Raw genomic sequence first — 72,089 nt, 5'->3', positions numbered from 1 at the left:
CTATCAAAATGATTGATGCAGCCTATTTAGATTTCCATGGATTATAGAATTTATGATAATGATAAAGGGCACTATCAAAAGGATAGATGCAGCCTTAGAATCTATGGATTATAGAATTTATGATAATGATAAAGGGCACTATCAAAAGGATAGATGCAGCCTATTTAGATTCCATGGATTATAGAATTTATATGATAAAGGGCACAATCAAAATGATTGATGCAGCCTATCTATTCCATGGACTATAGAATGATAAAGGGCACTATCAAAATGATTGATACAGCCTATTTGAATTTCCGTGGATTATAAAATTTGACACAGCCTATTTGACTTCGTTAACAACATATGTAGAAATTAACATGATCAACAATATAATGATAATGGTAACGTGAATATTGACAAACTATATCAAGTAACCTGGAGTAATCCAATGGTAGTGATACGTAAAACTTCAGGTGAACTACGATTGAGAATATTTCTACCAATGAATCGCAAAAATCCTATATCTACAGATAAATGATGATAAAATAACAAGCGAAAATAAAACAGTGATGGTGGGAACAATTGGTCGAAAAACTAGAATCGCCATCACAATCCTGGAAAAGAGAAGAAGAAAAAAATGTACAAAACCGTATTAAAACATTCCAACCAACTACGAATAAGGGAAGAAAGGGAAGCGACCAACTACGAATAAGGGAAGAAAGGGAAGAACCAGAAGAAATCAAATCAATTATAACAATTGAACTCAAAAAGGAAGGCAAACGGGTTATCCAACAAGGGAACTAAAGCCAACAAAAAAATTAATAGATGAATTTGAACTTGGTAAATAAAAAGATTGGTAGACGATCTTAACTTGGTGGGAAAGAAGATATGTTACATCTGAATTTATTATTGTAAATGTTAAGATATATTTTAAAAAGTCACGTTATATATTTTAAAAGGACGTTATTTGTATATTATATTATAACTTTCCGACATGTAATATTATATTATCGAGGTTAATCAAATTGCATATTATTAGAAGTTAAATTGGATAATTATATAAATGTATATATACCAAAAGAATTACAAATAAAATTCATTATCGTTTTTTAAACTTTAATCGATTTAATAAAATTAAAAATGCAATTTTATAATTGTGTTCCCAAAAAAAAAAAGAACAATAATTATATCCAAAAATTTCTATTCGAATTTTTTGACGTTATAAAAATTCCTCGGCTCAATTGTAAAATGCTGAATTTTGCTGCTAATAAAGATTAATGGCGAAAAATGACCCTTTCTGAAGTCAAAATTGGATTAAAGGAAGTTACTGAGATTTTTCTTATTGGGTTAGCAGTTATCGATGTTAAGAATGAAGAGACACACATGTAGTCCCATATTAGTGATTTGTCGAGGGCCCTAGATATAGTTATCATATCATAAGGTTTTAAGCCATCTACCTGAAATAAATTTGTGAGCTCAAGATGGTTCGAAATGTATGCTGGTAACTAGACATTGATTATATGATTTATAGCTGTGTGGTGCTGGTTACCCTCTGAATCAACTGATGATTTGTTTTTGATGTATGTGACTGTAACGTAAACCAATGACAACATTCAATTGTTCTTCGGATAAGAGATAACCAAGGTTAGGGAGTGATTTTAACCATTCACGAAAGCAAAGTCTGTCTGATTGAAGGAGTTAAATTCAATCTAAATGGATTGGCTGTCATATCTTTATTAGTAATGATTGATGGTTTGTTGATTGCGTCAACTAACAGGCAATGGAGCATATGAAGCCTGATTGAGCTTTTTTTTAAACCTGGATAATAAAAATGATAATCAAGATCATAGATGGGTAACTGTGTGGTGTGACCAATTCAATGGATTTAATTAGTGAAAATTTTTTCCAAAAATATTTTGAATTTGTCCTGTTTATGAATTCGTTGTAAAAAGGTTGATTAACGGAAAAATGCAAAGATTTTGGCATGTACAGGCATTTACATATTCAAAACACGCTTCGATATACCCTTAAATGGCATAGCATAGTATATGGTTCATGCAATGCAAACCTTTGAAAAGGCTAGGGGAGTGAATATTTTATAGCCTTCCAAATTTGGTGGCTTGTTAAGAAAGCAGAATTTAGTCTTGTTTAAGTTTAATGAAAGGGTTTAGCTTGGGAATAGTTCAATTATTTAAAAATATACTGAAAGCTATTAATGTCTACAACTTTTTCTCAGCATTTATATTAAGTAATCATCTAAATGATTTTAAGAAGAAATATTAAATAAATCAGTGATTAATTTGCTTTTACTTTTTTTTAACCTAAAGTTTTATATTTTATATTATTGTATTATTGTTAATGGGCAAATTTATATCTTAGGGGACCAGGCTTGTCTTAAATTTTTGTAACATAGTCAATATGGTAATCAGAAAATCTAATGAGAATATTTTTTGACGACTTTATTATTCATCATTATGAGAAATGAATTTATCTGGACAAATATATAAAATGAATGCTAAAAGATATGAAATTGAATATACAGTGTCTCGAAGTCCTAGGGTCTAAATCATGGTGTTAAGATTTAATGAAAGCTTTTTTTAAATATATTATTGTAGACAATTCTTCAACCGATTTTGATAAAATTTGTAATTCTACAACCGATTTTGATAACAAATTTATATTCTACAATCGATATTGATAACAAATTTTCATGGCAAACTTAGGGAAAAAAATAATTATGCAGTTCAATTTATATAAAAGGAACATAAAGTCTGATTTCGCATACATTATTCCGCGGCAGATATTGAAGAAGCAAAAAATAAACCTTAATGATAGTTATCAAAAGGATCATCGACTGACTTGTATTTAAATTTAATTTATAGCCTTGTTTAAATAACCTAATATTCATTTTAGATACTTATTAGGCCCAGAGACTATGGGTTTTAAAAATGACTTGATTAAAAGAAAAGATATATATCAGGCAGTGGCGTAGCTAGGAATTTTACTTAGAGGGAGTCCATTCGGCCCTTTTGCCCAGCCTTCGGCCGGGTTTATCTTACATCCTAACCATATCTTCGATAATTTATAATAAATATATTTTTTAAATGCATCAATATTATGTTATTATAATTTAGTAGATTATTCTCAATGACTTTATAGTAATCCGGAATAATTTCAATAGTAATATAATATCCTTCCACAAACTTCAAAACCAGAAAAATATAATTGATATAAAATCACTTTTAAGTCTTTTGAACGTATAATCTAAAAAAAAAATTTCTCTAACCACCCCCGTAGCTACGCCACTGATATCAAGGTATGTATAAAAATATCCAAACAAAAATCATATTATAGCATTAGACATGGATAGAAGAAGCTAAATTTATTTTTATTTTCAAAAAGTTGCCAAAAAATGAAAGAAATTATGTTGATCACATAGAAATCCCAAATGGAATCTTACTTGCCAAGATAGGATAATAATTATGTTGTTGCCCAAAGACAAGAAAAAAAGATTATTACTCGAATCTTCGCTAAATCTTTACTCAAACACCTTTTGATACGCCTGATTAGCCTACCTAAACGAATTCCTGTCTAAACAAACAAATTCTTAAACATATATTCGAATTATCCAATAAGTGTACCCCAAATAAGTGGCGTACAAAACACAAATGATTCCAATAATATCATTAATATATTTTCTTATATTATATTTTTATACTTTAATAAAATATATTTTAAATTTATTTGAACTCTTATTTTGCTTGTTGTTGTTAATCTTATACGCAAAAAGAACAAAAATAATATGTTTACGATTATTTTTTATAAATTATTTGTAAAATAAAATTTCGATTTTATAATAAGATAGTTTTAAAACTTTGAACATTCTTTTATTGGACTTTTTTAAATATAGTACTTATATATTAAACACCCTTTTGAAGGAAAATCATGTCAATTCTGATTGGAATTAAACCCCAAAATATTTTAAAAAAACATCGTCACAATTTAAATAAATATTTCGATATGTTTATTTTATGTTATGAAACAAAACGCGCTATAAAAAATTAAGTAAGAATTTTGGAGGAAATAATAGATTTGATGCGTTTTTTAAGTTGTTTTATGTTGATTTTTTAAATAATTTGTTTGATAATTAAAAAAAAATTATTAATTTGTTATATTTGAGGCAGAAGATAAATTGCCCATCTCATGGGTGTTCATAATGAATAATTTCTGTGTTAGCTAGATAGTACAGAAATTTGCGAATAAAATTTCTTATCAATTCATGTTTCCTTGTTAGTGTAGCATATTATCTATCGTTTATAATAGTATTTTTATTTGTCTTTACTCCTTTTTTATTTTATTTTGGCATATATTTAACACGTAATATATGTATATTCTTAATGTTCATATAAATTTAAATATTATATCAATATATCAAAGAAATTAAATGGTCTCCCTCTTATTATATTACATTAATTTAATATAAAAAAAATTAATCTTTTTTTATTGTAAATAAAATGCAGATTAATTTCATAGGGGGCTCTGAGAAATGAAAATATTTTATTTGCTAAAAAAAAAATTATTTCCCCCGATTTGGGTAAAATATGTCTGATAGCTCATTTAAGTAGTAAAATAATATTTATAAAAAATATATATTTTAAATTTTTATTAACCATAAATAATACATGATTCATAGGGGACCCCAATGAAAGATTTTATCTTCGTCAGCAGATTTCCCTGAAAATCTTCCAATCCAATTTTTTAAGTATTCACTTTTCTCCAGGGTGATATGTAAACTTTTTGTTAAATATTTTTTTTTCCCACTTAGTTCTTTTTTTTATTTTTATTTTTCTTCATAGATTTATATATGTTTTTAAATTTAATTTTTTTTAATATATCCTCATTTGTTTTTTTTTTTCAAATATATATTTATCGTTCAATAGTGCATATAATTTTAAAATTCTAATATAAAAAATATAAAATATTTACCTCCAAACTCTCCTAATCCGCCTTTATATAAAAGCGTATACGTATGTAATCATTTATTATCAAAAAATAAAAAAACTAACTTGAAAAATAAAAAAAATTGTTTACTTCTCGCGAAATTGAAAAAGAATATCCATAATATCAAATGAATTACACACATTTTTGAGTCATAGAAAATATTAATTAGGTTTTATCAAAGTGAGAAATGGATATATTTTAAAAATAAAAAAAATTAAATTGGTAAATTTTTGATACCAAAATATTTATAGATATGGAAAGTATTTGCTGAGTTAAGTGGGTTTTTAACCTCATTATATTTATATATTTATAGTAAATATTTATTATAACAAGGGGGTAATGTAATCTGTTACTGTTTTTTATTAATGAGATTAAACACTCCCCATTACATTTTATAACAATCTTTTATAGATAGCGTGGTTAAACGGTCCGATTTATGTAAATTTTTTAAAAAAACGGCCAAATTAAGATTTTAGCCAAAATAATGATATGCATGCCTAGTGATTTGGTAAATAGAGGTCCTGCCTTTCTGCCATCTATTATTAAGAACTTGACTTTTATAAACATGGTGGCAAATAGTATTCATTTTGTAGGTTACTTTTTTTTAAATGAGTATCTGTATCCTATTTAACATGAAAAAAAAATATACATATAGTTTTCATTTTTCATTAATTTTTTTAGTTGTTGATATTTAGATATTTTTAAGTTAAAAAAGTTAAACATTTAATTTGTTAAGTTAATTTTTAAATTTAAATCCGTTACTATATTTTTTTAAAAAAAAATTTAATTGCCACCAATAATCATTAATAACCTAATGATATCTTCCAATGATAATTTTTTTTTCAACTTTTTGCAAGGTAATATAATATATTATTAATATTAATTTTATATATAATATAATGAATAGATCTCGATAGATGTTTATAATTATCTTCCGCTTCAATAAAACACCATGCTTTAAAAGATAATTCTCAGAAATATACTAAAGCAATGTTTCTCTTAGAAACAGCTATGATAAGCTGCAGGGTCAAAACAGTTGTTATTGTTGTAATTTTGTCCCGATAAAACGAAGTAATACATGATTTACTATAAACTGACTTACATTTTTGCCACCCACTTGCTAAACCCATCGCAATTGCGTTAAAGTTGGAAATATTGTTAATTATAATTTGATAATTTTTTTATATTTATATTTTATATAAGTTTATGTATAAGTTAGAGCCAATGTGGGTTTTTCCCGGCTATGTGTTATTCTTTGAACTATAAATCATTTTTTTGAACGCGTTTTTTAAAATTTAAATATTTGATTTTACCTGAAATGTATTATTCCATCATGTTTGGAATACGTACCCTATGAATTTCAAACAATTGTTATGAGATTTTAAACTTGATATAATTTACATTCTAATAAAAAAAAATTGTCTATACCATAGGATAGGCATTCTAAACATGCTGAAATATATTTCCGGTAATCATAATTTTTAAATCTAAAAAAAATCGCGCTTGATAAATGATTTAAAATTGAATAAATAGCGGAGTCAATCAATCAAATTTTTTATATTATAAGTGGAGATTTATTTGTTAGTAAGAATATTTTAGGAGAAAAAGCAATTTTGACTCTTAAGGGTTAAGTATAAGGCCAAAAATTCGATCATTGAAAACATTCAATGTTTATTATAGGACCATCTTTGTACCCGAACATAGTGCAATCTTTATAATCATATACATACATAGCATCATTCTTTTTCTTATTAAAAACTAAGTTTGTTCTCCAAAAAACCGGAATGATATAACCATTCCGTGTTTTTCGGCCAAGAATCAAAATATGGGTTATAATTCCCTACTCAAACTTTCTAATATTGTTGTAACCTCTCATGGCAATATTAGAACCCCATATATTTTTCTAATTACATAATTTGTTTTTTAAATTATGTAGTATATAAATTATAACATCAACATATATGAGCCCGATTTTTTTATAATAAAATATAATATTATTGCAAAACGATAAAATCTTTACAAAGTGATAAAGTTATTGAAACATTTATAACAAATTAATATAAGTATAGTATATAAAAACATTGCCTGTTTGTTATTGATGTATTCTCGATTGTTATAAATTTTGTTAAATGTTTAATTCTTACCAATTTTCAGACTTATTTCAAAATGTTTTACACGCTTTGTGTTAAAGTGATTTTAAATTTGGAAAAATTATTTCCTCGGGGGAAGGGAGCATGACGCAGTTTCTTTATTCTAATTGCAATGCTAATAGAGGGTAGAGTTTAATTTTATGAGAATTTCCGCGAGATAGCTATAATTATTATTAAAATTATACATTATTTATAATATATATATATATATATATGTCTTACTCCTCCTATCCCCCTCATCCCAATTTTAAAATTTTATAGACACTATTGAACTCCATAAAAAAAATATACTAGCCTCACAAAAAGTTTTTATTACCTTACCATCATCTTAGGCATGTTCGGAAATGAGATCCTTAATTTTAGCAAAATCATAGATTAAAAAAAGGAGACAGATTACAAGCGACCCCAGCTAAGAATTCTACCTTCATCGGCACTCCTCTCTAGGGCGACATTATTATTTTTTTTAAAATGTATTTTATATAAAAATATTTTTATTATATTTATTTTTTAAATATATTTCATTTGCCGTTTTTTGTATTTCAAAAAATATAAGATTTGATAAATGGATAAAAAAAATTAAGATTTAAATTCGATGTTATCAAAAACATCATTGTTGACGTCAAATGAAAAATCGATAAATAGGGATAACTTTTATGTGTCTTCGATTTCGTTATTATCATCGTTTGCAACACAAAAATTTACTAGGCTCCTCCCCCCCCACCCCAAAAAAACATCCACCGGTGGCTATATTCTTCCAGAAACTACATTCTTAGAAAATCTACGGATATAAGTTTATTAGGATATGATTTTTATATATTGATACAACTAAAATTAATATTTAAGGATCTAAGCTGTTACAGGATTAATTTTTCAATGTTTTCCCAAATGATCGGCACTCATCATTTTATTTACTTGTTTTTTTAACCCAGCTTTGAACCCTTCGATAGGAACAGAGCCAGTAATTTTATGAATTTATGCAAAATAGCTAATACCCGCCCCGTTAATACCTTCAGCGGCCCTCAGGTTTATTTTAGGATATTGACCTATCATAGTTATTGTTAATATTCATATATATGAAATTATCTAAATATTAGTTAAAAAATTTCTTAAAAGTGAATTTTGGTTATGTCAAAATTTAAATTAAACATTTAAAAAATTTTACCAACAATTTTTCGCGAAAAATTTTCGATAATCATTTAAGCATCATAGTTAAATACATATTTTGGTTTAATTTTTAAATCTCAAAGTTTAATAGTTTTAAAATTATTTGAGAATAATTACCTACACTATCCTTATTATTCCTATCCCACCCCTCCTATATAAACCCTTTTGATTTTGCAGTATATTTCTGAACAAATTTCAGGTTTAAATAATCTTCAAATTACATCTGTGGATATCTTTACAAAATTTATGATTCAAAACATAGAATCGTTAAAAGTTTTCTTATTTAAAAAATTTATATTATTAAGATTAGATAAAGAATCATAAATTCTATACAAAAAAATAAAATATAAAAATTAATTATCATAAAAATATGGCATTAACTTTTAATCATGTTATCAGAAATTTTTTATGCGTTATTGGAAAGCAACTGGGTTGCCAAAAATCGCCGGAAGAATATGCGTTATGGTCGTATAGTTATATTAACAATAATTCTGAAGCAAATCCCATGCTTAAAGCATATTTAACTGAGCAGATCCTAAATGAATTATTAAATAAATCAACCAATTTTAATTGCACATTGGCTGACTGTATTCGCTCAGGTTATTTATCGTATTTTTAACCTAATAAATATTTCGTTGTTGACGCCCAATAACATTTATTGGGCGTTATCGCTAGTGAACTCAATATTTTAATCAAAAAAAATAAATAACATACTCATAGAAGACACAAAGGTTTGTACATCTAGTAGCGAAATTTTAAGGCTTTGGTAATATTTTATTGGCAACCTTTTTAAAATCGGCTCGAATTGTGCCATTTAATTATCGTCTAGTGATCTTTTTAGGTTCTAAGACTCAAATGTTTTTTTTGGCATCCCCCAATAGTTTTAAGTCGAACTATTATTCTATGGTTAAAAAAAATATTGGTGCGTTTATCTCACCAATTTATTATTGAGGTTGTGTTCAATTTTCAATCTCATCTTTAGAAGAACTTTTATATAATAAATCAACGAATTTAAACGCGAAATACTAATTTTTTCTTATCTATATAATAAAACATTACAAATTTTTTGAAGATAAGAAAAAAATTTTAATTTTCAAAATTTTTATAAATTTGCCATTTGTTCAAAAAAGAAAAAGGTTCACCTCTATGATTCTATATATATTTTTTATTTTGTAAAAAACAAAAAATATTTTTTAATTTATATTGTTTAATTTAGAAATATATCATCGATTTTGGTAAGCTTTTTTTTATATATAAATTATATTCTATATATCAAATGCTATATTATTTATCTATAACAAATTTATCTAGACTTATGCTACCCTGGCTGCTAGTCCTATCATTTAAATGTGTCACGAAGTCTTGGAGGATCGAGAATGCATTTATATTAGTATAAACTTTGAGTTATTCAATCTTAAAAAGTATTTGTATTAAGCATAGCCAGTAAAATAAGTTTTCTAAGATAAGGTCAAAATGATAAGTGAAGCGATAAATGACTAAAATTTGTTAAGAAGGTGAAGTCTTTCTTTTCTTCTATTCTAGAACTGAAGCGTATTCTAGAATTATTGAGCAAACAAGTAGAGATATAAGGATCATGTAAAGTGATAAGAAAATGAATTATAATTACTAGTATCTCATTTAGTTGGGACTAAATTGTTTGAAATGTATATCATTATTCCTCAATAAAACGGTATTATATCAACAGTTTGCAAATTTAAATCTGAAATGAATGGGAAAAAAATCTGCCTGCTATATAATATATAATTATCTTGATATAATAATATCACATAAGTTTTAAAAAATTTTATATTATAAAAAATTTAATTACATAAATGATATATATATATATAATAATATCTGATCCTATAATGTATCGTACTTATATTATATAAATATTTCTATTGATTTTTCCCTTGAAAGATAAAATTATTATATATTTTTTTTTTGGATGGCCAAACCATTTGGAATTAGCTTTATAATAAAATATATTTATTGCTAAAAAAAATAAATAAATGTATAGAAAAATGATAATATTTTTGAGAATGATATATAAAAGTTTGTTAATTATTCATCATAAATTTTTTAGATTAAAAAATATAATCGATATTTCAGTATTTTTTTTAAAAAGAGTTTTTTAGTTTAGAATCTATAGCCTAGAATCAAAAAGAAGGGAAGATACTTTTTTATTTCGCCTTTTTTCGTTTATTTTTCTCTTGTAAATTTCAAAAAAAAATAAAAATATTTTCACGAAAGTTTATAATAAAATCTTATTTATTTTTTTTCGGAAATTAAAAATGAGCGAAGAAGGAGGTGTTTCATTGAAGGAAAATTTATTGACTTATTACGACAAATTACAATGTGATCCCTGTTGTAATTCACTGTTAAAACAAAATTTTACGAAGGATGTTATCGAAGAAATTGGCAATAAAGTAACTAATTCGGGATGCACATTATCAGATTGTATAAAATCGGGTAACATTGATTGTTTTAAAAAAAAATAGATTTTATAATTATTTTCTTAGCTTAGAATGATTATAAATTCCAAGTATATTTCTAAAAAGAAAGTCTTGTGTGCAATTATTACTACTTTGACCTAACAATAGGGCTTTCCATTAAAATATTGGTTAGAGGTCTTTTAAACATTATCTTTATATCTCGAGGCTATACAAAGTTTTCTGGGCTGACCGGCTTCTGTCATCGAAGGTAACCAGAGGCAAAATAATGGACGAAATTTTGTGTTTAATATTCATAATTTTTAAAAAGTTTATAAAATCAAAAATATATTCGTTTTTTTTAAAAATTTAACATTATAAGATGATGCATAATGAGCACGAGTTATTTTTGATACTTATCGCTGTTTAGCTTAGGTAGGACTAGGACATCCTATTTTTGGTTAGTTTTACGTGTTTATGATATTGTCATTTTTCGTATTTTTTTCGTATTTTTTCTTTTTATTTCGTATTTTTTTCTTATTTTTTTTTTTTTAGTTTGGTATGTTCTTTTTAGTTTTTTTTTTCGTTTTATCTTTTTTTTTTGGTTTTTTTTTTATAGCTGGCTGTTTGAAAATGAGTAGAACCAGCACATAAGCATATAGCTTTTAAGATAATTACTAACCGTGAATTTTAAACATTAGCCTTGTAGAGTATTTTCTTTTTAAAGCTTGTGTGAAAAATGTGCATAATAATTGCTATAAATAGAGATTATTTCTAATGTTTAAAGTCAAAATCGCCTGAAATATCAGAGTGTAAAATATACTTTACCTCTCATTCATAGTTAGTACGAATTAGCGGTGCCGCGTATTCGTGCTAACTGTGAATGAGAGATTACCCTGCATTTACCGTTTATACTCTATTTTTGTGTATTTTTATATAAACTTAGCTGCGAATTCGTAATAACTGTGAATGCAGGATTACACCACTTGCTGTAATATATTTACGGTCAAATCAGAGTTTTAAAAAGTTAAAAATCCCGCTTAATAAAGAATTTAGCATTAGAGATCCCGATTCCTGATTATTTTAATTCATGTAAGCTGGTTAATTATTATTTATAATTAATTATCTTAAGGCTAAAAATATGCATTAACTACTAGTTTTTATTTTTATTTATTTTTTTTAAATAAAGGATATAATTCTTTCAATGATAATCTCTAGGTGTCGAAAATCCTGATTCATCTACTGGAATATATGCGGCAGATGCAGAAAGTTATACCCTTTTCGCACCATTATTTAGACCGATCATCGAAAAATATCACGGATCGATTAAGCACCCATTTGTCGACTTTGGTAATCCCGAAACGATCAATTTTGCTAATTTAGACCCAACCGGTGAATACATTATATCCACTCGTATCAGAGTTGGTAGAAACGTTGAAGGCTATCCATTTACTGCCACGATTAGTCGAGATGTTTGTAAATATAAATTATTAGTTTTTATTAATATTTTAAAGGTTTTATTTATCGAAATAAATTTGAAAAATTTTATTATGACACAAACTCAACCATTAAAATATACGCTAATTATATATACAGCAACAAGAAGCGCTGGAAACAAAAATTAAAGAGGCCTTGACGCATTTTGACGGGGATTTAGAAGGAACATATTGTCCCTTACCTGGAATGGACGATCCCACCAGAGATCAATTAGTTGAAGATCATTTCTTATTTCAACAAGGGGATCGGTAATTATATAGAAGTTATTTTATAAAAAATGTATGACATAATTTATTATAAAATCCATCTGTTTTGAATATGATAATTTTTTTTATATGATGCATATTAAGCTTTCTGCAAAGTGCCGGAGGGTATAGAAATTGGCCACATGGTCGCGGAATATTCTTTAACAAAACGAAAACATTCTTAATATGGATCAACGAAGAGGATCATTTGAGGATTATATCTATGGAACAGGGCGCCAATTTTGACTCCGTATACAAGCGGCTGATGAGAGTAAAACTTAAAAAAATAGATTGTATATATTTAATTAATATAAATATTAATATTTAGGGAATAAAAATTTTAGAACAACACGTATCCTTCTATCGAGATGACGAATTGGGGTACCTAACGTTTTGTCCTACGAATCTTGGGACGACGATTAGGGCTAGCGTCCATATTAAAATACCTAAGCTATCTTCGCAACCAAATTTTAAGGAGTTTTGTTTGGGATTAAATCTTCAAGTCAGAGGTTAATTGTAATAATATTACGCATTTAAAAATAAAAAAAGGTTAATTTATTATTTATTTATAAAATTATAAAAGGTACACACGGAGAACACACCGATACGAAAGGCGGTGTTTATGATGTATCGAATAAAAGAAGAATGGGTTTGACAGAGATAGAAGTTATAAGAGAGATGTATAATGGCATAACACAAATTATCGAAAAGGAAAAATCTCTGTGATTCTGTTATTTCATTTTTGGCCTGCCCGATGTTTTGCACTATAATAGCTCCATTTTAATGTTTTGTGATATTTTTTTTAGTTAATCTTTATATAAGGCACCTTTTTTTTTGCAAAGAATTATTATAATATCTTTTATATAGCACTTGTTACTTTTTTTAAACAAATAACACAAAAAAAAATAATTAAAAATGTTCGATCACTTTTTTTCTGAGTAAAAATATGAAGAATAAAAATAATAAATCGTGAAAAATTTTAAAAAAATTATAAAGTTTACTCACTTACATAAATGTTCCAATAATTTTTTTATAAAAATATATAGATTTCTATATGTAGGGAACAAAGTAATTCAATATTTTTAAATATATCAGTATATTGAGAGAAAGATACATGGCTTAAGTCTAAATATAGATACATTTTAATTTACTATACTTTTTCGATACAAATTGGTACTATAATAATAATGTAAGGAATGTAAAGATTGAGAAATGTAGTGATGCACATTGATTGTACTTCTAATCGTTTCAAGAAGGATCTTCAACTATTGTCATTATTTTAACTTTCTAATTTTGAATAATATATTTTGAGGATTTTATGGGAAAATTATCAATTGATTTTGCTATTGAAGACAAAGAACATAGATGAATAATTTCTTTGTATGATTTAGCCTTCTGATTATGAAATTCTATTAAAGATTAATTAAAAATTTCACACTATATATAATAACGTTTTGAATAATTATTAATTACCTTCGGAAGACACAAAAATATTTAATTAATGTAAATGTTCCTTTTATTTCGAATTATTATTTTAGCTTTGTATATTGACTAAGGAAATTTAATAATTTAATTGATTTTAAGTTTATCTCTTCGTCATTTGAGTATAAATATTATTATCTAAGTCAAATTTATATAATTTTAATAAGAATAAATAAGCACTATATCTTCTTCAGTAATTTATTTTATCAATTTTTTTATTATTTTCACCTATTTATTTATTGATACTCTTTTCAAAGAATTTATAAAGGATAACTTAAATTAATCTATCTCTACTACCAACTATCGATATTTTGTCAATTAAACCCTCCATTATTTCCAATGTATTAATTATTATGGCATTAAGAGCTTGCTGAAATATCTAAACCTTTTAAATTATTTAAAAGGATAGTTTATTTGGGAAACAATATGTATGATTGTTTGCAATATATAGATTTGGTAGATAAATTGTATTATAATAATACTATAATAAAAGTATAAATTTTTACAGCATTAAATTTTGTCCTAATTCATCTCAAAATTTAATAGATAACCCACCAAAAAATTTATCCTACCCCCATTAAAGCAGCTTACCCCCTACCCCCTCAAAAAAATAGGATGCAAACTGTTCCTACCCCTCCCGCTCATGTAGACGCTGAGTCAGCGTTAAGTGTTATCGAAGGATTAACAATAAAATTAATAGTGGAAAATTATCGTTGATTTGATTAAATAGGACTTCCCTGTTATATTAGGTTTTGGAAATTATTGAAAGACATACATGAGAGGGGGAGGTAAGAGACTTCCGCCTTAGGATGTAAGGGGTATATCCAAGTAAGTAGTCTTTAACCAGACCAAAATTAAATATTTTGTAAATTGCTGGAAAATAATTAGCTAAAGAATGTTCATACGATTAAATATATACAATGTTTATTAGTATTCATAATTCATATTTAATTTATTATTAAAATTTGGATCGAAATATACATTTTTAGGTAAAATTCTATCCAAATAAGCAATATTTGCAATTGTACCCTCTCCCTTAGCAATGTCTTTCCGATATCAATAAAGATTTTATCTGAACATTGTAAATATAATCTATATATATATTATAATAATATTTTATTACAAGGTAAGTTATAATAATAGTAAAAAAAAATATAATATTAGTAAATCACAATTATATAAAGTCATTAATTCTTGCTATTTTTTATTGATTGAGATTCAAGTTCCCTTTTAGCGTTAACATTATAATAAGCAGCAAAATGGCCAAAGTCTATCCTATACATAGTGTTCAATTAGAAGGTTTTGGATATTGAAAAAATAAAGCTGAGATAATTGTATTTTACTATGTTTATGGCTAATCTTTGGCGTAGGTAGAATCCCTCGTTGGGATCCTCGGTCCTAGCAGAGATCCATTTTCCCAGCTCTTTAAAAGGCCAGGGCATGAGAGCCGAACTACGTTAGAGTCCGATTAATGGTAGGAATTTATAATTGGCGGGAAGAGATAGCGAATATTTAGTTAGTTTATTCGCCTCGGCATCTAGTAAGACATCTCCTTTTATATTGGAAGGGGCAAGAGGATCGATGCATGATAAATCCCAGGTTAGGAATTCCCCTTCTTCCAAAGAATCATAGTCGAACCATCGGGCTCTTACCATCGGAATTGAAAATGTCGGTAGGTTCGAGGGTTGATGGGATGCCGATTAATTTTAAGGCCCTGGCAAAGGTATCATTGCATTTTGATATGCCTAATTAGTCTGCCTCTACACCTCTACAGCGCTTGCAGTGTTGAGAGTGACGGCCTTTGGAGGTGACCGACGTTTGATAGAGGATACAATTATAAGGCATTACCATATCGCAATTAAGTCTAAAAGATATGGCGTGACGTAGTTCATCGTTGCTTAGGAGCTGGTCAGGTTTTAAGATGGGAAAGCCTCAAGAAATTCGTATCCACTTCCTGCGGAAATTGAGAAAAGTAGAGAATGGTCCTTTGGTTGGCTCCTCGATTTAAGGAATGCAACGAAGTTGCCAACTAGAGGTTTATACCAATCCTTCTGTAGTGTCGACGATGGAGGATCGACTAATGAGAGGGACTTCCATAGATCAATTGCCTAGTGGAGTAATGGGTCAGGATGTTTGGTGAGTGTTTGTATGATTTACTCGCAGGACAGGCGATCGGATATGACAGCACTAATGGAACTTATTGAAAGTGATCTTATGCCAATGCCGCCGGATTTGGTTGGTAAGGTAGCCTGTAACCATGATAATTCCCCAAATTTAAGATCGAGTATATCTTATGTAAGGCGTTTCATCTCCAGTTCGTGTGCAGCGAGGTTGACGTCATATTGAAAGATCCGTGACAATCGGAGTGTATATAAAATTCTTGGAATTAGAAGGTAGTTCTTTAATAAGAAGAAAGTTTGGTGAGCTGGGAGGCTAGATAGTGTATCGCGCATAAAAGATATCTCTCGTATGATATCGGCAAAGAACTTGATATAGGACTCGTCTTTACCTACTGGAGATCCGAGATGAGTTAAAGCGTTCAATGGTGTATGATTGAACATAGTATCGCGGTTAAGGTCAATGATCCCAAGTGAACAATATTCGCTTTTTTCTTGATTAACTCGAAGAGTCCCAAACTTTTCTCGCTGGATTTTATTATTTGGATTGCCAACATAACTTCAGTCGTTGAGCCGCCTAGTATACAATCGTCGATATACCAGTTATGAAGATTTAGCTTGCAATGGTCATTAATGTCTCGTATTAGACTATTAATGCACAGACAGATCAAAAAGGAACCTTAAGGGTCACCTTGTTTTATCCCATCGCTTATTTATTTTTTATATTAGTTAATTTTGCATCGATCAGAAATTTAAAGGATCGTGATCGTGATCGCGATCCTTTTTTTAAAAAAAGGGATCCTGGATTTAGATTTTCTTTTTTTAAAAAGATTGTAATCGGGATAGGATCTTTTTAAAATGATCGATTAACAAGCCTGATTATTTCATAGAGTAAAGAGATGGAGGGTATAAATATAAAGCGTAAATTGTAAATCGTGCTAAAAAATTTCTTCAAAATTAAAATAACTCCCCAGCTGTTGTATTTGATTTCACCACTTATATGTTTTAATTTAATTTCGAAATATAAGTATCTTGTTATACGATCATTTTATTATTAAATATATATATATATATTTTAATTATAATATTCTATATATTTCTTAGATTGTACAATAAACAGTTTAAATACATATTGGTTAAGTGCAATTTTTTTGTAATGCGAAATATGAATCATTTTGTAAATATTGCTAATGAGTGTGTCTTATAAATTCATGCCGAGGTGAGAAATAAAAGATAAGTTAATAATGTTTTAAACATATTCATCTTATGCTAAATCATATCGGTTGATTGCAAATAATGAAATTTATTTAGTAAAACTTCCTTATTAAAATTTTGATCTATTCTAGTTATTTTTTTATGTGATTATTCATGTCTTATCACACGATGCCAATATTTAAATGAAGTTGATTTTTATGTTATAATACAATCTATATGAATTTCAGAAATTAATTTAATATGAATATCATAAATTAATTAAACATCTCATCTAGAGTATAGTTTTATTGATGTAAAAATAATAAAATGTTTTAAAAGGATAGGGATTGTGGACATATTCAAACATACAATTTTTAGTTAGTTGAATAGCGAATATAAAAAATATTTACGAAATCAAGAAAATATCATTTTTGGATAAGTTTATCATATCATGTGGGCTAGTTAGTCTAGTCAATAAATGATTTTCGTATTTTAACAGAAGTTATATATTGTTGATTGATATTAGATAAGATAATATATGTAATCTAGAAAACTAATAAAACAATTCCTTAATTAAAAAAGTAGCCTTTAGTTTAATATTTTTATTTTGTTTTACATACTGTAAAATTTCACACTAGCACATACAGATACAACTGACAATTCAAACAGGTTGCGTGATGTCAATCTTTTAAATTTAGCAAAAGTCCATTAAATTTAAGATAATGGAAACTTTACTTGAACAACAGAGGAGGTATCATGAAGAAAAAGAAAGATTGATGGATATAATTATAACTGAATCATTAAATCCTAAAAATACAGTATATTTATACAAAATTTATTCTATTAAATTACGTTAATTATATAAAGATTAAAGACCAAATTAATTCAGATCATAGGATAAAATATATGCAAGATAAGTTAATAAAAGTTACGAAAGAGCTGAAAGAATTATATGAAGATAAAGATGGGTATTTATATATATTATTTATTCCAATATTTTTGATAGATTAAGGAAAGAAGAAATTAAAGTTATGTCAGGTCCAAAAGCCTTTGGACAATTTTATTCTCGTCTGAAATTAATTAAGGATTTTTATAAAAATTATCCTGCTGAAGTATTTTTAGTATTATATAATGTGTTATTAATTATATATGCAGATAGCAGTGCCAATGTCTGTTGAATATCAAACAATTTTACAAACTCTTGATAACCCTATTGAAAGTACAATATTCTTTTAAACAATTTTTATATGCTTGATTAGCTGATGTTAATTTTACTGATGAAGAGGGCAAAGGAAAATATTTAGATTTACATAAAGCTTTTGAAATATATCTTAATATTAAAGGAATACAAGTAACCCCATTTTAATTTGAGATTTTATTAGTAAATTTAAAGTTAAAACTTTAATGATAAATTTAAGAAATAATATTTTGATAACAATCATAAATATATCATCTTAAAATTTTATAGTCATAGTATTTTTTAAATTAATATAACACAAATTGATGATATCTGTTTATCTTGAAAGATCTTTTAGTATTTTTAGGTTAAATTTGGGCATAAATCTTTTCTTCAAAAAAAATCAAACATTATTGACAAAATTTTTTTAAAAAATTACAGCTGATACCTACAATTTTAACTTCTAATAATAGCCAGTACCCAAAATCATAACTAACCTAAAAATTTAAAATGACTACATTGCAATGAATAGAAAAGAAATTATTATTTCTTTTTAAATTTTGTTTCAGAATTAAATTTATTATTAAGCATGAGTGTACAATAAATAAATGACTATAATAATTCATAAATAGGCATTTTTATGGTTAAATTTTTCTCTATTTAATGACAGTTTTCCTGGATTACCTAGATGAACCAGTTTTCCCTCTGATCTTTCTTCATTTTTTATAGTCTTGGGCATAGCTATTATCCACTCACCAATCAGCTTTCATCTTTTGTTCAACATGCCCAAATCACCAAATTTATTTTTTCTCATGACCACTTTAATTGTCTCTTTTCTAATTCTTGCTTGTTTTCTATCCATCTAAATATTATCATCTCCTTTCCTTCAAATTTGCCTTTGTGTGCCACTTTCATTGTCTATACACCACTATACAATTTCTCACAGAGCTAATGTAAATTTTAGCCTTCAACTTCAGTTAGATGTTTTTATTTTTAAAATAGATGACATCTTTTGGAACTTCTAGCAGATATATCTACCCTAACAGCTGAGTCAACACCTTCATCTACATTTAGCATGTCACCCAAATTATAATTGTTTTTCTTTAAAGATTAATTTTATATGATATTGGCATAGACAAAAAAGTGATATCAGGTGTATTTGATATAATATTTTTTGTTGTGAAGTTTACTATACCAATTAGGATAATAAATTATTAGCTAATTTATTTAGGGATATTAGTATTTATATTGTTAAGATTTTCTATCTAAATTAATTAATTTAATTGGACTAATTTAGTTAAATATATATATATGCCGTATTGGGATATGGATTTTGTTGAGATTTTAAATCTTAACTCAAAGTTTAGAAATCTTTTTTTAAATATAAAATATTAATTCTAACCCATCATGCATAGGGCTAATCCTAGCCAATACAAGTTAGTCTTTTTTTTAGCCAATTTAATTTGTCTGTCCAAAATATGCCAACTAATTTGGCACATTTATGTTCTATAAAAAATTTTTTCTTCAAAAACAATTTTCAAAAATAAAATTCAGATTATAGTTTTATCCCTCTTATTCTTATTATTGGATAAAATACTCGTGATTCCAAAATTTCCAAAATTGATCACTAATTTTATTAAGGTATTTTTTGGGTATGTGTATTGGATAACATTAATGAAAACCAAATTCACAGCTGATTTCAAGGATTATATGGAAGATATATGATTTGTCAGCTGGCTTGATAAAAAATCGCAATCATTTATTGATGGACGCTTATCCAGGAATTTGTTATAGAGGGGAATAATTTTTTTTTTTTTAAATGACTTCATAAATTTATTAGTAAGTATTCTAATTATTTATAAAAAAAATTTACAGTTTTTAATAACTTACCCTGCGAAGCATTACAATAAAAATACTAAATATTATAAATAAATTTTCATTTTTTGTTTTTTATCCCCCCCCCCCCCCATTGATAATAAATAATAAAATTATACAATAAATAATATATTGTAAAGATAAGTTCTTTATGTAATCATTTTTAGACTAACATTATTAACATTTTGATCAGACAAAACAAAAGCGCTTACGTTCAAACATAACTTTCGCTGTGCTAAACATGTTCACCTGGCGTGGAAAAATTTTAATTTGGAGGAGTTTATTAAAGATATTTATTTTCCAAAAAATACTTATTAGATTTGTTTTCACATCTGAATTCATATTTATGCCTTCCTATTCCCTCGAAAAAGGGTAACGACGTTACTTTTATCGATACTCTACAGTACAAGTATTTTTATGTTTAAAAAAAGATTTCGAATAAAAGGTAAGGATTCGAGATCTCCGCATTGAAATTCGGAACCCTAAAATAATTCCAAATCCCAATACGACAATTATAATTGCTTATAGAAATAACAACCCTTAATTCACATTTAGCGCGAATTCGCGGCAAAAGAATGCAAATAAAATCGAGCATATTCCTTGTAAATTGTCATTCGCGCTAAAACCATGAAAGAGGGATAAGTTTTAGTTATTTGAATTATTTTTTGGCCAAAAAGTTTTTATAAAAATATTATACCAATTTTAAAATTTTATATGTCAAAAAAAAATAGCCAATGGATTATGTCACATTTATAACAAATTTCGACAAATTTTTTGACATCCCACTGGAACTTAAAAAAACCGAATACCGAAAGTAAAAAAAAATAAAACTTAATATTTATATATATATTTTGTTATATAAAAAAAGTTATCTCGTCTTTTTGTTGGAATATTTTACGGATTATTGTAGCAAAGTTTATCCTTTGTTGGATGTTCAAACGGTAATCTATTTATTTTAATTATTTATTTAATACCCTTCCTATTCAAATCGTATTTATTTATTTTTTATATTTATATTATATATATATATATAGGAACTAGGAAGTGTGATGAAAAATTTCGAGATTGAATGGAATAAAGGATCGTTTCCTGGATGGCCTGTATAAAAAAAATTATTTTTTTAAAATATATAGATGTGTCATAGATTTAGAAATGTAAAGAACATGTGTGATCTCGACTCCTGTCCGATCCTAGATCATCTTTCTTTGGATCGGGTCGGTTCTTTTAAAATAACCAATTCTTGAACGTCTTCAAGCCGATTCAATATATTATTAATGCTTTTATTTATAGGTTTTTTTTAAACATTTCTTTCATTTTAAAAATTACGGCGAAATTAGTAAGTGTAAAGTTAGTTACAACACGAGATGAGAAGAAAAAAGTGGTGCTCTAAGAATAGTGTTGGTAAAACGGCTGGCTCGATTTGAGCCTATTTTTAATAAACGGCTTACTCAATATTTTATCCAGAAAAATATTGCGCGAGCCTAAAGATCTTGCTCGTTTTAATCAGCTCAAGTCGGGGACCGTTTAGCAACCGTGATAATTACAACACGAGACATTTAAAGAAAAAAGGGAACCCTAGAATGAATAAAATATTTAATACTGTTGATTTAATTCGTATTTAAAAAAGTTAATATTTTATGATTTTTTTGGGATCAGATACCGAAAGTTTAAAAAAAAAATTAGATATTGTACATTTCTGCTCGTAAAGATAGAAATGTAAGATCCTAAGGACTGAGGCCTTTTTATTAAAGAAAAAAAAATGGATTCATTTTTTAGAGCATAAAATATTCTAATATCTTCTTCTGTCAATTCTATTTTCAAACGGAAGTGAGGGAGAAGAGGAAGAAAAACGGAGCAAATCAATATCCTTAAATGGACGGGTCTTTTACGTGGTGTTGTTTAAACGGCTCGATTTGAGCTGATTTTTAAAAATGGCTAACTCAATATTTTAGCCAGAAAAATATTGCTTAAATCTTGAGATTTCGTTAATAGACGCCTAAACCTTTGTGCGGTGTTTGACCTAAATCTTTAGGCCTATGTAGTATTTTCTTTCTTTCTTTCTTTCTTTCTTTCTTTCTTTTTGATAAAATATTGAGTTGGCTGTTTTTAAAAATCGGCTCTAAATGAGCCGTTTGACAACACTACTTTTACAAGCCCAACATTTAAAGAACCAATCTCGTCATATTTAAGAAAAATATAATCCCCGAAGCTTTGACGAAATTTACGACATATAGGAATTTTTAAAAAATTTGATGTTAATCAAACAGAGAATTGTCAGATGTCACCATCGTATCAGAAACATCTGCGAAATGGGAGATTTAAGTCGAGTTTCTCAAATATATTTTGATCACCTCACCCAAAAAGTGTTATACCCTTTCTCACGAGAAATCCTGAAGAAAATGAAAACATTAATATTCCCTCGTCTTAGCTAGTTTATGAAATAGGTAATTCGTTTGTTCGAGGCATTTTTAAACGAAAATTTTAAAATTGTTTGACATCTATATTTTTCAAGTGGTCTTACTCTTACTTACTTATTAGAAGATCAAGATGTAAATAAATTAAGAAAAAGGGCAAAGAAAATTTATGTTTGAAACAAAAGTAAACTTTTAAAAGACTTTTTTAACTCGATTTTTCAAGGATGTTGTAAATGATTGATACAACCATTCATGAACTTTTGCCAGATGACAAAACTTACCGTTCATTTTTCTATATATTAATTTGATAGGACCCACTGTTAAAGCATCCAAAAAAATAACGTAATGGTAAGCATGTTTGATAAATAAGCCACCTTATATCTGATATGTATTGATGTATTGTAATTATAAAAGTTTTTTTTTCAGTAAGTCTTCAAATTGCATATTGTAGCAAAGAAATATTTAATGGTATAGTAATTGGAGATTATGGTAAATAATAATATTCAATTTAGTTTGCTAATTATAAATAGGGAAAAACTGATAAATAGTAGCGATAAATCTATCCTTGTCACATAAATTATATTAAAATAATAAACAATCCACAACCATGTCACTTACCAATGTGATATGATAGTCCCTTAGGTTTTTATAAGTTGATGGGGCATATCCTCTTAAAGAAAATATTATCACTCCATTTAGTCAGCGAGGTCATGTTGATATGACACCTTGGATCCAGAATTATAACAAAAGGTTCTGCAGCACATTCATCAGGGTAAAATTTGGATGCCTATATAATCCTATAACTACAAAAGTAAGCATTGCAGTAGAAATTGTTAGAGCAAGGATAATTATTCATATTATACTAAAAGACATATCAAGTGATAATAATATCACAATAGTATATGAGGAAATCGAGCCATTAGAATCAATTAATTACACTTATAATGATAATTTACAAATATTTAACAAATTTTCCGAGCAAAAATTTGTAGATTTTTTTTTCAAATCCATCAAAAAATGCTTAAAATTTTTCTATACGATAAATATGATACTATAATTTATAGATTTATATATAATATTATAGTACACATTTCTCAAATATAAATTGTGATAGATATCATTAAAATATACCATGTAAAAATTTTAAATAAAGAATTCGAGGTATAAGTTATTCTATAAATACATCAGGAAATTAATTCTATTAATTTTAAACAATTTTTCTTAAAATCTAATCTTTTAAATTACTAAATTGTGATTAATAAGGTTTTAATGATTTAACAATCCATTATCCTCTTCTGATTCAAGAGTTTTTATTTCTTCTCTCCAAATCTATGGTTAGGAGATATCATTCCCATTTGTAATATCGGCTAATAATGATGCCTGATTCCATTTCTTGAAAGTTGTAATAAGTGGTGCCACTCTATTAGCGGATCTATACATGTGATAGGTGCAAAATATAATTTAACGAGTTAATAATTATTATTTTCATAAATATTTAGAACAAACCACCAAGGTTACCAAAAAAGTGAAAATTATACAATTCTTATAAGTGTGGGAGAGAAAGAAATATGAAAATTAAAGACAAATTTGAGGAACTTTTGTTAAATCTTTGAAACCTTATTAAAAAAAATTAATTGAATTTCCAGATATTTTAAATAAAATTATTCATTTAAAAACTTTGATCAATATATTTTAATATTTATTTGACCCGATACACCGCAACGATTCAACTCTTGAGTCGAGTTATCGGGTTGGGTCAGTTTGAGAAAATGTTTTCTTTTTTATGGATCGAATCTGGTTGGGTAAAAAGAGAAGATGACGATAAATTGTAATCGCCTAAATTAAATGATTCATTCAAAATATCATTCATTCATTTTATATTGATTAATGACCTTAAAATATTTTTCCTTTTATCAGATAAGTGATCAAGACGACAAGCAAACGCTCGATGACATGAGTATAGATTTGAATGCCTATTCATCACCGGAAGTTACTATTGTTTTTTTTATCCTTTACGCTGTACTTATAGTAGACGCGATTCTTTCAAGCGATGCGAAATTAATCGCTAGCGGAATTCACAATTAAAATATGCGTAGTTGCGATTTTATCATTTTCGCTCAGTATTTATAAATTATATAACTATTGTTAGCTTGTGAGCGAATCTCTACTATAAACGCAGCGTTAGTTTATCTTTTCAGTCTGAGGACCAGAACTTTCATCGCCATTCTTGATTTTTCTTTTCGCCACCATTTTTATCAAATACTTTAATTTCCTCTTTTATATTCGGAATTTACCGGATATTGAAAATAACCGGAAGTTCCTTTTATATTTATCCTTCTGGCTACACAATTTAAATAATTATTTTGATCTTTCATGTTATCCTAAATCTCTCTTTACAATTATGTAATATATTTAAGTACTCCTTAAAATCATTTATCAGAGTCTTTACAGAATTATTATTTTTGAGGCCGGGGGTGGGGGTGGGTTTGGTTATAGGAAATTGTGTTAAACCTTTTTATTTCATGTCATTAAAATTTAATTAATATATTTTGACATATAATAAATATGTTTATCTGCTAGGAACTTGCTTCTTTGGGATTGGATCGATTGAAGGATACATTGAAAGCCCTAAATTTGAAGTGTGGAGGGTAATTTTATTATTATTATTACTATATTTTTTCGTCAAATTAAAGGTGTAAAAGAAAGAAAGAAAAAATAATTATCTATAATAATAATTTTAATAAAAAAATTTCTGTCATCCATCAATTAAATACGTCAACTATTTTGAGTATCGATTAATTGATACCAAATATTCAAAAAAATATATAAGAGATCATCCGATTAGAGTCTAACAAATCTGCTAGAATTCCGACTTAGGCCTCATTTATAGTAAACCCGTCATTTTGAAGCGTTGTGTTATTTAACGCATCCTTGTTAACAAAATCAAGTCGATAAATAGGTAGATAAAAATTTGAAAAACGTCTGTTTTTACGTATATTTCAAAAATTATTAACGCTTATGAAGAATCAGCTGGGATTTTGATAGCGTTAAATAACGCGACGCTTTGAACATAACGCGTTTATTATAAATTGTAGTCTTATACTTAACTCTTTTTCTTAAAAAAATAAGATGGTCAGTTAGGGGCTTTATAAAAAAAAATATAAAGTGAGATATCATGTTGTCTACTCGTTTATTAGAATAAAAATGATGGATTATAATATTTTGGGAAAAGGAAATTCATGATTTTTTTTAAAAAATTTACAAATTTTAGGTTGGACCTGGCGGGAGGGGGGGGGGTTTAAAAATAAAAATTCTGGGTAGCGGGTAAAAAAAATCTAAATTGTGCAAAGGGCTTACATCCGATCCGATACTATTTTTAAAAAATCGCTATTAATACACAGTAGTTGTTAAAAGTCCCGATTTGGGTCGATTTTTAAAAACAAGCCCTATTGAGATTTTAGCCAAAATAATATTGTGGTAAGCCTTAAGATTTGACAATTACGAAGCCCAACCCTTTCTGCCATCTTTGAGCAAAAATTACCCATGCTTACACAATATTATTTTGGTTATAATCTTAATCGGGCCCATTTTAAAAAATTTACCCGCAGTGGGTTTTTTAACATGACTTAATACAAATTAATGTTATGCAACGCAATATTATAGAGCATTTAAAGAATTAACCATTATATATATTATATTTTTTTAAATAAATAATAAATTCCGATATACAGAACTTTGGAAGAAAGATCTAAACGTCTTTTTAGCGTGAAAGGCAAGAAGACCGAAGATATACCCGCAGCCTATTTAGCGAAGGATAAAAAGCACTCTGCTACTCTTAAATTTATGTATTCACAAAAAAAAATTTTTTTTGCCCTAAATTACGAATAAATTCTTATTTTTAATATGATTTGTTTATTAGTTTTATATTATTAAATTATACGCATAATTTTAGCGTTTATTCTAAATGCAATCTCAGCTATAATATGTATCTTCTTTCTTTTCTTTTAAAAAAATCAAATAGGGACAAAGACTCCCAGAAAGAGATGGCCAGTATGGAGGCTAGATTGTACTATTTTGTGGAACTTTTTGGAGTAAAACACAACTTACATATTTTTTTTAATTTCTTTTTACCTTTTCCCAAATTTAAAAAATAATAATAATATTTTTAGGTAAAAGATATACGTAGTAGTGTTGTTAAACTGCTCGATTTGAGCCCAATGGCTAACTCAATATTTAAGCCAGAAAAATATTCCCTAAGCCTCGAGATTTCGCTAATAGATGTCCAAACCTTTGTGTCAGCTAGTGTTGTTAAAACGCCGCGAGTCGCGACCCCGACTCAAAGTTCGGGTCGTTTTTCGACTCCGGCTCAATGTTTGGGTCGTTTTTTCGACCTCGACCCGAGTCCAAGCCGAAAAAAACGACCTCGACCCAAAATATGGGTCGTTTTTTCGACTTCGAGTCCAATTTTGGGTCATATTTTTCGACTCCGACTCGAAGTTTGGGCCGTATTTTTCGACTCAGACTCAAAGTTTGGTTTGTTTTTGCGACTCAGACTCAAAGTTTGGTTTGTTTTTGCGACTCAGACTCAAACATCGGGTCGCTTTTTACCACTTCAACCAAAGTTGTGGTGGTTTTATTCAATCCGACCAAAAATATGGGTCTTTTTTTAAAAAGACGACCTAAGGTTTGGGTTGCTTTTTTCATCTGACCTGACCCAATATCTACATTTTTTCGTCCAAAAGGCTTCTAAGTGTTGACTCCAACTCCAATAAATATATAAATATAAATAATATTTATTAGATATTATTAATATAAATGGGCGGGAAAAGTTACCTAAAGCTTCTATAAATCTAATCAATGGAGAATGGCAATTGTCATCGTTATTTTTAAAAATTTTTTTGATATAAATTTGTAAAAATATATGTTGTAAATATGTTAAATTAAAATTTCAATTAAGATATACCATAGAAAAATCACAATTGTCATAATCGTTATTTTTGAACTCTTTCGATTTTTTCAAAGCAAATATGTAAAAATATATATTGTAAACATGTTAAATTAAAATTTTAGTGAAGATGTACCATGGAAAAGTAATAATAGCCATTGTAATTTTTTTAAAATATTTTTAAGAAAATGGTTAAGATATAAATTGTAAATAATTTTATTATAATTTCAATGAATATGTGCCATATAAAAGTGACAATAGTCATAAATATTTTTATACTCTATTAAATCCAAAAGGAAAAATCTATATTTCATTATAGATGAACCCTAGAAAAAGATTCATGAAGCAAACTATCTCATATAAATACTTCTTCAAAATCAGAAAACTGATATTATATAAATTTAGGGTTTCAAAGCGTGTTGTTATAAGGATTACCGTAATTTATAAAGTAAAGTAGCGTTCTATTAAACACTTTTACATTACCTCATAAAAAATATTTATTGAAACATCAATAAAAATATTAATATGAATTTTTTTTTAGATTTATAATATAACGTCTATAGTATTTTTATTTCAAAAAGAATTTTTTATCTAGCTATCCTGTTAGGTATAGTATTATTTAGCGTTACCATTAGACTATTAAGTTGTTTATGGATTTAGTCTAATTAATAAATTCTACTTGAAACTTGTGGGTGAACAAACATCCAGATAATAATTTTTAAAATAGATGATCAAATGAGATGTCAATATTAATATATTTTTTGTAATTTTTAATACAATTCTTAAACATCTTATAGCCGGAGACTGTGCCAGAAAACCAATTATCACATAAACTTATCTAGTTTTGTTTCATATTTTATTTTATAGATTAACGATTGGCTACACATTAATGTTGTAATTTAAATATTTCCTCGTTGAAGCAACTAGTTTTGATAGAACCTATATTCTTCTTAATAAAACAAAGTGAATCCCAGTTACAATTTATTGTGTAATTTTTCTAAATATTCAAAATTCAATTTTTTTTACAAACTAAAGTTAATATAAAAAACTATTTTAGTTAAAGTCAATTATTATTAAAACACGAATGTTCTCCAGTATTCATAAAAAACAACAGTTTGAAACAAGAACCCTTACTATGCTCAAAACATCTAAAATCTTTGATAGCTTTATAGTTTAAATATTTTTATTTAATTATATATGATATTTATTAATATACAAAAATTTATATTTTTCTATAAATATATACATATAAAAATTATGTCCAGAATTGATTGTTCATTATATTCGTATTCCAAAAATTTAGACATAAACATTGTTTAAACGTCTCTGAGGCCAAACGATTTCTTTTTTAGTAATGGTGTCCACCCCTCTCGAGAAAACGCGCTCGCTTGCAACAGATGTGCTCTGTTGCGATAGAAAATCCTTCGCCATTATGGAAAGGTAGGGAAAACGCATGGAATTACTTCTCCACCAATCCAATACTATAGTCGAGGCTGAGGCGACTGGATCAGCTAGGTATTCCGCGATCTCGTCAACCATCGGAATTAAGCAAGCTTTGCTAAAACATATAATAAATTTTTTTTAAAATTAAATATATCTACTCTTTGAGAACATTTAAAAAAAGTTGTAGTATAATGAAAAAATATATACCTTCTGAGACTTTTTAAAATAGTCGTTGACATCATTTCGGGCACCTGATTAGAACGGTATTTACCATATAAAACAATCAACTTTTCGTAATAGCACACTTTATTCATCCAAATAGGTATAAAAGTTTTTTTGATCCGAGGATTAAAAAACTACATAGATAAATCTCAAAAGTATCCATAATATTAATATATTTTTGGCATTTAACCGACATAAGTCGAGCCGCTTCAACGTATTATTATTGTTAGTATCAATATTTGATACCAACAATGCTTGTTGTATCCAGATATAAAAGATACATGCCTATTGTTGAAGAATTTGAACTTATTTCACACGTAATTTTATAAAAAGGGTGCAAAAATTCTTCAATATCCTTCAACAATTTTACCTCTTCAGTATTTATGAAAAAACTGTCATTGATACATTGCCCAATTTTTTAATGGCTTCTATATTCTATAGAATTAAATATTTTATGCTATTAATACCTTATTGATTTTATTTAGCATGAGATATTTGGAATTCCATCGAGTTGATACATCTAATGGAATTTTGCATTTACAGTTTTCAACAAAATCCTGCATCAAAGAAGGACTTTTATGAATTTTTTTCACCAACAGCTCAACTTTTTCCATATCTGTTGAGATAGGTGATAGTCCTTCTTGTACAATAATAATAATAATATGGGCAAGGCATCGTATAGTATTAAAATTAGATTTATATGTTTCCCAAATTAAAGGAATGATCAGTTTTGCTGCCAAAACTATATTTGATCCATTATCATGGGTAATGGAGGATACTTTATCAATTAGTTTATACTCCGCCAGTATTGTTATTATCAATTCTTTAACATCCTCACCTGTGTGAGGATGGGCAAATTCCACTATTGATAATAGGGAGTTGACTAAATCCCATTTACCGTTTATATAATGGACCGTTATGGCGCAATATTTATAAAAATGTAAAATATTGGGGATTTTTTAGGATTTTAGTTTTAATATCAAATTCCACATACCTTAAAAAAATATTATATCGTTGGTTAGATTTGTTTTGCTCCACTCAGGTTTTTAAAAATTTTTAAGCTTCCAACATAGAAATTTTTAAAATAATCGAATGGGGGTAGGGTTTAGAATAAAATTTCTTTTGGTTGATTTAATAATTTATATAATATATTTTAGCCAATTTGCGCAAACATCTTGTAAGATCCTGAAGCAGTTAATGATTCACCACCTTTGCCAGATTCCATTATAGGGGCACGAAAACTTACAACGGAGAATAATTTTCATTTAAATAAATTAATACTAAAATTTGTCATCAACGACAATATTTCTTTTAGAACCTATGATAGTATCTTTACATATTTGAACAAAAGCACCAAAATCTGGTGCAAACAAACTGCTGTGAAATACTTAAATAGAATATATAACCAGGCAAAATGCAATATATTAAATATCTTCGACAACTATAAAAACAAGATGGCAATAACGACCGATATATGGACCAGTAATAATTCAATTAGTTATTGCGCCATAACGGTCCATTATATAAACGATAAATGGGATTTAGTCAACTCCCTATTATCAATAGTGGAATTTGCCCATCCTCACACGGGTGAGGATGTTAAAGAATTGATAATAACAATACTGGCGGAGTATAAACTAATTGATAAAGTATCCTCCATTACCCATGATAATGGATCAAATATAGTTTCGGCAGCGAAACTGATCATTCCTTTAATTTGGGAAACATATAAATCTAATTTTAATACTATACGATGCCTTGCCCATATTATTAATATTATTGTACAAGAAGGACTATCACCTATCTCAACAGATATGGAAAAAGTTGAGCTGTTGGTGAAAAAAATTCATAAAAGTCCTTCTTTGATGCAGGATTTTGTTGAAAACTGTAAATGCAAAATTCCATTAGATGTATCAACTCGATGGAATTCCAAATATCTCATGCTAAATAAAATCAATAAGGTATTAATAGCATAAAATATTTAATTCTATAGAATATAGAAGCCATTAAAAAATTGGGCAAGCAATGTATCAATGACAGTTTTTTCATAAATACTGAAGAGGTAAAATTGTTGAAGGATATTGAAGAATTTTTGCACCCTTTTTATAAAATTACGTGTGAAATAAGTTCAAATTCTTCAACAATAGGCATGTATCTTTTATATCTGGATACAACAAGCATTGTTGGTATCAAATATTGATACTAACAATAATAATACGATTGTTGAAGCGGCTCGACTTATGTCGGTTAAATGCCAAAAATATATTAATATTATGGATACTTTTGAGATTTATCTATGTAGTTTTTTAATCCTCGGATCAAAAAAACTTTTATACCTATTTGGATGAATAAAGTGTGCTATTACGAAAAGTTGATTGTTTTATATGGTAAATACCGTTCTAATCAGGTGCCCGAAATAATGTCAACGACTATTTTAAAAAGTCTCAGAAGGTATATATTTTTTCATTATACTACAACTTTTTTTAAATGTTCTCAAAGAGTAGATATATTTAATTTAAAAAAAAATTTATTATATGTTTTAGCAAAGCTTGCTTAATTCCGATGGTTGACGAGATCGCGGAATACCTAGCTGATCCAGTCGCCTCAGCCTCGACTATAGTATTGGATTGGTGGAGAAGTAATTCCATGCGTTTTCCCTTCCTTTCCATAATGGCGAAAGATTTTCTATCGCAACAGAGCACATCTGTTGCAAGCGAGCGCGTTTTCTCGAGAGGGGTGGACACTTACTAAAAAAAGAAATCGTTTGGCCTCAGAGACGTTTAAACAATGTTTGTGTTTAAATTCTTGGAATACGAATAAAATGAACAATCAATTCTGGACATAATTTATATATGTATATATTTATAGAAAAATATAAATTTTTGTATATTAATAAATATCATATATAATTAAATAAAAATATTTAAACTATAAAGCTATCAAAGATTTTAAATGTTTTGAGCATAGTAAGGGTTCTTGTTTCAAACTGTTTTTTTTATGAATACTGGAGAACATTCGTGTTTTAATAATAATTGACTTTAACTAAAATTTTTATATTAACTTTAGTTTGTAAAAAAAATTGAATTTTGAACTCTTTAGAAAAATTACACAATAAATTATAACTGGGATTCACTTTGTTTTATTAAGAAGAATATAGGTTCTATCAAAACTAGTTGCTTCAACGAAGAAATATTTAAATTACAACATTAATGTGTAGTCCAATCGTTAATCTATAAAATAAAATATGAAACAAAACTAGAAAAGTTTATGTGATAATTGGTTTTCTGGCACAGTCTCCGGCCATAAGATGTTTAAGAATTGTATTAAAAATTACAAAAAATATATTAATATTGACATCTCATTTGATCATCTATTTTAAAAATTATTATCTGGATGTTTGTTCACCCACAAGTTTCAAGTAGAATTTATTAATTAGACTAAATCCATAAACAACTTAATAGTCTAATGGTAACGCTAAACAATACTATACCTAACAGGATAGCTAGATAAAAAATTCTTTTTGAAATAAAAATACTATAGACGTTATATTATAAATCTAAAAAAAAATTCATATTAATATTTTTATTGATGTTTTAATAAATATTTTTTTATGAGGTAATGTAAAAGTGTTTAATAGAACGCTACTTTACTTTATAAATTACGGTAATCCTTATAACAACACGCTTTGAAACCCTAAATTTATATAATATCAGTTTTCTGATTTTGAAGAAGTATTTATATGAGATAGTTTGTTTCATGAATCTTTTTCTAGGGTTCATCTATAATGAAATATAGATTTTTCATCTTGGATTTAATAGAGTATAAAAATATTTATGACTATTGTCACTTTTCTATGGCACATATTCATTGAAATTATAATAAAATAATTTACAATTTATATCTTAACCTATTTCTTAAAAATATTTTAAAAAAATTACAATGGCTATTATTACTTTTCCATGGTACATCTTCACTAAAATTTTAATTTAACATGTTTACAATATATATTTTTACATATTTGCTTTGAAAAAATCGAAAGAGTTCAAAAATAACGATTATGACAATTGTGATTTTTCTATGGTATATCTTAATTGAAATTTTAATTTAACATATTTACAACATATATTTTTACCCATTTGCTTTAAAAAAATTCGAAAAAGTTCAAAAATAACGATTATGACAATTGACATTTTTCTATGGCACATCTTCACTGAAATTTTAATTTAACAGGTTTATAACATATATTTTTACACATTTGTTTTAAAAAAAATCGAAAAAGTTCAAAAATAACAATTATGACAATTGTTATTTTTCTATGGGTCATCTTCACTGAAAATTTAATTTAACATGTTTACAATATATATTTTTACATATTTGCTTTAAAAAAATTCGAAAAAGTTCAAAAATAAAGATTATACAATTGTCACTTTTCTATGGTACATCTTCACTGAAATTATAATTTAACAGATTTACAACATATATTTTTACAAATTTGCTTTAAAAAAATTCGAAAAAGTTCAAAAATAACAATTATGACAATTGTCATTTTTTATGGGTCATCTTCATTGAAAATTTAATTTAACATGTTTACAATATATTTTTACATATTTGCTTTAAAGAAAAAGTTCAAACATAAAGATTATGACAATTGTCATTTTTCTATGGGTCATCTTCATTGAAAATTTAATTTAACATGTTTACAATATATATTTTTACCCATTTGCTTTAAAAAAATTCGAAAAAGTTCAAAAATAACGATTATGACAATTGTCATTTTTCTATGGTACATCTTCACTGAAATTTTAATTTAACATGTTTATAACATATATTTTTACACATTTGTTTTAAAAAAAATCGAAAAAGTTCAAAAATAACAATTATGACAATTGTCATTTTTCTATGGGTCATCTTCACTGAAAATTTAATTTAACATGTTTACAATATATATTTTTACATATTTGCTTTAAAAAAATTCGAAAAAGTTCAAAAATAAAGATTATACAATTGTCACTTTTCTATGGTACATCTTCACTGAAATTATAATTTAACAGATTTACAACATATATTTTTACAAATTTGCTTTAAAAAAATTCGAAAAAGTTCAAAAATAACAATTATGACAATTGTCATTTTTTTATGGGTCATCTTCATTGAAAATTTAATTTAAAATGTTTATATATTTTTACATATTTGCTTTAAAGAAAAATTTCAAACATAAAGATTATGACAATTGTCATTTTTCTATGGGTCATCTTCATTGAAAATTTAATTTAACATGTTTACAATATATATTTTTACATATTTGCTTTAAAAAAATTCGAAAAAGTTCAAAAATAAAGATTATGACAATTGTCACTTTTCTATGGGTCATCTTTATTGAAAATTTAATTTAACATGTTTACAATATATATTTTTACATTATTTGCTTTGAAAAAATTCGAAAAAGTTCAAAAATAAAGATTATGACAATTGTCACTTTTCTATGGTACATCTTCACTGAAATTTTAATTTAACAGGTTTATAACATATATTTTTACAAATTTGCTTTAAAAAAATTCGAAAAAGTTCAAAAATAACAATTATGACAATTGTCATTTTTTATGGGTCATCTTCATTGAAAATTTAATTTAACATGTTTAAAATATATATTTTTACATATTTGCTTTAAAAAAATTCGAAAAAGTTCAAAAATAAAGATTATGACAATTGTCACTTTTCTATGGTACATCTTCACTGAAATTATAATTTAACAGATTTACAACATATATTTTTACAAATTTATATCAAAAAAATTTTTAAAAATAACGATGACAATTGCCATTCTCCATTGATTAGATTTATAGAAGCTTTAATTAACTTTTCCCGCCCATTTATATTAATAATATCTAATAAATATTATTTATATTTATATATTTATTGGAGTTGGAGTCAACACTTAGAAGCCTTTTGGACCAAAAAATGTAGATATTAGGGCAGGTCAGGTGAAAAAAAGCAACCCAAACCTTAGGTCGTCTTTTAAAAAAACGACCCATATTTTGGGTCGGATTGAATAAAACCACCACAACTTTGGTTGAAGTGGTAAAAAGCGACCCGATGTTTGAGTCTGAGTCGCAAAAACAAACCAAACTTTGACTTGAGTCGAAAAATACGGCCCAAACTTCGAGTCGGAGTCGAAAAAACGACCCAAAATTGGAGTAGAAGTCGAAAAAAACGACCCATATTTTCGGTCGAGGTCGTTTTTTTCGGCTTGAGTCGGAGTCGAAAAAACGACCCAAAATTTGGGTCAGCTCTGTTCGAGCCGACTCGGCTAAGCCGATTAACAACACTAGTGTCAGCTATGAGCAAAATCTTGAGGTTTGCATAATATTTTACATTGAGTTAGCCGTTTTTAAAATTCGGCTCAAATCAAGCCGTTTAACAACGCTAATACATAAACATAAATAACACATTTTCATTTTTTTTTAAATACATATACTTATATGAAAAAAAAATACGCTATGATTCCGATTGTTATCAATGGGCAAATAAAATATATATATTTCTAATGAAAAGAGAGAAGATAAAAACGTAATCAAATTACTTTTAATATTTTCATAATATAAATAAGCTTTATATTTATTGCACACGTAACTCTGATATTTCACGCAAAATTTGCATCTTTCCTTTGTTGCTGGCAATGGGAAATGTACTACTTGGGCATACATTCTGTGCTGCAGATATTGGTGCTATATTAATAACTTTTCTCTTTCTTATGATTGCGTTGGAAGGTTTTTCTACTATTCTACTATTACTTTCCCTCTAGCATCAACCTTCTCGATATCTATGACTTAAAGATTACTCACTAATGTAGCATGAGCGAGGCATTCACAATACATGAATCTAGTAAATGGAAATTATTCTCATTCTCAATACAGTGTCGTTTTCCATTTTATATCTATTCTATATAACCTCTCATCAGCATATCCTGGAAATCTACTCCACCTATACATACCATTTATTATACAACAATTAACTTTCTACCTTTTTTAAATATACCTTTAATTTTATCATTTTTTTAGATACATCTGGATGAACGGTTTGATCTTATTGTTCCTGACATTTATAAATCCAGTTTTTAAGCTTTTAAAATAATGTTAATAAAATGCGAGAAAAGCAAAATATAATATAAAATTTTTATGAATAATTTTAATATGCCAAGTAGCTCATACCCAAAGGGTGTACTTTTTGAAATAGAGGTCTCCAGGTTCAATACTGGTAGATGGCAAAAAATTAAAATTGTGCTATATAGTCTCCTTAAATTTTGATTAGGGCTGTGCCGATTCACATATTTTCCACCTATCCGATCCTATATTTTCCGATATTGGTACAAAACCGATCCAATATTTATACCGATTTTTCACCACCCCCCTTTGAACCAAATTTAATTAAGAAACCAAGATTTTTTATGCAAAATATCGAATTATGTATTTAATTTTTTTATGTCTACAATTAAGACTATAATTAAAAAAAATTATATTATAAATAAAATATTATTATAATAATATAAAATAAATATGCATAACATAAAATAACAAAAAAGATCAAATCGGTTTTTACAAGTGTCCGATCCGATATTTTTGGAAAACGCTAAATATCGGCGCCTATTCGATATTTAATTTTGGCACAGCCCTAATTTTGATACATATAGATGATACGTAAACGATCATGTTTTAATTATGGAGATTATATATTAGATCATTTATAAGATAATATTATTACCTACACTACAAAATTTCCGCATGTCACTTTCTAAAAATGAAAATAAGATATTAACTGTTAAAATGAAAAGTATAAAAACCAGAAAATTTTAAAAAATATGAAGTGATAAAAATAAATAATTTCTCAAAAAAAAAGAGATTTTAATTTATTTTTCATGAATTTAAAAAGGAAAATTTTTTTTTGAAACTTAGAACCCTTGAACCTTCCACTTTTTAAAAGCGTCTGGGTTCGGGTACAATCAAAATACCAAGATTCAGGAGGGTCGGGGTCACACCTCCGTTTTTAAATGACGTTCTGAGGATTTTCGACCTGTCGCAGTATAGCACTATACAACTCTTTTATTTCGCTCCTTTTTAAAATAAAAATTAAATGTATTTATTTTTTTTGGTCTATAAGGAACAAAAAGCCGATAGCAAAGAGAACGTCCAACGCAAACAGGCCACGGGAGTCGGAGAAGCTGCCGGTTTTTATGACGACGATGATGAAGCGGACGATTTTGAAGAGATTCACGACGAGGAAGGCCTTCTGGCTGATGATGACGACGGAACCCCCTACAACCCTAAGAATTTGCCCTTAGATTGGGACGGCAAGGTTATTAATATACCTATAACTCGTTTTGTATTATATCAAATTTGACAGCAGGTTGGGATCTTATATCGAACAAAATATAATTTATAAAAAATAAATTTTTTTTTCAAATCAATTTATTTAAAAATTCTTTTTTTTGCAAATTAAGAAGATGTGACATATCATTTAAATATTTGAGTCATTACATAAGACATAACTAGTGTTGTTAAACATCTCGTTTTGAGCCGATTTTTAAAAATGGCTAACTCAATATTTTAGGCAGAAAAAATATTGCCACGAGATTTCGCTGATAGATGCATCTATAAGCAAAATCTTCAGGTTTCCGTAATATTTTTCTGAATAGAATATTGAGTTAGCCATATTTAAAATGCAAATCGAGCCGTTTAACAACACTATATTATAACCCACTTTCTTAAATTTTAAATTATGATATATTAGATATAAAATATTAATATAACCTGTGTGTCCAGTTTGATATATATGAATTTAATTTTATACATCTTAATTAGAATACCAATGTCAACCTCTATTTAATAATAAACTTATTTCTATAAAGAGTTAGTTATGCATCTTAATATCAGTTTGTGCTGACCCAAATCATTATCATGCTTATTATAACATTGCGAACTACATGTTTATTATTATTATTTATTTACTTATATTTTTTTTACACTTATACCTTTTATATTTATCAATAGCCTATCCCTTATTGGTTGTATAAATTACACGGGTTGAACATAAATTACAACTGCGAAATATGCGGTAACCAAGTTTACAGAGGTCCAAAAGCTTTCCAGAGGCATTTTTCAGTAAAATCATTAACTTTCATTTTTTTCCCCCACAAATACCATTTATTTTAATATCAATATCTATATAATAAAATTTTTTTTAAAATCAACTAGGAATGGCGGCACGCACATGGTATGAGATGCTTAGGTATCCCCAATACAGCCCACTTCGCAAACGTAACGCTTATTGAAGACGCCATAACTCGTAATTGGACAATTTCTTTTTTATTTGTGATAATTTTTCCACCTTTATTTGTAAAATTTTTTGACAGGATTTTATTAAAAGTAAATATCGATTATTTTGGTGCTGTAAACATTAGTTTATTTACAAAAAAGTAACTCAATACTTTAATAAATCCATAGTTGTAACGAACTGTTGGTTAGAATTGGGATTTCCAGTATATTTATCATATGAATACCTAATCAATCTTTGATACACTGAAAGTATACAATATTCCAAGACATCACTTTTTTTTAGTCGGTTGCAATTTCCTAATAATATTTATAGTCGTTAGGCTTTTAAAACTTATAAATGGCAGAAATTTTAGGAGTATTTTATAAATTTTGGGTAGGGTTGCCATCTGTTATCTTTTCGAATAGTCATTGAGAAGATATTCCTTCTTTTCTTTGACATATTACTTTAGTTAAACTTTTTTGCCATAAATATTTTTTTTTCAAGAAATCAAATATTATTGTTTTTTGAAAAACTAATTTATCATCATTTTGGGAGAAAAGGGGGGGGGGTTAAAATATTATTTCCTTGTAAGATTTTAGCCTACCTTTTATTACTATATTTTGCTTTAATAGTTTAAATAAACATTAATAAATTATTAATATTTTCTTTAATAATATATGCGTTTATAGTTTGGGAGAAAATAAAGAATCAGAAAGTCGTTGAAAGGTGGAAGCCTGAATTGGAGGTATTATTACCATTTTTTTCCAATATGTATATTATGATACCTAGAGATTTCAATTTTTTTAAAATAATTATTTTATTTTTTGGATAAATATATATGTTAGCGTTAATGTGTTACCTTTTTTTTAACTTATCATTTTTAAGCGCGTTTTTTTTTGATTTTACTGGAAATGTATTCCAGCATGTTTAGAATCCCTATCTTATTAATTGTAGATAATTTTATCGATATCTTTTGTGTCATATATAATTTATATAAAAAAAATATATGGAAAAGTTTAATATAAATTAAATTAAGTTTAAAAGTTCGTGGGAAAAATTGTCTGAAATTCATTGGGTAGGTATTCCAAACATGACTGCATACATTTCCAGTAAAATCAGAATTTTTAATTTTCAAAAAAACGGGCTCACACAATTATTTAAAGTTAAATAAATAACACATTGACGCTAAACATCTATAAACCTTGAATAAATTATTTTTAATCATTGAATATTTAACTCATTTATAGGAAGAGTTTGAGGATACGGAAGGAAATGTTGTGAATCGCAAAACTTACGAAGATTTAAAAAGGCAGGATTTGTTGTAGATTATGAAAATAGAATTTTTTTTACCTTGTTAATTATCTATATAATATATATATTTTTTTTGTAAACAAATAATTTAATGTAAAATACCTTGTAATTATAATCATAAATACAAATATATAATTATTGTGATTGGTGGTAAAAATAAAACTATAAATTTAATTAAACATTTTCAAATATATTTTTTAAAAAAATTAGCGGTTATCATCTTCTAAAATTAATAATTTTTTAGCTTTTAAGAAAAATAAATTTAATAATCTCATTCCTGTTTCAAAAAAAAAATTACTTATAATTATAACTTGTATAGTAATTTATTATGATTAAGGCGAAGATAATTTATTATTCGAAGATTATTGGCCATTGCTAATTACATGATTTCGATTATTTTATTTTAAAATAATTATGCCCATTTTTTTGGCTGATTCGTATTTTAATTTAATATTGTTATAATATTAAATTTAAATTACTAAGATTATTATTGACCGATTTGAATGTATTGTATATTTTACAATGCGAAAATATTTAAATAAATAATTTCGAGCCTAATGTGAGTTGGACAATTTTTATCTGTAATTTTTTTTGGCGAATGAATAAAAAAATATATTGGTTCATTAGTAAAACTAATCTTTTTGCAACCTAAGGTTTTCAAAGATAGAAAAATGAACGCCAAAAATGCCATTAATTTTAAAAAAATATATATTTCTCACTTGCCGGATCAAAATGAGGATGATAATAGTAATAACGTGGTCTTTGTACATTTCGTTCTAAGGTTAATCGGCTTAACGCCTAGACTTTGCTTTAAAAGATACATACGCTCAAGAATTAGCATCTAAAAAAGAAATGTTCGCTCTGATAAGGTCTGGGCAGTATAATAATTTGGCGATTTAAAAATTAGTTTTTCAAAATATCGATATAAAAAACACTAATCTTAACTTTTACGCTAATATGATTAAAATTGATAAATTAGGATCAGTGCCTAAAATTTTACAATTGAGCATTGGAAACGGCCCCGTGTAAATTGGTAAAATTACCGTTTGGCTTTAGCAACCATTTAAAAAAACGCAAATAAGTTTGCTTTTTTATTACTATTTTTTTATTCTTCGCTTTGTAATATTAGATAAAATGTAATATAATAAATAACTTACTTATATCCTATAAAAAGGAATATTTAGAAATTAAAGAAATCAGAAGGCAGACGATAATATAATTTTCAATGACATCCTTTTTTTTTAGAACTTATTTCAAATTTTGAATCCACGCGGATATCAGTTTAAACAAGGAAGGCGCTTTACGTTTTTTTTATTTAAAAATTACGGCGAAACGTAAACGCTCAATTTGTGTGCACTATAAGATTATATTTTACAAGTTAGATTTGGAGAACATAACTTCTTAAGTTAAAGGAGATAGATAAGTTTACATTTAACGGTATATGCAACGAATAACTAGTATTTATGGCTTAATTCAGTTAGAAATGTCGCAGATCACTTGCTAGAATTACTTGTACATCCCAAAATTAAAATTTATACCAAAAAAAAAATTTCCATTGAGATAAAATATCACATCCAGACTAGAATATACTTTTATTACAAAATTTAGATATGATTATCAAATAAATATATTCATTAGAAGCGCTCTAAGATTTTTAAGATTTAAATTAAAAACAAGTGGGACTCTATTATTTCAATCATATTGTGCAAGCCCTATACCTATAGGATTTTAGGACAAAATTGCTTAAATTCTATCATAAAATCTAATGCAGTAACATAACCAAATATTTGTAATAGGGTAGAAGTGGCATAAATAGCGATGTTTGATGACTGACTACTACTCTAACTTCTTTTTATCTATCGGACCAATTTATCTGAAAATTGGTCAAAATCCTTGCTGAAGTTTATTTATTAAATAGAGCAATCTAATATAAAAGAAATTGTCTTTATTACCTCTTTCCTTTCTATAAAAATCACTTTTCATATATTTTTGTTTGGTAAAAAAATAAATGACTGCTATTATTTTTTATAAATATCCACAAATACTTTATCTTGGATTTCTTTTGGAAACTTGTTTTAATCCAGCAGACCTTCTAAATAATAATAATTCAAATATAAAATGGATATTGACGAGGCTTAGAATATACCCCTAGGGTTTCAGCGACGCAACGGAATTGTATCGCCCATGTAAGGGGGCCTTCGGAGATTCTATAATCTGTTATTAAAACAGTCTATAAAAATCAGGTTTATCAGTAAAACCAAAAAAAACTATTTTTAAACAAATGAAAATTTGTAAAATAGATCTAACACAGTCTGGTCCAAACTTCCGTATACACATTTTGTATTTTTTTTTCACCCAAAGACTTCTTGGCAGAATAAGAAGGAACAAAACCAATCGCATATGAACTATTTTGGTTGTTTGCAATCCAATTCACCAGTGTTCCCCCTCAATAATGCTTAGATAAGATATATCAGGAAGAAAACTCTTAGAAAGATGGATCATACCTCATTTTTTTCCCTCATAATTAAGTTAATGCGAGATTATATTTTATTGATCCCAAAAATCTCTCGTCATTTTGAGTTGTTCTTTAATAAGTTTATGTTGATCATATCAATGGCTTTTAGTTTGCATATAATTAATATAAAATCGATTAAATAATTTTAACACTTGGACGATAAATATTGATTTATTATTAATTGTTTTTTAATTAATTTTATTCTTTTTATAATTGATATTTTATCAAAATATATTTTATATTTAATATTTAAAAAAAAAAATTAAAGATGATAGTGTTATTCATAATATGGCTTAATATTCCAACGATTTTACCCGAAAATCTTAATATGGTAGCTATTATGAACGATGATCCAAATAGTTTAATTTACATGCACAAATTGCAACCTGCCCTAGACATTGGAGTTGATTATTTTAACGAGCTTAACAAGAAAAGAGGGTTAAAATTAATCAAATATTCGATAGTGTATCATATCGAGACAAGTAAGTAACCTTTACAAATATTTCATAAATTATATTTTTCTTTCTTTTCATTCTTTCTTTCCTTCCTTCCTTCCTTCCTTCCTTCCTTCCTTCCTTCCTTCCTTCCTTCCTTCCTTCCTTCCTTCCTTCCTTCCTTCCTTCCTCCTTCCTTCCTTCCTTCCTTCCTTCCTTCCTTCCTTCCTTCCTTCCTTCCTACTACTAAAAAAATGTCAATTTACATCATAAAGAATCAAATAACTCCGCAATTACAACAAGGCGCAATAACTTTTCCGAATCCGGCCAACCAACGCGGTTACATTTAATGATATTTGATCGTATACAATTTATTTATTTTTAAAATAAATAAATAAATTCTTTTAGACCCCCCGAGTATTCGAATTTTGAGCGTAAACTAGGAGGAACATTCACACCCTCAAAAGAGGAAGAAAACTGCCTGCCCGCGTTGGCCATAGGTGGTTTGGCCGATTTAAAGTACAGGATTCCGTTGTCATTTATAGTGGGACCCCCTTGCACTCGAGATATGATTGTAGTGGCACCTGTCGCGTCGTATTACCATTTGCCCATCTGCACCGGTTATTCTATATTCGAATTTCTGGATATCCGCAAATTCAAAACCATAACCAGATTGTCGTATCGTAGTCGAGGTTTCCAATTTGCGATAATATAGAAATACATATTATTACGTAGAAAAAAAAAGTATATTTTGAAGGTTTCTTCAGAAGGAAGGAAGGAAGGAAGGAAGGAAGGAAGGAAGGAAGGAAGGAAGGAAGGAAGGAAGGAAGGAAGGAAGGAAGGAAGGAAGGAAGGAAGGAAGGAAGGAAGGAAGGAAGGAAGGAAGGAAGGAAGGAAGGAAGGAAGGAAGGAAGGAAGGAAGGAAGAAAGAAAGAAAGAAAGAAAGAAAGAAAGAAAGAAAGAAAGAAAGAAAGAAAGAAAGAAAGAAAGAAAGAAAGAAAGAAAGAAAGAAAGAAAGAAAGAAAGAAAGAAAGAACAAAATGTTTTGAGATTTGTAAGATCTATAATTATTTGCATTTTTTTTATATAACAGGGCAAATCAATGCTCTCGACCTCGTGCTTAAACATTACAATCATAGAGAAGTTGTGATAATTTCCGATATCAAATGGAACCGAGCCCTAGAATTGGTGGGACGTTTGACTACTACATTTAGAAGCGATCCGTATTACTTGCTAGTGAATGCCATCTATTTTGATAGCAACCAAGAAGCATCTTTCGTGCCGGCAGAATTTCTGGAAGACGTCAAAGATATCGCCAAAGGTTTCTTGTTTTTTTCTCCATCATTTTATTTTTAATTTTTCGAAAACTTTCATTTTATAAAGGCGTAATACTTCTCATGGAATACGGTAAGATGCGCAATATTCTTTTATTGGCCGATAAAAAGGATATGAGTAAAGGAAAATATCTATTCTTGACCATCGAATTGTATCCCGAAAATTTACTGCAAAATTTTATTTGGTCCAAAGGTAAAAAAAATAATCTTAATAAATTCCCGTATTTTTTACACTTATCAAATAAGCAAAAATTATGAAATATAAGCTCATTTTCCGCCTATAAAATATTTCGACTCGCCTGCCCATTCTCTCCATTGTTTTAAAAAAATATTTATAAATCATCGGCGTTATGACAAAGATTCATATAATATAGATTTGGGTATGGGGGGGGGGGAGGGGGTAGATAGGGGGGGGGATATTAAATTAAAATAAAAATATATTTAAACAAGAAAATTTTTGAAGGCTGGATTTCCCATTATCCCATGCCCCGTTCCCGCTATGCCTATGTAAGTGGGTTCCAATAACAATTATAAGCATTTTGAAAAAAATTAAAAATTTGTCTAACGTAAAAGTTATTATATAAATATTATTCTATATCATTTTTTTTTAGGCGATAAAGATGACTATGTCGCTAGAAGAGTTTATAATTCGTTGTTAGTTATCAGCTTAAAGGTATGGAAGGATGAAAAATGGTACAAATTTAATCGCGAAATGAAAATCAGAGCATTGAAAGATTACGATTACTATTACAATGGAGATGTATTAATTATTTATTTCAATCATTTCCAATCTCATATTCTTTGATATTGTTTTTTTTATGTTCACGTAAAACGATACAACTCATCTGTAGGATTATTTAGACGAAGTATGCTATTAAATCCTCTAAATGAGTGGGAATTGGCTGGCTCTACCCGGCAAATTAGTAACAGTAGTTTCCATGATGTCTTTCGAATCCTTTGTTTTCCTAACTATTATATATATATATATAGTAGGGGAAGCATTTGGAAGAGGAATTTAAAGGTATGACGAAATCTTTAAAATTCTTATCATATTTAATATTTTTTTTAAGACTTTAATTTTGCTCCATTCCAACATTTGCATAGTAACCAGAGTCCTGTTCTTTTCTTTTTCAATCCAGACACAAACCGATTATAATTATTGTGGAATTTGAGTTAAAATATTATAATATCTAAGGTAAAATTAAAAATTATGTCTATTTATTCGCATATTGCCACCTTAAAAAAAAGTTTTTAACCCCCATTTTTTTAAGGGGTTTAGATAACTTCGATTTTTAAAGGTCTGTCAAATTTATTTTTTCTCCGGGACGCCAAAAAGTCATCCCGGTCATGTTTGCATTTTAAACAGGTCTTTAAAAAATTAAAAATGAACTCTATAAATGATTTAAATTTTGAACTATATTATCCTAGTTTTTTCTTTCTTTCTTACTTATCTCATTGACTTGGAGTTTGACTTGTACATCAAGATTTCCTCTTATTGTTTCCTGAACTATTTATTTATTTCTAAATTTCAAAAATAACTCAGTATATATTTGAAAAAAAAGGTCTAGAACTCTATATATATATCAGAGACCTGCAGAGGTACCATTTGCTCGGCCTGGCCCGGTTTTAAATTTTTACAGCCCGGCCCGGATTTAAAAATTTCAGGCCCGGCTCGGAATATTTTAAAATTATATTCGACCTGGTATATACAAAAATTCACCTATGAGGTATTTTACCATATTTTTCAGCGAGTTTTATCGCTTATTATTTAAAAAATACATGTAAAAAGCTAATATTTTGAGAATATTATATTGAATTTATAAAAATTATAAAACTGTTATTTATAAAAATGGATATTTTGAGCATATACTATATTTTATATTGCATTTATAAAAATAAAACTAATATTCATAAAAATGGTAATAATATTTTGAGCATATACTATATTTTATATTGCATTTAAAAAAAATAAAACTAATATTTAATTTATAAAAATGGAAAATATTTTGAGAATATAATATATTGTATTTAATTTACTATTTAATTTATAAAATAAAAATAAATCGCTATTTAAAAAATGCATGTATAATAAATAGTATTTTGAAAATATAATCTAATTGCACAATATTAATATAATTTTTTATAATATAAATTTTTAACAAAAGAAGATAATTGTATTATATAATATTGTAAAAAAAAATAATGAAAAATGTTGGATTAAAAACTTTCATGACTCAAGGTAAATATAATAAATGCAATAAATATTTGACAGTTTGCAAAGTAAAAAACCAGCATGATTGACGAAACCCTATACTCAAGAAAGATATTAAAAATTCACAAATTATCATGAAGAAAGAGAAGCATATCTACCTTTTCAGGTTGAAGATTACTTCTTCTTTCTTCAAGAATTCTCGTAGTGGAAAAATTCCGCTCACAGCTTGCACTTGAAGCAGGAATTTCCAATTTTGCTAAAATTGGAAATTCGCTTTGATGAGCCGCCCACCACTCTAACAAATTATCCACCTTAAATGTTTCATCTTTTTATTTATGTAATTATAATATTCATCATCGGGTATTGACATATTACCAGAATTACCATCGCCTCATTTGTCATAAAACGATTCAGTTTGTTGAACAACAGTCGTAATTTGACTGGTCGATGTTATTTCATTTACTTCCTGAGCCTCTTGTAATTTAATATAATCTTTTATATAGTTTTCCGTCATCTTGCGATCTGTCCCTGACTATATACTTAATTGCTTGAATTTGGGACAGAGAAAAAGAGAAATAAAATGATACTTGTGTAAAACAAATTTTTCAATTAAAAAATGCTTTATATTAAGTAAAATCAATTTTATTTCTCCTTTTTCGCTTTGAAAGGTATTACAAACTTCAAGAAGTGATATTCCTTTATTTGATTGTTTTGGTAAAATATATTCTAAAAATTTAGATATGAGTTATAAAAAAATATATTAATACTTTGAATAAATTTGCAGGAAATTAATAATTAGATCGATCTGTGGGTGTTTGGTAGTGTTAACCATCACACAATTTTATATTAGTCATAACTATAATATAATATAATCTTATAACCATTAACTCATAATGTAAAAATTTTTATAAAAAATATTAAGACACGGCCCGGCCCGGGTTTAACAATCTTAGACCCGGCCCGGCCCGGATATTTTTAAAAAAAATTTTTAGGCCCGGCCCGGGTATATTTAAAAAATTTAAAATAAGGGCCGGGCCTGCAGGTCTGTGATATATATATATTGCTTCGAAATTTTTTAATGACACATAATATTTAGAAATTTTAAAAAAAATAAACACATAATAAAAGTATATATATTATGTTTTAGGTCAATTACTTTATCGGAGCCTTTCACGATTGTTTAGTTATGTATGCCCTTACTTTAAATAGCTCGGGTGACTCCTCCTCAAAGATCGTTCCCGACAAATTTTGGAATTCTTCCTTTGAAGGTCCTTTAAAAATCAAAATTTTTAATTATAATCTTTGATTTTTTTCTTCTTTTTTTATTCTTCCTCCTCTATTTATTGAATAGTGGTTTTATTTATATGTAAAGCTAAGGTTATCTTTCGATAGATCAAATAGTAACCTCATATTAAATAGTGTTATTTGTTTTTCTCCTAAAAAAAAAGCAGTTTAATTTTAAATTTTCGTGTGAACCCTTTCAATGACATATAATAATACCTGAAGATACACTCATAATAATGCATTAGAAAGCGTCGTTGAAATGGAAATCAGCTGGACCCGCCATTTTGATAACCTATACAGTAATTATTCTCATGTTAAATAACTACTATTAAATTGATAACTTGCTTCCTTACTATCTCGATGATCAGACAATTCTTTAGTTAAAGTTGGCGTCAGACATAGGAAATAAATTGGCCTCTCGTTTAAAATATTTTTTAATAATGATATGGGATAATAAAAATGGCGTCCCCAGCTGTTTTTCATTGATATACACTTTTAATGAATCAGTCTAGGTATTATTATACGTCATTGAAACCTATTAAACCAAGTTTTTATGAAGACCTATATGTTTTTTTTTAAATTTGTTAGGAGAATCGTTTCATAATTTTATAAATATTATGGCATGAGTGTCACTCAAAAGTTATATAACTGATTCGAGTCTTTCAGGAATTCCGGTGAAATTATTTTAGTAACTCAGGGATAGGATTAGTGGTTGGCTTTTAGGATTAGTTTGTATTTAAGAAATGAGTTAACTTATAAACATTTACCTCGGGGGAATCTGTTTTCTTTATTTCTTTAAACAAACTCCCTAATAAAATAAAACTTTTAACTTAAGATTAGAGTAACATTGATATTATTTTAAAAGATGGATTAAGTTCGGCAAACTGCCTATTTTTTATATAGGGTAAGGATATTTAGTGTTGAATTTATAAAATATATTATAAAGGTTTGAATTAGGATTGAAGGGAGGCTTAGTGATTCGGGCTGGGGTTTATCTATATTTAAAATGGATCTTATATTGCCTTTAATTGCTATACGTTGACTCGTTAACCTCATGTCAAATTTTATGTATCATTTGTAATGAATTAATATTTTGATTTTGAAAGTTAAAGGCGACCAGCAATTATACAAGAAATACAAGTTGCAGAGCCCCCATTTCACTTCATAGAAAATTAATTTGCTTTCATCATCTAAACATCCATTACTATTATAATAAAAAAAAACTCGATTAGATCCAATTTTAACATAACTATGCCTACTTATTATAATTTTCCTCGAGGACATATTTACTATCACATTGTCGTAACCAGATGGAGGACTGGACCTAAGGTTTTTGTGAAGTTTCGATAATGGATACGTCTACACCTACCAGCCACCCATTCTCGATAATTAAACGAATTTATAAATAAAAGTTAAAATAAATTTTAAGCCCCCCCCCCACCCTCCCTTTCATCTTCCCTCCTCTAAGAATGACTTAGTTATGCCTAAATCATTCAATGTTATATTTATTTAAATATCCTTTTTTTTTAAATTGGGTGTATGTATGTATGTTACATCATTATTTTTCTTTTTTATAAAACAGGTGTGACGGGTAAAATAAATTTGGATGAATTCGGTGATAGACAAGCCGATTTCTCGATTTATGGCATGGTCAATAGGCATAGCGGAATATTCAAAGAAGTAGCCATTTATAGGAGCAAAGAATTTCGGTTGCAGTTCGTAGATAATGTAGATTGGATAAAAGGACCCCCACTAGGGATGGCTATTTGTACCATGTTTAACCCTGTCACGAAGTTGAATGAAAGCCATAGATGCCATAAAATTAAAAGACTCAAGAGATCGAAATATTTACCGATGGTCATCATGCTAATCAGTTTAAGTGTCATCGTTGTTTTCATAGTTGCTATATTTAGTAGCGTGTACTTGATCAAGTTTTCTTGTTTTTATTTAAAATTTTAATTAAATTTTAAGACGTCATCTTAGATCACTTCTTTTTTTGCGTTTAAAACGCTCGAGAAAAAATATCGCGATATTAAAAGATAGGTGACAAATTGTCCGAGCGTTTTAATGGCTGCCATAAAATCTGACAATTTTTTTTTAATATCAGCTGTTGAACGCGTAATATTTTTTTTTTGAAATAATAATAACTCGAGTAAATTTCATATTTATAATAATGTTTTTATATTTTTTAAAATTATCTCACTTTGCTGCAAAAAGATCTAAAAACGCAAATCGCCTGTTGGACAAGAGTTTGCGTTATAAACGCAGCATAAAAGAAGTGATCGCGGAGGGCCTCTTATGCTTTGTCACCATTGGTTTCGTAATGTTAGATTAGTGTTTTTTATCTAAATAAAGTGACATAAAATTTTGAATAGTTTTGCATTTAAGGGAAATTTAAGTGAAAGTCAAGGTTTCAACTCAGGCATTGGGACTCGGGATAGAGGGGGCTATTTTGTAATTTTTATTAAGATTTTTTATCTGAACTAACGGATTGACGATATAAAGCACCTTCTAAAATATCATGCCTATAAATTAAATATTGCTCCTTGGTAAATTTTTCTATTATTAAATTTATATTATAGTGCATTTACATTAGTTTATATGTAGATTTTATATCCTAAATTTATCTAATTTAATTTACATTCTCTAGTTTTCAAACTGCCCTGCATGTTTACTAATAATAAATTTAGTTCATTTTTGTTTGAATATTTTTCCCCAGATTATTTTGAGACTATTTTTAGTTTTTTTTAAAAAAAATTATATTTGTAATATATTTCCCATCATTTTTTTGGAGTGTTTTAAATGGCTCGTTTTGAGCCGATTTTTTAAAACGGCTAACTCGATATTTTCGCCAGGAAAATATTGCCTAAGCCTCTAAATTTCGATAATATCATGTCTTGACCTTTGTTATGAGCAAAATCTTTAGGCTTACGTAATATTTTTCTGGATAAATGATTGACACTAATTTTTTGGAGTATTTTACGATTTTGAAGTTAATTTTTTTTCCTGTCTCGAAAACTTTTTTCCCCGTGGTAAACCATGACTTAACTAAGACTTAGCATATTAGATGTATATGCATTATTATAATATATATTTTTTTTTCAAAAAATGTTTTATAATTTTAAAATAATTCATGAATAGAAAACAGAATGAAGATAATTATTTTAAATACCGCAAATGGAAGATACAATCGCAAGAACTCAATTTAAATGTCAATAATATCTCTACTCTTGTAAATATTTTCTTGATTTTTTTTCTTAATTTTTATTAAAACGTTATCATAATAAATCCTGATGACAGAGCTTTAGTTCCTCGCGCTTTGATCCATCTTTTTACGGTTCCTACCAAGGCAACATAGTATTCATCAAAAAGGTTGAAATGAGCGAAAGAATGGAAATTAATAACAAAATTTTGCAAGAAATTCGTCATATAAAGGTAATCAGCCATGATAACCTTTCCACATTTATGGGCATTTGTTACGACAAAAATTACTTTTGCGTTGTAACGAAATTCGTTTCGAAGCTTAACCTAACCGAGCTCTTAGCCAAAGAGACGCTTCAATTGGATTTGATAATTCAATATTCAATAATCAATGACATTATTAAAGTTAGTTTATTTTTTTAAACCTTATAATAATAATAATAATATAGGTTTTAATATTATTAGTTATACTATTATAATATACATCATTTTCGTATTTTTTTATATTAATTTTTTTTTAATGGTTTTATAATGTCTATATCCCTAACAAGCAATTAAGATTTCGCAATTCTGTTCGCACTTAAAAAAATTTTTTTTATTTAGCTCGATATAGGGTTATTTGCTATAATATAAAAATGATTTTTCGAATATAAATTTCGCTATATCTTTAAATTTTCCACTTGTTCTACTTATAGGATGTGTCCTAAGATATTTAAAAAACTCGAAATTCGCAAATTTTTTAAACTTTATCGAGAAAAGAAGAAATAAAAATATATAAAAATAAAAACATGACCAGATATAATTCTAAAAGTTTCAAAACTTTTCGAAATTTAAAAAAAAAAGGATTTTGGGTCTTATTTTTTTTTTGTGAATAATTCAGGGATCCGAGATGTAAAGTTAATTGATTGAGGTTTGGATTCAGATAAAACACAAATTTCAGTTCAGGATCAAGGTTTGGTTTAGAAAAAGTGATGATACTTGTTCGGTTTAAACTTTTAAAACCCGGTAATATTTAGTCGTACAAACTAGTTTTGTTAAACGATTTAAGCCAATTAACCAAAGACATTACCTAAAGAATCTTGCACATAGATGGCAAAAAGGTTTGTAAGGAAATATTTTTTTTAACTAAAAATATTGAGTTAGTTCGTTTTTAAAAATCGACTCAAATCTGGCGGTGTAACAACACCAATACCAACTCTGATTAGAAATAGAGATTACCCATTTAAAAAAAAAATGTTTATCACTGAAAAACCCATGTAAAAAAAATAACTATAAAGTTTTGTTTATTCTTATTGCACATTAAAGTGTACATTATGAATTATATAACAAACATGTTTTTTTGCCTGAAAATCTGCTAGAATCCTTTCAACTCTTTGAGCCAACTCGACTTTGAAACGCTAATAGTAAACGCCCTGATAGCTTATCCAAGATTCCATGGAAGAATTGTGAGTTCTTAACCTGGAATTTTTCCTTTGTAGAGCCACTCGCGCCCTCCAACTTAAACAATGATGCTATTTGCCGACGCAGAACAAAGAAAAACTGCCAAATATTCCTATATTACCTTCCAACCATTTATTCATGCCAATAATTGCCTTGTAATACATCGAATACCGAAAACTAAAAATGAAGGCCTTTACCTTAGACAATGAATAGCAATAAGCAAAAATACAATCAGTAGCAGCACTAGGGGGAGGGGAAGCGTATGGGTGACTCAATCTCCTCTGAAAAATTTGAGGAGACCCCTGAAGATATTTTAAACATACCCCCCCCCCCCCCAAAAAAAAATAAAGAGTCATTTTGAAATTGTTTAGCTATAAAAAAAATCGAATCCCTTGAGATTGTATGGACCAATAAGATTCTCGTAAATATTAATCGACAGAAATATAATTTTATGGTTGAGAACGCTTCTATGCGCTAAGCTGAGCGCCGTCAAATGAGAAAAATACAAAACTACGTTTGGGAGGGACCGATAAATATTTAAACGGTTAAGATATCAAAAAATGTTCAAAGTTCTCGCATATCTTATATGGTGGCTCAGTTTGGATCCTTGGGTATTAATCGATGTTAAAAAGTAATAATGTTTTTTTCATAAGATAATTATTAAATATCATATTTAATATGTTATATAAAATGAAAGGGAATGTTATATTTGCATTCATCTCCCATCGGCTGTCACGGACGATTGACCACGTCTCAGATTATTGTTGATAACAGATTTTCTGCCAAGATAACGGGATTCGGGTTGCCGACTTTTTACGAGGAATACTTAAGGAAAGACGTAATCAGGGAGGATATTTCGGCGTTCGTGGTAAAGCATTTACTTTGGGTTGCTCCGGAGCATTTGAGGAAGATCGTGCCTATAATCGTCGCGTGCCACGCGGATAGTTTGAATAAAAACGTGAACCTTATTCACCAGTTAAGCGCCAATACCAAACAAGGCGATATTTACAGCTTCGCCATCATTCTCTCGGAGATAGCAACTAGGAGACCCCCTTTCTACTACAATTTTTTGGAAACCTTAAACGGCACCGAAGTTTCTAATACAACTTTATCGCCCGATAGTACCCTGACGCTGAAAGATTTGGATCGGGATGTAAATCCTTTTGAAATATTTTTATCCTCCTCTCGTCATCAGTACAATTCAAATCCCACGAGTCACGGACAAAATTATAAATATATAAAATTTTTACAGAAGTCGGTCATGGATAAATTGTTAAAGGTGAGAAGGCGACCTCCTTATCGACCATTTTTGGAATTTCATTCCAGCGCCTCTTTTTCGCATTCCAGGAACGGGTCTGCCGGAGAATTAGGAGAGAACAAGGATAAAAACAGTGTGAGCTCTTCATTATCTGGCCTGAGGCCCAGGCGTTTATCCTCTATAATTACCGATTGTTCCAGCACCTTAGAGAACGACGGTAAGCAAATTGCCGTATATAGCCGCAGGAATAGTTGCGTTAATATTCCTCTAAGGCCTCGAAATCCCTGGAGTCCCCTTCACCCACAGATAAAGATTAACAACAAAAAAGTCAGAGTCCTAATCGACATCTGCTGGGAAGAAAACCCTAAAAATAGACCATCCTTTGTCAGCATCCTAGACGTATTTAAAAGTTTAACCAAACGTATCAATTTTAACAACATCATAGACTCGTTGTTGGAGAAGCTGGAAGAGTACACCGTAACACTGGAAGAACTCGTAGGACAAAAGACCAAAGATTTCGCGAAAGAAAAAGAGAGGGTGGATCTATATCTATTCGAGATTTTGCCCAAGTTTAATTTTTTTTTTTATTTCGAATATTCGCTATTTTTCTATGTTTTTTTAAAAAAATATTTTATTTTAAAAAAAAGACCAATAGCTATGGATTTGAAAATGGGCATAAAGGTGGTCCCCGAGGAATTCAGAAATGTGACCGTCTATTTTAGCGACATAGTTAACTTTACCCATTTATCAGCCATTAGTACCCCCATTGAGGTCTTTCTTTTTATTTGCTACCAACCATATCTTAAATAATATATTATCGTATATGGGGATATGGAATTTATTATGATTTGGGAACTCACAATTTTTTAAATCGGTTTCATCCAGTAGTATTTTTTTTTAGCCATGTGTAGATTGCTGAAACTCTAAGCATTTTTTTAAGAAAGTAGTTCAAAGGTTTGCTGCGAAATTGTTCTAAGATATTTACAACGGAGAACGAATCTATATTTAATAATCGCAACCGTATAAAATGATTAAGAACTTAATTATTTCTTAACCTCCGTAGATTCCATATACCTGACTTGATGTTTAAAATAAAATTTTCTTTCCTTCTTTCTTTTTTTTTCTTTCTTTCTTTCTTTCTTTCTTTCTTTCTTTCTTTCTTTCTTTCTTTCTTTCTTTCTTTCTTTCTTTCTTTCTTTCTTTCTTTCTTTCTTTCTTTCTTTCTTTCTTTCTTTCTTTACCAATTTAATGAAAACTTTATGTTCATAATATATGACTTTGATTTTTTTTTGTTTGTTTTATTTTATAGATAGTAGATTTCCTTAGCGAATTATATTGTTGCTTTGATGGTATCGCCGAAAAGCTGGACGTTTATAAGGTTAGCATTTCAAAAGTTTATGAAACCTTTAGTTTTTTTTTTAGATGCTAGTTTTCCTTTTATAATTATTGTGAAAGAATAATCACATTAAATTAATAAGCTATAACAACTTTAACCCCCCCCCCCCCTACCATCTCTTGTTTTACCCCCTTTTACTTCACTTCATAATTTCAGAACCTCTAAGTTTATATAAATAGCTATAGACTTCATATATGAGTTGTAACCGTTTAAAATCTACATCGAGAATTTCGATTATTGACATATTTTATTTCAGAGCACTTTTGAGGTATATATATATATATATATATCAGAGACCTGCGAAGGTACCATTTATACGGCCCGGCCCGGGTTATTTTTTAAATTTTCGGGCCCGGCCCGGATTTTTTTAAAATATTTTTGATTTAATGGCGATTTCAAATATTGGGTTTTAAAATATACGGCCCGGCCCGGGTAAATTTAAAAAATTAAAATAAGGTCTGGCCGGGTCGGGCTTAGAGCCGGGCCTGCAGTTCTCTGATGCTGCCCTATGTAATGTTTAAACTATCGATCACATTATTTTTAGCAATTTATATAAATTTTTTGCCCAGAATTTTAACTTCATCCTTACCCTGAGTCTTTATTTTATTTGGTGGCGCGAATAATAAACGATTTTTTTTTTAAATTTAAATTTTTTGAAATATTTTGAAAAAAAAAAGGTTGAAACTATAGGTGACGCGTACATGGTAGTTTCAGGACTCCCAAAAAGAAACGGAAATAGGCACGTGAGAGAAATTTGCAGATTCGCGTTAGCTATCAGAGATAACATATCCCATATAAAGCATCCCAAAGATGATAAACTAGAAATAAGAATAGGCATTCACACAGGTTTTAAAAAAAATGGCGTTTCGCCGCCAAAAAACGTGTCATTTATTTATTTTTAGAAAAACTAGGGATTAAAAATATGTATTTCCGGTATACATTCCCGAGTTTCAAGAACGTGTTATAAAACCTTTTACGATTTTTGTAAAACATTTTGACAGACTTCTGGAAATTTATTGTATAGGCTTGAAAAATTTTGATTGTTTAGGAATTTCTAATTCTACTCCAACCATTATTTTCTAATAAATCAACCTGGAATTGCATTCCTATGAGTGGAAATTGGCGGCGTGTTATATAAAATCATATAAATACATTGATTTTTGTATATCTCTGCGCGAATTCGCGCTAACTGTGAACGCGGAGTTAGAGGCCGCCCTTACCTAGTTTTTTTTCCAGCAGTTTTTTTTTAAAAAATGCTTTAGTTCGTAAGAGGAGTTTCATTTCATCTAATTTTTAATCAGCTGATATTACAAAATATAACTTTTCCCCGTGGAATTTAAAAAAAAAATAGTTAATTACAATTTACCATGTTGGGAAAATAAATCTGAGATTAAAAAGTGATCTAGAATGACCTCTTAAAGACATCTTAATTTGTTTTAGAATTATTTTTAATGAATGCCGTTTACATCACTCCTATATTCAAACGATTCACTATTATCCTTTTTTTTCAGGATCATGCGCCGCGGGTATAGTTGGTTTAAAAATGCCTAGATACTGTTTGTTTGGAAATACTATCATAATGGCGTCTAAGATGGAATCCAAAGGGGAAGGTAATATTTATAGTCTTAGGCTACTTTCATAGTGGAGATGGACATCCGATCCGTCAATAGTCCGTCAATAGTCCGAAGTCAATATAATATGATATAAGTGTACATTAGTTTGAAAGGATACGCTTATTTATAGGGGGGATCGTATAAAATCGTATTATGAAAATTTTTATAATTTTTAATGAGATTGACTTCTGTCCGATTATCGACGGATCACATGTCGGTCTCAGCCATGAAAGCAGCTTTATAATTTTACTCATTATAAAAAGTTTAATTATAATAGTTTACCCCACCACCCCCGCTTATTTACCTTTTGGTAATCAATCATGTACTAAGACGCAACTATCTAGAAGCTTTTTTTAAGGAACATTGTCGGCTGAGTACTATAGTGCTTCTATATCAAAATTTTTAAAATTTTTATAGGGAGCATTTTTGAAATAAAAAATATATTTCTTGTATTTTTAGCAGATACTTACACTATAATAATAGAAATATAGGAATATTTTAAAATTATATTTGATGTTTTCTCTTCAAGTTAAATGGCGACTTCATCAGATATTTAGGTTTTTCTTTCTAATGTTACTACTTTTTCCACACTTATCTTCTCTGTCGTATTGTTTCCTTATTATTCGGTTCCCATCATCCACCTCATAAGAATAAAATCCATTTCGAGTTTTCTACATGCATTTATTGTTGATATTAGAAAATGTAGTAACGAAGAAAATTGTTCTATGCAAAGAAATTGGATATAGAATATTATAATACTTGGCCGAGCGATATCCCATATACATATCATTTGGATGGGAAAATTGAAAATTAGATTAAAATAAACGCGTTACATTTTGTAGGTATCACATTATCATTATTTAAACCAACATAAGGAGTTCAGAAATTTTGAATTATTCTATAGGGTATTTTAAAGTCCAAAGAGACAAACATAGACCTATTTATGATTTTAAAAAAAACCTATCGAACCCGGGGTAATAAAGACCCGGGGTGTTGGATTTATCTTTTAGAAAATCCGTTTCGATTAAGTTTCCTGTGCATCAAAATTTCCGTAAATAAGAGCTAAAAATTCCTGACCTCTTATTCGGGTTAGCCGCAGCCCCTTGATTTAAATACCATATCAACTTTTGTGTATTTCAAAATAAAAAACAAAAATATTTCAGCTATGAAGATCCACATAAGCCAAGCATCCAAAGAGGCCTTGGAAGATTTCAGAAATTTCAGGATCGAAGAAAGAGGATTTATCGAAATACAAGCAATTAAACCCCTTAATTATTTTTTTATTTATTAATTTTTTTTTTGTAGGATAAGGGGATGATTAAAACGTACTGGCTTCTGGGAGAATCGAAGTAGTATTTTCTGGAGGAGTTAGCCTTAGAAATATTATTATATTTTATTTTTTTTTAAATAAAAGGTATAAAATATAATAGTTCCTAGGAAACATTAGAAGAAAAAAATGTAATTCTTATATTTAACCAATCCGTCTCCTGTAATATTTATAATAAATATATATATGTATATATAAGTTTTAAATAATAATATTGTATCTCTTTGGTTTGATAATCTAACATCTCTACAAATTCTAGTTATAGCTGAATTGGAGCCCAGTCATACTTTTATATATTATCCTATTTCGATTCATTAAAGGTGTACATCAATGAAAACAGCTGGGGATGCCATTTTGATTACCCTATCTATTATCACAATTAAAAAATTTTAAACGAGAGGCCAATTTATTCCTTATTGTCTGACGCAAACTTTATTAACGAATTGCCTGATCATCGAGATAATAAGGAAATGGTAGTAGTTTTTAATATGAGAATAATTACTATATTTACCAAAATGGCAGGTCCAGCTGATTTGAATTCAACGACGCTTTCAATAGGTATCATTTTATATCATTGGCTCCGATATTTAAAATCAAATATTTTTTAAATTCCATGGCGGCCCTAAAATTTTGATTTCTATATGAAAATCTTTTAGAGATAATTTTGATTTGTATATGTATTTTCAATCAGCAGTGGTACTAGGGAAGGGTTGGGGGGTGGCGCATAGGTGCTCGAATCTCCCTGAAAAATTTGAAAAAACCCCTCTTGAAATTTTATAATTTTAAAAAAATAATTTTTAGTTTACGTCCACTGCTTTCAGGCAAAAGTGGAATGAAAGATTTGTTTCCTAAGGAAGTGTTGCAGAAATAAGTTTTAAAATTGAAAAAATCGATCCTGTAATTTTTTTGTTGTTGCTAGAATTGGATGTGAAGTGGCGTCTTATTATGTTTTATTTTGGAACCGATATTATATATAACCGATGGATTGGACCAGAAGATCAAAATTTTAACTATCACGGAGATAAGGAGACCAACTAGCTTATTACTGATCGTGAGGACTAGATGCGTCCTTTAAAATGTGCCATTCTAAGGGCAGATTATCTTAGGACCAAGTTTAAAGAACAGGACAGGACCGGAATATCGTGCCTAACCAATGGACTCTGGATCAAATGGTCGTGAAATTTTTATCAATTCTTTTTAAAAATAAATCAATACATTATTATTTAAACATAATATCCCCATATTAAAAAAAAGTAAATAAATTATTTCAAATTTTTTTCAAGAGCAAAGAAGGGATTTCTCATAAATTTATTCCTTTCATAATTTTTTTTTCCCTCCCTTTTATATACCAAATATTTATTACTCTAGAGGATACTCTTACAAAAAGGTTAAAAAATAACCATAGAGAATGTATAAATTAATGTGTATATAATAAAAAGAATGATTACTTTGTGCATATTTAATCGTCTATTTTATTTTATTTTTTCATTTGATCCGAACACAAAAAAAATATATGATTTCATGGAATAAAAATGTTATTTCGGAAAAATATATTCGTTACATTTTTTTTAGTTATAAAATAATTTTTAAAAAAAATTGTTCGAAAGTGACTGGTTACTAGGCCTACTGACGTCATTTTTTCTAAAATCTACTTCTTCAATTTAACCTAATTTTTCTTTGAAACGATTGGAAATCTTAATCTTTATAAATACGAATACCCCCCCCCCCTATCCCCTTCAATCATGTAGACACTGATCATCTAAATCGTTCTTTGATTTTTTTTTTAGTATCAATTTGGTGAAAATATCTGAAACTCAAACGTTAACATATGATTTATAGAATTACGGCAGGATTTCAATGCCTGCCATTCGAATGTAAAGTTGAAAATATGTTCTCTTCGCAAAGATTAGAAAGCTCATGTTTTATTACCGTAGACCTAAAATTTTAAAATGGTTATTTTATTTTATTTTTTGTAAATCTTTTTGCGCACACTTTTATTGTAATCTAAATCTAGAGATCTACAAAAGTAGGGTTCGGGCCGGGTACGGGTCGGACCTACTTATTTTAAAAATAATCGGGCCTGGTCAGGTCGAGTTTTGGAAATTTTTTTGAATATATCTTAAATTCATCAAATTTATGTAGAATTTTTTATCTAAAATAAAAATATTCGAATTTATTTATAGAAACTAGACACCACATAACATATATTTTATTTTGAGTAATTATAAAAATTAATTTCTATATTTAAATAAATTCAGGAAAGGGCCTGATCGGGTAAAAATTTTTTTTTAGAAAAATGCTAGTTCGGGTCGGGTCGGCATATCTTTTTTAGAAAAATTTCGGGCCGGACCGGCTTGAAAAATTAGGCCCGATGCAGATCACTAATCTAAATTATATAATCAAATTTTATGATAAAATGTTGTTTGTAAATTATTAAACCGATGTAACGCCAATCATAAACATTATTACCCAATTAGCTAAATATAAGTGGGGGGGGGGTTGTAAACTGTGGTACGGTGATGGCTACAAAGGTTCTCACAAAAAAAATATCATTTTATAAAAGAAAAAAATATAGTGTATTATTCTACACACGAACATGACTTTAATTATGGAAACCAAAAAATAATAATTATTCGTGTTAAAACGGCCGGAATATTGCCTTGCAAGCTCATAATAGGTCCGTAGTTCAATGATCGGCTTATTAATTTTTTATAAGAATGTTTTACATCTAGATAAGTATAATGGTCAGCAGTGTGTGTTCTTTCAAATTTAGAGTTCTGGCTCTAATTACATCATAAAGGCATAAGCAGTTGAATTTTTACCTTCTAAACATTGATCTAAACTATAAAAAAAATATATATATAAATAATTGTAAAAACTGCTAGTAATGAATAGGTGACTTCTAGCGTGTAAGCCTTATTCATCAATGACACCGTTGAGTGGCCAAATTTCAAGATAAATTTTTTTTTCTATGTTTAGTTTTGCTTATATTTAATAAATTCTCAGGACTCCCAAAAAAAATTTTTAAACCGAAGAATCCCTGGAAATTTTGTTACGCGCCAACTGTTATCGTCAATAAGTATCTTTATATTATGCCTATTATTTTTTTTATTACTAAGATATCAGTGCATATCTACCCCTCTCCCACCTAAATCTATGACAATATTACCCCCACTTATAGCTTCCCTCTGCCTTCTCTTTCCCTGGAAAATTAACATATTTTAAAAAAAAAATAGGAGATGAAAATCAAAATTAGCAGTGGAAATGGAAAATCTAAATCTCTACCCCCCCCCCCCTATTAAAAATTTTAACAATCATTTCAACTATCTTAACCTTTTTTAAAAAAATAATTTTTATTTTAAAATCGTTTTCAAGAAAAAAAAATAATTCGAAAAATTAAGTAATCTTTAACTTAAAAGTAGTTCCGTTAAATGGCTCGTTTTTGAGCTGATTTTTAAAAACGGCTAGGTCAATATTTTGATCAGAAAAAAAAATGATGCCTAAGCCTCGAGATTTCGCTAGTAGCTCTCTTAGACATTCGTGCCATTTTTAAGTAAAATCTTCCGGCTTGCGTAATATTATTCTTCTTTCTTTCTTTCTTTCTTTCTTTCTTTCTTTCTTTCTTTCTTTCTTTCTTTCTTCTGGATTAAATGATTGAATTAGCCGTTCTTAAAATCGGGTAAAATTGAACAGTCTAACAACACTACTTAAAAGTATATAAGGTCAAAGAAAAATATATATATAGTTAGAAAAGGCTAAAATTTTATATACCTTTTCTATTTGTTTAAAAAAATAATAATAAAAACAATACCGGAAACTATAAAATTAATTTAGGAAATTCTTTCAAAGCAAAGAAACCATTTTATTTGCTTTAAAAAAAAGCACAAAATGGAGTATTTTTGAAATAAAAATAAATCTATGTTGAAATAAATTTCTCCAAGGTTTATTTAACTAGAGATTGATTCCGGCTATTTTTATTTTGGTTAAATAACATATATTGTAATTAAAACATTGTGGTTAATTTTATTGTTAAGAATTTAGGCCAAAAATAATGTTACAGAAGCCTCTAGATTTCGTTAATAGATGTCCAAAACTTTCTATCATCCTGTGGGCAAAAAATATTCAGACTTGCGGAATACGTTTTTTGGCTAAAATATTGGAAATAGTCGTTTAGACTTATTTTTTTTTCCACTGACTTTCTTGTTTTTCCTCCCCAAGAAGGAAGAAAGGAAAAAGGAAGGAAGGAAGGAAGGAAGGAAGGAAGGAAGGAAGGAAGGAAGGAAGGAAGGAAGGAAGGAAGGAAGGAAGGAAGGAAGGAAGGAAGGAAGGAAGGAAGGAAGGAAGGAAGGAAGGAAGGAAGGAAGGAAGGAAGGAAGGAAGGAAGGAAGGAAGGAAGGAAGGAAGGAAGGAAGGAAGGAAGGAAGGAAGGAAGGAAGGAAGGAAGGAAGGAAGGAAGGAAGGAAGGAAGGAAGGAAGGAAGGAAGGAAGGAAGGAAGGAAGGAAGGAAGGAAGGAAGGAAGGAAGGAAGGAAGGAAGGAAGGAAGGAAGGAAGGAAGGAAGGAAGAAAGGAAGGAAGGAAGGAAGAAAGAAAGGAAGGAAGAAAGAAAGAAAGAAAGAAAGAAAGAAAGAAAGAAAGAAAGAAAGAAATTATCTAATGCGCTTCATCTCTTCTTTTTATTTAAAAAAAAATGAAATAAATTAATCCGTAAAATCAATAAATTTTGCCTGTAATTTTTTTTTTTATTCCATATATCAAAAATGACAAATAATATGTAAATATATATATAATAAATTTATGAATATATTATAGATTACCATTTAAATTTATGTATAAAAAAGTTTAAATTAATAGATAAAAAGAAAAAAAAACGTTTTGCATAATTCGAAAGTTATAATAATCCTTGTTTATTTTATTTCTTTAAAAGACTTTCACATGTACACATTTCTAAAATCTAATAAATATGCTATATATATATATAATATAAGATCTTAATTATAAGAGTTGTTTTTATATATTATATTTTAGCAGTTGAATTTTTGAGATTAGCAGATAAATATTAAGAATCTCTTAGGATGGTTCAACCTATCCTAGTAATTAGTAAAAAAAAATCACTTTTTTTTAAGAAAAATAGGATTAAAATTATCATAATTATTTAATAATTTGAGGTCACATGTGAAATGTTTCAATATAATATATTAATATTATTACGTATTAGATATATGCATAATTAATTTTAACTTAAATTATTGCTAAAAAAACAAATTTCCCTTATTGAAAAGTCGAACTCTAATGATTTGAAATTATCTCTCTACATTTTGCATTGATGGGGAAAAAAATATTCGATTTATTATATCTATGGATTGATAATAAAAAAAATTAACATAACATGGGGTTCATAAATATTCATATTTTTCTGATGATTTTAAAGTAGAAGGTTGCAGCAAATGAGTCCTATTAGATATGTAATACTGTTCCGGGCCGCCGTTAGAGTCAATCGCCTGCCCTTCTGAACTTAGTAAACTACTCCTGATCTGGTCAAAACATGATCGCATATTGTTGTCATATCCTTCAGCGGTATTCGCCTTATCGAAACGGTAATCTTTAAATTTATCTGTATTAGAAACTCCCGAAGATTCTTTCCTCGGCGCTTTTGGCGATGGTTTATGGCCGAAATTTCGTAAATCATCTTCGAAGCAAATCACGTGGGGCCCTCTGGTTTTCGTAAAATTTTTGACGGGTTTTGGCATCTCGCAATCGTAATCGGCGAATCTGTTCGATAGAGTCGCAGATTTTTTTTGCCAAATTTCGTCGGAACAATATTCACCCTTCGATTCATTTTTAGAAGATTTGGAACGGGAGCGATTATACGACTGATCGTCGCTACTGTGCGGATGCCTAATATTTTTAATGTAATATAGTGCGTTCGCGTCATCTCGGGCGCGTCTTTTCGTAATTTCTTCTCCAGAATACGACCTTGAGGTATCCTTGGTTTTGTCGAAATTGACAAAACTGGTCAACAAATAATTTTCGTCGTCTCCGTCGGCATCATAAACACATTTTTTATTTAGGATAAACCTGTAATCGGGTCTGTTGGGAACTCCCGTCTCGATTCTGGAAAATCTGGTCAAGGGTCTGCCAGAATCGTCGTTCGTAAAAACCGAATCTGAAGATGCGCATGTTTTTCTTTTCGAGGGTGGAAAAATCTTTGACTTTGATGCCATATTAGTATTTTGGGGGTTATTGCCGGAGGAGTTAAGCACCAAGCTACTACATTTACTGTGATGTCGAGGATTATCTATCCCATCAACGCCATCATCATTATTGCTATTAGATCGTTCTATGTAAAGCGTGTCCGGCGACCTGAATACTGTTAAATTCTCTTAGCTTCCTATCCTGCATTAGCGGGGGGTAGCAAGGCGATTTTATGTTGTATCTCGATGCATCTGTGTTGCAGATAGTTTGGTTACTTTTTTGCTTAGATTTTGAATTGTATTGATCGTTTAGGGATAAAAATGAATATCTGCGAGAATCGCTCGGTTCTGAAAAGGTTTTAAATTTTCTACCGTTATGCTTGTAAACGGTAGGTTTTGATGAATGAAACGATGCCTGGGAAATATTCTTAACACCACACTTTCTTGCTTGCTGAGAATCGGGGTTCTTGATAGAAACGCAACTTGTATCGATGCTAGTACCATTCAAGATCTTATCCGGAGGGTATTTGAATAATCTTTGAGATGAAGCCCTCATTTTAGACTTATTATCGGATTTCGGCCTTTTCAGGCTAGACTTTGAGCTGCTCTTGTTCGGTTTTCCTTCCTTTTTGATGAGATAAGCTACCGTGGCTACCAGTGCCGATATAGATAACATCAATCCTATTATCACGAACACGAAAACGAAGGATTTTGTGCGCGCACCTCCACCTTCGGCGTAAATGTACATGGTAGGTTGAGGAATGGCCGTGAATACGAATTGATTCGGGTTGGGAGACGAGGGGTGTAATAAGTTTCGAGGGGTCGAATTCGGAATTAATGGTGCCGTTATCGTTATCGGTGTCTTCTATAGATTCCTCCGCTAAGATCATCTCATTGACCATCTCATTATTTTCGTGTTGCTTCTTCTTGGAGGAAGCGGACAACGATGCTGGATCGTCTAAAAATTCAGAATTTCCTTGCTTCTTATATCCGCCCTTAAATCATCGTGTAATATATTTTTTTAAGTAATTTATATCATTTTTTTTTCAATTTTCTAAAACCATATAATTTGTCAAAAATACCAAAAAACTTTTAATTTTGTAGCAATTTTTTTTAAATATTATTTTATTATTTTTGAAAATATAAAAATTTTAAAGGAAAAAATCATTTTCTATTTATTTTTTTTTATTATAAAAAGGAAAAATTATAAATTCATAAATATGATTAGCTTTCATTTTGTATCTTCTAAAGAACTTTTTTTTTTGACTTCTTTCTTTGATATAATGGATTATTTATTATACAGAAAACCTATTCAGCTTTAGTCGAACCAGTTTATCAAAAAAAAAATTATATTTTCGAAATATGGCCAAAAAGACAATTGATAATTTTGTAATTTAGGTTCATTTCTTCATTTTTTTTCTCGTTGAATTACTTTGTTATTACGTTTCACTATAGGCAGCAGCTGTTCAATTCTGAGTTACATTCACTTATATCGTTAAATTGGCACTAAAATGGTTGGAAGAAAAAATATTCAAACAACCGATTAAATATAAAGCACCATTGATTGATTTTTTTTTAGAAACAATAATTAGATAATTATTGCAATATTTATTGATAGCGATTTCGAAAAATTAATATTGAATTGGATTTTTGAATATAAATATAATGGCATTATAATGAAATTTTTATCAATGATTTTATTCCTAATAAAATAATAATCGTGAAATAACTGTCCCTTCAAGAATCATTATTTTTTTTGCATTTTAATAACAATTTTCTAATCCAGTGAACATTGAATTCTAGTCAATTTCTATTCTATTTCTTATATTACTATAATTGAATTAAGTTTAAATCAAAAAAAAATAATTTAGTTTTTTTTATAATACATACTATATTATTATTTATGTGAAGTTTTATAAGATAAAATTATATTATAAATTAATCGTAATCGAATATAATATTTTAAAAATTTTTAAAGCTTTTTTTTACTTTTATCAATATTATATAAATAAGAATGTTATTATAAATTTACTATATATTTACTTATATTATTTACTAATCCCTTTATAAAGAAAGCCTTTTTGAAGGTCAACATTTATAATATTTAGACACACTAAATATAAATATAACTATATTAAAATTCTGTTTGATAAAAATTAAAATATCAAATAGATATTAATAAAGTATATATATTTTTTTTTGTGTCAAAAAAAGAATTACATAACAAGAGAGTTAAAAGGGTATTAGTGTTAAACCATGGAGAAAAATTACTTATTATATTATGTAATATTTAAAATTAAAATTTATTTATATTTATTTTTGCATTTCGTTTTGTATATTCTAGTGATGTTAAATCATCTACATTTGACCAACTCCAATATGACATGGTCAAGATTATCCCTTAAAAAATTGACTTATACGTCTAAGTTTAGCTTCAACTAGAGACTATTTTTTTTTGGACAAAAAACTTGGCCAAACCGTTTTAGAGCTGGTCAAAATTAGATGGTTTAACAACATTAGTAATTTTTTAAAAGGCTAACTCAATATTTTAAGCCAGATAAATATTGTAATATGCCTGGAGATTTCGATAATAGATGTCCAACAAACCTTTGAACCAGTCTATGAGCAAAATCTTCAAGCATGTGTAATATTTCTGGATAAGAGTCGGCATAAATTGAGCCGTTTAACAACACTAGTCGTATTCTTGGGTACTTACTAGAATGGAATTCATGTTATATTTGAAGCATTTATAGCCAACATTTTTTTCTTTTTAATATTATAAAGACTTGCTTTTGCAGGAATTTTTATCCAGCATAGTATTAGAGACAATATAAATCTTCAGAGATTAATTATAAAAAAAATTTTTCACCGATTTTCTATATCATGTGTTATACATAACCCGGCAACATTTGGCGCGAATTTGTGACCAAATATACATATATTATAAATGACTCGAGAGATATAGGTAAAATTATATAAAATTCATATTTTAAGTATTCTAAACATGGTGGATTACATTTCCGGTAGAATCAAAATTTTAAATTTTTAAAAAAAACGCGCTTAAAAAACTCATTAAAGTTGAAGAAAATAACACATTGACGCTAACAATATAAAAACTTACAAAGTATAAAAATATACGATGTATTTTAAAAATATAGTGTTGTTAAAACGGCTTGTTTTTAAGCCGATTTTTAAAAAACGGCTAACTCAATATTTCGTCCAAAAAAATAATGCACAAGCCTGAAGATTTTGCTCATAGAAGGAACAACTATACATGTATTATAGAAATCTAGAGGCTTAGGCAATATTTTATCTGGCTAAAATATCGAGTTAGCCGTTTTTAAAAAATCGGCTCAAAACGAGCCGTTTAACAACCCTTATATAATTAAAATATAATGTATTAAAATTCAATTTGGGATTGAGCTAATTTTTCAATGATTTCATCCGTCCTTGGTATCGACTCCCTGTGTATACTAAGATGCGCTAGCACCTATTCAAAGGTAGTACTTCAAGGATGTTGTTAAAAGACTCGATATGAGTCTATTTTTTTTAAAAAGGGCTAACTCAATATTTTATCCAGAAAAATCTTGCACAAACCCTGAAGATATCGCTCATATATGGTATAAATGTTTGGACATATATATTGGCGAAATCTCAAGGCATAAGCAATATATTTTTATCGCTAGAATTAAGACCGTTTTTATGAATTTGATCCATTTAACAACACTACTTCTCAACGTTTTTATTCTTGTTAATGAAGTAAATGTTCTTTCAGTAGTAGAAGTACTAATGGGTAGAGTTGCCAAAATATACAATAATTTTAATATGTTTAAGAAAAATAATCTTTTAAACAATGCCAAGCATATATAGCAATTTTTGGAACATTATCAACCATGTTTAATCTTTTATACCATTAGTTTGCATTGAGCTTAGGTATGCATCATGAGATAAGTTAAGATCCTCACTAGTATTGTTAAACGGCTCGTTACGGCTAACTCAATATTTTAACCAGAAAAATATTGTCTAAACCTCAAGATTTCTCTATCTCTTTCTTTCTTCTTTCTTTCTTTCTTTCTTTCTTTCTTTCTTTCTTTCTTTCTTTCTTTCTTTCTTTCTTTCTTTCTTTTAATATATCTCTAGACCTTTGTTCCTTCTATGAGCAAAATCTTCAGGCTTGGGTAAGATTTTTCTGGATGAATTATTGTTAGCCGTAATTAAAAATCGGCTCAAAACGAGCCGTTTAACAACACTAATCTTCACAATAAAAAATTTCCAAATATTTAATCTTTTCTTACATAAGATTTGAAAGATTCGAAAGGATTCTGCATTATATTTCCAAATTTGTAAGTGCTGATTCATTAATTAAAAAACCATTCATTTGTTTGAGCTATAAAAGTATCCAAGAGGGGGATAAACATTGGCTTGATTTGAGTAGAGGTAGACAAATATTTATATCATAGAGCTCTGCTTTAGAGTCAAAAATGAGATATAACTTATTTAAATTCATCTCCTAGATTTACCCTAATTTTCCTTAGGTTTCAATATATTTATTTCTTCTGTGGAGATGATAAATAAATGTAAATCGGTGATTTACATTCGATGAGAGGTTTGAATGATTATTATAAAACATAAATTTAATAATCATTAAAAGTAATATTTTTTTTGAAATATTTTAGCTGACATCCGAATATTCTTTGGCTTGGAAGTTAGGATTTGCCATTTTACTCCTACACTGCGTACCCACCTGTTTAGTACTAAACTCTATCTGTTAAGGCAATGAAAAAAAATTTAATCAATAAATAAGCTAATGAGTCAGCATATGAATATTATAGAATACATGCACTTTTATTAGAGCATATTCTGTCTAAGAACTTTTTAAAATCATTCTTCCGCTTCAATATGGTTTCCAAGTTTTATTCGGTTATCAGATTCTTATCCTTGTTCCATTATTGTGATCAAAAGGTGTAAAACTGATTAAATTTTTGTTCATTATACGCTTCGAATTAGATTGATTTGATTTTTGTAGTAATACAACCCTATAAATCACTTTATCTTTTACAGGTTTAAATGTATCTTTTTTAAAAAAAACGCTAGAATTTAAAAAGGAAGTAAGGTTCGGAATAACCAATTGACCCTTGTTCTAAGTATAAGAAAAATAATATGACTGACAGAAAAGCTAAGTGTATATAAAATACATAAATAATTTCTTGGTTTTATTTGTAAGCAGCTTGCTTGATTCGTGAACAGGTTTGCCAGGTCTACCCCCATCAGTAGGAGACTCCCGCAATAATTTAGTTTACACGCAGACATCTCACTCCCGCAAAACTATCGCAATTTTTAAATTTCTCCCGCACAATTTTTTTTTAAACATTTTAACCTTTTTAATATATAAAGAATAATTTTTGAGAAACGGTAAATGTTTATTTTTAAAATAAATTTTAAATATTTATTCAAAAAACGTATCTAGTTTGTAAATTTTTTTTCCTTACTATCCTCACCTTATTCATATGTTTTATTTTTATCCAATAAAAATCCGCAAAAAAATTTTTTTTTTAGCAATTTTTATATTTCTACCTCATATTTCATATTTAAACCCGCAAAATATAAAAATTTCTCCCGCAATTTGAAAATTTTGACCTAGCAACCCTGTTCGTGAATCACTCTAAAGTATTATAAATATTAGAAACTTTGACAATTGATTTTTAAAATAAAATCAATATAATTTATACACTGTGTTCTGATACCCTATTTGTTTTGGCATAAATCTCACAAATTCTAAATATAATTTAATAAAATTTTATAGATTAAGAGAAGAATAAATTATGAATGTTTTTTTTAAAAATCAAATTCTATCGACAGAAGTCAAAATGTTATGCACACTTCAAAGTTGGACAAACAAAATTCGAACTTTTCAACATGTAAAAAAATTTAATTTTTTCTTTTAACTTTACAATTCAAGATAAACATGAAAACCAACCTTTTAAGCAATTGTACTAGAAATTGATTAGCTGCAAAAAAAAATTTTCTCATTGAAACTGTAACGTAAGCCCTATCGTTTTGCAGATTTGTCGGAGTTACTGTAAACAGCTTTTAGCTTTTTATCCGTGAATTATATGAAAAGATACTAATCTCTGATAGTATTTTCTAAGAAGCAGTTTAGTCTAGACGGGGAATCTTATTCGCACCGGTTAGGGTCCTGGCCTTACAAAGTTTATCCCGTTTTCTGATGTATATTATTGGAAACAATATTGTAATTTAGACTTTCCACTTTTTTTGGTTCCTTAAAATGTAATTTTATCGATAGAAATAAATTAATTTATTTTGTGGTCTTCTTTTTTTAAAATTCAACTGCAGCTCTTCATGGATATTCCGATGTACTGAAGTTCTGGAAATACCAGTCTAGGGAATACTTGAAGAATTTTTTCTGTGGGGTGTCCGGGTTTTTCTTTAACTCAATACGTACGTTTCATCAGAATTAATATTTTCTTCATAGTGCGAGCTATGCGTAATCTATCACCACGATTTTTCTGCCGATTCGTTAGTATCAATTTCTAAAATCAATAGATTTGAGTCTGTGATAGACCAGTTTTCTGTTAGGAAATTCCTTTAAAAACCTTTTGGCTCTGCTTTTTCTTGTTAAAATTTTGATTAAAATCTAGTCATCTGAATTAAATGTAAAGTTTAATTTTTTTTTTAAATAAAAATATGATTTTTTTTTTTTTACATTTTGGAAACTTCGAATTTTGCATGTCAAACTTTTCAATTGTGCATAACTTTGGGCCACATGTTGATAGAATATTATGGAATTTTGCAGAAAATATCCCTTTTTCTTTATAATTTATCGAATGTTTTTAGAACTGACAGATTTATTACTTAAAACAAAAAAGTATATCAGTTTTCAATTGGAACACAGTTGTATATGAAGGGGCATAGCACGACAATTGACAATTCAGTGTATTTTCTTCCTCAGTATGATTTTAAAATTTTGGAAAATATAAAAATACTTACTCAAAAAAGCCGGCTCTATTAGGAATTAAGATTTTGATCCCTAAAAGTTATCTTTCGTAAATGTCTTGATTCAGTTTCACCGAAACTAACATATGGATAGGGGCTAAGATAAGGTTCAAGGGTAACTTATTTAAGGGTTATAGCGTACATTTTATATTTCCTTAGATTTATTTACGGAATTCGTTAATATTTCCATCTTCCTTTTTTTTCTTATTTATTTTTATTATTATTTATTATTATTATTATTTATTATTATTATTATTTATTATTATTACTCTGTTAACGGATTTGTATACGAAAAATATTTTTTTCATTTTCCTCCATGGAATTTGAAGAAAGTCCTTTCAAAATATTTTGTCTTTTTTTAAAGTTTGTTTTATGTTTCAATTTCTTTTTTAAAAAATATTCATAATTCTAAATTTATTACTATTAAAAAATATATAAATATTTAATTTTTATTTTAAAAAATTTTAAAAAAAATTTTTTTTTGAATAAAATACATATTAATTTTTTATAATGAAAATGTGATATTAAATTTATATAAATTTTTTTATATAAAAAAAAAAATATTTTTAAAAATATAAACCATGACAAATGACCGAGAGGCTTATTATAAAAGAAGAAAATATATTAAATAATAATTTTTTTTTAAAAAAAAGGTCTTTAGTTGGCAAAATTCTAACGATTTAAACCAGTTTATATATATATATAACAAATCGCTTTTCTAAAAATAAATATTGATTTCCTGTTACCAAAAAATTCAACTTATAACAACTTCACTTTTTTTATTAACTATTATAAGATTATAGGAAACTTTTAATAAAGTATAATGGACCCCTGACTCAGAATATTATATTTAAAACATTTTTAAAGTTAATATTTGAAGGTAGTTTATATATATATATATATATACAG

At 28.1% G+C, this 72,089-nt stretch overlaps 4 protein-coding genes across 4 annotated transcripts; 3 read left to right on the top strand and 1 right to left on the bottom strand.

The window, feature by feature from the left end:
- Positions 1-10,490: 10,490 nt before the first annotated feature.
- On the top strand, positions 10,491-13,384 carry LOC135931084 (arginine kinase-like). Its single transcript, XM_065467953.1, has 6 exons — positions 10,491-10,769; positions 11,948-12,201; positions 12,326-12,474; positions 12,577-12,742; positions 12,800-12,980; positions 13,055-13,384. Exons 1-6 carry the CDS (start codon positions 10,592-10,594, stop codon positions 13,195-13,197), a joined length of 1,071 nt encoding a protein of 356 aa, XP_065324025.1. The 5' UTR covers positions 10,491-10,591; the 3' UTR covers positions 13,198-13,384.
- A 4,584-nt stretch (positions 13,385-17,968) lies between these two features.
- On the top strand, positions 17,969-40,105 carry LOC135923037 (splicing factor 3A subunit 3-like). The gene is made up of 17 exons (XM_065457639.1): positions 17,969-18,082; positions 18,132-18,232; positions 18,271-18,376; positions 18,420-18,483; positions 18,524-18,615; positions 21,048-21,130; positions 21,185-21,257; positions 21,351-21,416; positions 24,648-24,719; positions 25,311-25,378; positions 26,462-26,575; positions 26,752-26,821; positions 37,495-37,689; positions 38,385-38,495; positions 38,589-38,679; positions 39,339-39,394; positions 39,897-40,105. Exons 1-17 carry the CDS (start codon positions 17,987-17,989, stop codon positions 39,972-39,974), a joined length of 1,536 nt encoding a protein of 511 aa, XP_065313711.1. The 5' UTR covers positions 17,969-17,986; the 3' UTR covers positions 39,975-40,105.
- A 2,657-nt stretch (positions 40,106-42,762) lies between these two features.
- LOC135930859 (atrial natriuretic peptide receptor 1-like) lies at positions 42,763-58,117 on the top strand. Its single transcript, XM_065467657.1, has 17 exons — positions 42,763-42,957; positions 43,185-43,248; positions 43,318-43,601; positions 44,003-44,230; positions 44,293-44,436; positions 44,855-45,003; positions 47,603-47,723; positions 49,322-49,670; positions 49,957-50,059; positions 51,040-51,345; positions 53,078-54,207; positions 54,286-54,409; positions 54,948-55,016; positions 55,712-55,880; positions 56,546-56,644; positions 57,811-57,902; positions 57,953-58,117. Exons 1-17 carry the CDS (start codon positions 42,804-42,806, stop codon positions 57,998-58,000), a joined length of 3,633 nt encoding a protein of 1,210 aa, XP_065323729.1. The 5' UTR covers positions 42,763-42,803; the 3' UTR covers positions 58,001-58,117.
- A 4,774-nt stretch (positions 58,118-62,891) lies between these two features.
- On the bottom strand, positions 62,892-71,610 carry LOC135922804 (uncharacterized). The gene is made up of 2 exons (XM_065457280.1): positions 71,450-71,610; positions 62,892-65,161 (listed from the first exon to the last, which is right to left on the bottom strand). Exon 2 carries the CDS (start codon positions 64,194-64,196, stop codon positions 63,369-63,371), a length of 828 nt encoding a protein of 275 aa, XP_065313352.1. The 5' UTR covers positions 64,197-65,161; positions 71,450-71,610; the 3' UTR covers positions 62,892-63,368.
- Positions 71,611-72,089: the final 479 nt, after the last annotated feature.

The sequence above is a fragment of the Gordionus sp. m RMFG-2023 genome, chromosome 1 (genome assembly GCF_954871325.1).
Source record: "Gordionus sp. m RMFG-2023 chromosome 1, tfGorSpeb1-WG-v2, whole genome shotgun sequence".
In the NCBI taxonomy this organism is placed as follows: Eukaryota; Metazoa; Nematomorpha; class Gordioida; order Chordodea; family Parachordodidae; genus Gordionus; species Gordionus sp. m RMFG-2023.
This window is presented reverse-complemented; position numbering and strand designations above follow the sequence as displayed.

Coding starts and splice junctions, on each gene's coding strand:
- LOC135930859 (XM_065467657.1), top strand. CDS start 42,804: ATGGTAGCTATTATGAACGATGATCCAAATAGTTTAATTTACATGCAC. Junction 43,602..44,002: donor ATTGTCGTATCGTAGTCGAG/GTTTCCAATTTG, acceptor TTTATATAACAG/GGCAAATCAATGCTCTCGAC. Junction 57,903..57,952: donor GAGGATTTATCGAAATACAA/GCAATTAAACCC, acceptor TTTTTTTTGTAG/GATAAGGGGATGATTAAAAC.
- LOC135923037 (XM_065457639.1), top strand. CDS start 17,987: ATGGAAACTTTACTTGAACAACAGAGGAGGTATCATGAAGAAAAAGAA. Junction 21,131..21,184: donor AAAAAAACCGAATACCGAAA/GTAAAAAAAAAT, acceptor ATATAAAAAAAG/TTATCTCGTCTTTTTGTTGG. Junction 39,395..39,896: donor GGTGGAAGCCTGAATTGGAG/GTATTATTACCA, acceptor ACTCATTTATAG/GAAGAGTTTGAGGATACGGA.
- LOC135931084 (XM_065467953.1), top strand. CDS start 10,592: ATGAGCGAAGAAGGAGGTGTTTCATTGAAGGAAAATTTATTGACTTAT. Junction 10,770..11,947: donor ATCAGATTGTATAAAATCGG/GTAACATTGATT, acceptor GATAATCTCTAG/GTGTCGAAAATCCTGATTCA. Junction 12,981..13,054: donor ATTAAATCTTCAAGTCAGAG/GTTAATTGTAAT, acceptor AAATTATAAAAG/GTACACACGGAGAACACACC.
- LOC135922804 (XM_065457280.1), bottom strand. CDS start 64,196: ATGGCATCAAAGTCAAAGATTTTTCCACCCTCGAAAAGAAAAACATGC.